General features: G+C 45.2%; 23 non-coding genes across 23 annotated transcripts; all 23 read right to left on the minus strand.

The window, feature by feature from the left end:
- Positions 1-16,179: 16,179 nt before the first annotated feature.
- trnav-cac (transfer RNA valine (anticodon CAC)) lies at positions 16,180-16,252 on the minus strand. Its single transcript has one exon. It is a non-coding gene; the product is annotated as a tRNA-Val (tRNA).
- A 1,491-nt stretch (positions 16,253-17,743) lies between these two features.
- Positions 17,744-17,825, minus strand: trnal-cag (transfer RNA leucine (anticodon CAG)). The gene has a single exon. It is a non-coding gene; the product is annotated as a tRNA-Leu (tRNA).
- Positions 17,826-19,104: 1,279 nt separating this feature from the next.
- Positions 19,105-19,177, minus strand: trnav-cac (transfer RNA valine (anticodon CAC)). The gene has a single exon. It is a non-coding gene; the product is annotated as a tRNA-Val (tRNA).
- Positions 19,178-20,676: 1,499 nt separating this feature from the next.
- Positions 20,677-20,758, minus strand: trnal-cag (transfer RNA leucine (anticodon CAG)). The gene has a single exon. It is a non-coding gene; the product is annotated as a tRNA-Leu (tRNA).
- A 1,660-nt stretch (positions 20,759-22,418) lies between these two features.
- On the minus strand, positions 22,419-22,491 carry trnav-cac (transfer RNA valine (anticodon CAC)). Its single transcript has one exon. It is a non-coding gene; the product is annotated as a tRNA-Val (tRNA).
- A 1,491-nt stretch (positions 22,492-23,982) lies between these two features.
- Positions 23,983-24,064, minus strand: trnal-cag (transfer RNA leucine (anticodon CAG)). The gene has a single exon. It is a non-coding gene; the product is annotated as a tRNA-Leu (tRNA).
- Positions 24,065-25,343: 1,279 nt separating this feature from the next.
- On the minus strand, positions 25,344-25,416 carry trnav-cac (transfer RNA valine (anticodon CAC)). The gene has a single exon. It is a non-coding gene; the product is annotated as a tRNA-Val (tRNA).
- Positions 25,417-26,915: 1,499 nt separating this feature from the next.
- On the minus strand, positions 26,916-26,997 carry trnal-cag (transfer RNA leucine (anticodon CAG)). The gene has a single exon. It is a non-coding gene; the product is annotated as a tRNA-Leu (tRNA).
- Positions 26,998-28,657: 1,660 nt separating this feature from the next.
- trnav-cac (transfer RNA valine (anticodon CAC)) lies at positions 28,658-28,730 on the minus strand. Its single transcript has one exon. It is a non-coding gene; the product is annotated as a tRNA-Val (tRNA).
- A 1,499-nt stretch (positions 28,731-30,229) lies between these two features.
- trnal-cag (transfer RNA leucine (anticodon CAG)) lies at positions 30,230-30,311 on the minus strand. Its single transcript has one exon. It is a non-coding gene; the product is annotated as a tRNA-Leu (tRNA).
- Positions 30,312-31,971: 1,660 nt separating this feature from the next.
- On the minus strand, positions 31,972-32,044 carry trnav-cac (transfer RNA valine (anticodon CAC)). The gene has a single exon. It is a non-coding gene; the product is annotated as a tRNA-Val (tRNA).
- A 1,499-nt stretch (positions 32,045-33,543) lies between these two features.
- On the minus strand, positions 33,544-33,625 carry trnal-cag (transfer RNA leucine (anticodon CAG)). The gene has a single exon. It is a non-coding gene; the product is annotated as a tRNA-Leu (tRNA).
- A 1,672-nt stretch (positions 33,626-35,297) lies between these two features.
- Positions 35,298-35,370, minus strand: trnav-cac (transfer RNA valine (anticodon CAC)). Its single transcript has one exon. It is a non-coding gene; the product is annotated as a tRNA-Val (tRNA).
- Positions 35,371-36,869: 1,499 nt separating this feature from the next.
- On the minus strand, positions 36,870-36,951 carry trnal-cag (transfer RNA leucine (anticodon CAG)). The gene has a single exon. It is a non-coding gene; the product is annotated as a tRNA-Leu (tRNA).
- Positions 36,952-38,623: 1,672 nt separating this feature from the next.
- Positions 38,624-38,696, minus strand: trnav-cac (transfer RNA valine (anticodon CAC)). Its single transcript has one exon. It is a non-coding gene; the product is annotated as a tRNA-Val (tRNA).
- A 1,499-nt stretch (positions 38,697-40,195) lies between these two features.
- Positions 40,196-40,277, minus strand: trnal-cag (transfer RNA leucine (anticodon CAG)). Its single transcript has one exon. It is a non-coding gene; the product is annotated as a tRNA-Leu (tRNA).
- Positions 40,278-41,949: 1,672 nt separating this feature from the next.
- On the minus strand, positions 41,950-42,022 carry trnav-cac (transfer RNA valine (anticodon CAC)). Its single transcript has one exon. It is a non-coding gene; the product is annotated as a tRNA-Val (tRNA).
- A 1,499-nt stretch (positions 42,023-43,521) lies between these two features.
- On the minus strand, positions 43,522-43,603 carry trnal-cag (transfer RNA leucine (anticodon CAG)). The gene has a single exon. It is a non-coding gene; the product is annotated as a tRNA-Leu (tRNA).
- Positions 43,604-45,275: 1,672 nt separating this feature from the next.
- On the minus strand, positions 45,276-45,348 carry trnav-cac (transfer RNA valine (anticodon CAC)). Its single transcript has one exon. It is a non-coding gene; the product is annotated as a tRNA-Val (tRNA).
- A 1,499-nt stretch (positions 45,349-46,847) lies between these two features.
- On the minus strand, positions 46,848-46,929 carry trnal-cag (transfer RNA leucine (anticodon CAG)). The gene has a single exon. It is a non-coding gene; the product is annotated as a tRNA-Leu (tRNA).
- A 1,672-nt stretch (positions 46,930-48,601) lies between these two features.
- Positions 48,602-48,674, minus strand: trnav-cac (transfer RNA valine (anticodon CAC)). Its single transcript has one exon. It is a non-coding gene; the product is annotated as a tRNA-Val (tRNA).
- Positions 48,675-50,173: 1,499 nt separating this feature from the next.
- trnal-cag (transfer RNA leucine (anticodon CAG)) lies at positions 50,174-50,255 on the minus strand. The gene has a single exon. It is a non-coding gene; the product is annotated as a tRNA-Leu (tRNA).
- A 1,671-nt stretch (positions 50,256-51,926) lies between these two features.
- On the minus strand, positions 51,927-51,999 carry trnav-cac (transfer RNA valine (anticodon CAC)). Its single transcript has one exon. It is a non-coding gene; the product is annotated as a tRNA-Val (tRNA).
- Positions 52,000-70,534: the final 18,535 nt, after the last annotated feature.

The raw sequence follows: 70,534 nt of genomic DNA on the forward strand, positions 1-70,534 counted from the left end.
CATGAAATACGAGCAACACTGTACAATGATGCAGGATCACAACTGCAGCAAGGGGAGTTTAAGATCCAAACCGACATAGGAGTAGGGAAAGAAGCAGCTGATCAGACTGCCTCATTCATTGTCATAAAGAGACTCTATGAGATTATTGCACTCTTGGGGGTAAGGATGGACGAGGTTGGGGAGATGGAGAGCCCTTCCAAAGAAATTAATCTGCCTGAGCTTTGTGAAATAGAATTGATTGTCATGCATTTAACAGAAAGCTAATTGAAACTCTTTTTATCGCCAAAAGATAACAAGACTGATGGTGCTTCCAATCATCACCAGAAACAAACCCCAGAATACATGGTTCGGAGATGGATGTCAATTGCCAATCAACATCCAACTCCTGCAATCATTGAGCAAACTTACATGTAATGAACCAGTTCTGATGAACCAGAAAAACACTGTTCACTCTGTGCAGATGGATAGCGATGTGGGGAAGGATTGGTCGAGTGGTATTGTCGTGAGACAGTTAATCTAAAATCCCAGATAGTGTTCTGGAGACCCGGGTTCAAAGCCTGCAGATGGGGGAATTTCAATTCAATAAAAAAACTTGTGAATTTAGAGTCTAATGATGACCATTAATAGATTGTCAGAAAAAACACATCTACCCTTTCAGGAAGGAAGCTGCCATCCTTACTTGGTCTCGCCCACATTGTGACTTCAGACACTCTTACCTGCCCTCTGGGCAATTAGGGATGGACAAGAAATGCTGCCGGTCCAGCGATACCCTCCTCCTGTGAATGAATAAAGGAAAATAAAAGTCTCTACCCAGTGTGAATCTGAACATCTTTGAACATGTCATAAACATTTCCAAACCTAAGTTCTCTGTGTGCAAAACTTTATGAGCTGCCAAAACCATTGTACATCACTTGGCGTGAGAAAGAGGGGAGAAAAAATCCTTCAACTGTGGCTACCAGTAAATTGACTAGTGTCTCAGCAGGATGGATGCCTGAGTGAATCCCTTCCCCCCCACACACGCACAGAGCAGGTGAACAGATCCCCAGTCTGACTGGTTTGGCCATTTTCCAGGTGGGATCGGTAATGAATTCCCTTCTGGCATTCCCCACATTTCCAGAGTCGGTCCCTACTGTGGCTGCACTGGTGTTCTGCCATTTCAGATAAATGCTAGCAGACTGTTACATACACCGTTAGCACCCCCACCCATCAGGGACCCAGTATAAGGCAGTAAACATTATCTCCTGCTGTGGAGGTGCAGCCTGTATTGGTCTGAGTAGGAATACTGAGCAGATTTCCCTAAATGACAACTTAATCGCTGAGCAGAGCAATTTAAGCAAGTCCAAATAAAATGCATAATAGCACAGAAAGAGGCCCAACAAATCCAAGCTGGCTCTCTGTAGCAGAATCCAATATTCTCATTCCCCATATGTACCCCAAACTCTGCAAGTTTATTTCTCTCAGATCTGATATATTTGTTTTTATTAATCATTGATCTTCTCTACTTGCACCACCATAATAAGCAACATGTTCTGCATATTTCCAGCCAATACAGTCAGTAGAAACACTTGCTCATGTCCCGCTGTCTCAGAACCTTACATCTGACCTTAATTCTTGTGCCATCATCTATCGAATACAGATATTTTTGTCTGCTATATCTAGGTCTGTTATAATCTTATACAGCTCCATCAAAACTATATCCAACTTCTTCACTTCAAAGAAAATCGCAATTTATTCAAATCAATCCAGTGACTGCATTGTCTTCATCAGTGAACCACGCCAGTAAGTCTGTACTCCACACTCTGAAGATCACTCATATTCTTCATTGTTGATGACTATATTGTTCCACAAATCCAGACGATGCAAGTTTTCTGCACAACAGCAGTAGCTTTATTATTGTACAGCCGGCGAGAGTTTCAAAGTGTCTCTAAAGTAGCCGAGTGTCTACTTGTAGAGACTCTTCTTCACGAATCTCTGCCTTACCCACAGAGACAGTATATTTAATAGGAATTAGACAAAGGCATATCAGTCACATGGGCGATTGTCATTACACCTTAAAGTAGGTAATTATGACCTTACAAAGCTTGATGAATGACAATGTCCTGTGATAACGTGTGATGGATTACAGAAACTGTTTATCGTATTGTTCATGATTATGTGTTGATGGGAAGAGATTACGGCAGAAGGGTTCTTCCTTCAGTAAATGGGGGATTCACTTACCTATGCTAATATGGAGGAGAGGTAAGACAATGGGAGCGGGAGGCAGTTTAATAGGGTTGTGCCCAGGGCTCTCAGTCTTGTCTGGAAAGGGCAAATTCCTCTGTCTAGGGTTTCGGGGCAATCCACATGTGTGGCTGCAAGAGGTTCTATTTTGAGATACAGTCAGCCTCCCCCTTTCTGAGGTGTTCTGTCTGTATTCTAAGAGTACAGGCCTTCAGTTGATGAAATAAGGCCTTTGGCAAGGAATGTTTAACCCTTGAGACCCCACAGTGTCCTGAAAGAGAAGAAAAAGGTATGGAACTGGGCCCTCTGTGGTAGTTTAACTTCCTCATTCTGACCAGGAATCTGTTGACCAGAATTGAATGTAATGGTTGACTGCGACCTAGCTAGAGTCTTGTCAAGGGTCAGCATCTTTTCTGTGAGTTTATTATCATTCCCCATTAATGAAGCCAAGCATCCATTTATTTTACTCAAACCAGTTTATGTTTTCTCTCCTTTAATGATTGGTACACATTGTCCCCCATTGCTGCTGTCCTGCTCTCTGTATCTGTGCCATTCAAATATCTATTCCCTTTTGACATTGCTTCTCTCAAAATGCATCAACTTACTGTGTATTCTAAAGAAGAGACATATTCCACTCAAAATATTACCTCTCGCTCCACACATTCTACTTCCTGGAAAACAGAACAGTACAGCCCCGGAATAATTGGCCCAACATGAGTGTGAGGATCATGATGCCATTCCAAACTAATTCCACCTGCCTGTATATGGTCCATATCCCTGCCAACCCATGCCTGATTATGTGCCCGCCCAAATGCCTCTTAAAAGTTGTGATTTTTTTTCTGCTTTTCCTATCTCTCAGGAAAGTACATTCTTGTCACTTACCGCCTTCTGCATAAGAAACTTGTCTGACACAACTGCCTTTAAACTTGCACATGTTGTTGGAAATGCTCAGCAGATCATGCAGCATCTGTGAAGAAAAATCAGTTCATGTTTTGGGTCTGGTCACCCTTCCTCAGAAACGTTAACTTTAATTTATCTTCATAGAAGCTGCTAGACCTGCTGAACTTTTCCCGAAAATGTTTCTGCTTCTGTTTTACAGCATCTGCAGTTGTTTCAGTTTTCATTTCCTTTAAACTTGCCCCCACTCCCCTTAAATCTATGGCCTGTAGAATTTGCCATTTCAACTTGGAAAAAGATTCAGATTTTTTACTCTGTCGGAGCCTTTCGGATCACCCACAGCCACTGACTTCCCCAATACAAAAATCCAAGTCTTTCCAACCTCTCCCAATCCAGGCAACATCCTGGTAAACCTTTTCTCACGCGGTCCAAGGCCTGCACATCATACTTTTTACGTGGTGATCAAAACAACACACAATACTCCAAAGGTGGCCTAATGACAGTTTTATATTCACTCCTCTGACAGAAGAAGGCAAGCCTGCTACCCACCTCCTTCACCACTTTCAGGGAGCTGTGAACTTGCCCCTGAAGATCCCTCTGTATATCAATGCTGCTGAGAGCCCTTCGGTTTAGTGAATACATTCCTCTTGCAATGAGTCTCCCAAAATACATCACCGCACACTTGTCTAGATTAAAATCTATTTTTGTATGGGTTTTCCAACTGATCTCTTTCTTGCTGTATCCTTTGACAACATTCACAACTTCATCAATTTGTACCATCTAGAAACTTGCTAATTAAATCGTTTACATTTCCATGCTAATCATTGATATATGTTACAGACAATAGATATTGCATTTCGGATCGTTGTGAAACAACACTGACCACAGAACTCCAGCCAGCAGCATGCTGTGGAAGGAACAATTTTCATTTAGTCAGTCAGTCGGAAAACATTTCAGGTATTGGTGTGGCACTAGATGTTCCAAGATATTCACAATCCTGGTGAAAACACCCTAGAGCAGATTTTCAGTTCTGTGTATCCTACCTGGGGACTCCCCCACAACCATGTATAAAGCAATGAACATTATCTCCTGCTGTGGAAGGACAACCTGTGTTGGTCTGAGCATGAACACAGAGTAGATTCACCTTAATTATAATTTAACCCCTGAAGACAAATAACCAGAACAAGTTAAGCAAGTACAAAAAAACTGTGTTATGTCATAGAAAGGGGCTCATCAAATCCAAGCTGGCTCTCTGTAGCTGAATCCCTTATTCTCATTCTCCAACTGGCCCCAAAACCCAGAAAGTTTATTTCTCTCAGATCTGATATAATCGTATTTGTTAATCATTGACCATCTCTACTTGCACCACCATAATAGGAGCATTTTCTGCATATTTCCAGCCAATACAGTCAACGGGAACACTTGCTCATCTCCCACTTTCTGAAAACGTTATATCTAATCTTAAATTTTGAGCCATCACCTATTAAGTGCGATTTATTTTATTGTCTGCTCTATCTGGATGTGTTATAATCTTATTCATTTTATTCTATCAAGATATATTCAACTTGATTTCTTCAAAGAAAATAGCATTTTTTCCAAATCAATCCAGTGACTGCACTTTCTTGATCAGTGCACCACACCAGTAAGTCTGCACTCCACACCCTGAAAATCACTCAGATCCTTCCTGAGCAGGAATCTGTTGACCTGAATTGGATACAATGATTGACTGTGACCGAACCCGTCAATGAAATTGTTTAATGAAACCCAGGATCCCATATGTTTTGATCACAACACTTTGATTATGTCCTATCTCCTTTAAAGAATTGTACACATTGTCCCACCCCCCTCCCCCCACCATACTTCAGTCTCTACTCTTTGTGTCTGTGCCATCCAAATATATATTTCCTGTCTCAAAATGTATCAACTACTGTGTGTTCCAAAAAGTAGTAACTCTCGCTCCACACATTGTACCCCCTGGAAAACAGAACAGTACAGCACCGGAATAATTGGCCCATCATGTCTGTGCAGACCATGATGCCATTCCAAACTAATTCCATCTGCCTGGACATGATCCATATCCCTGCTAACCCCTGTCGGCTTATGAGTGTGCCCAAATGCGTCTTAAGTATCGTGATTGTTTCTGCTTTTACCACTTCCCAACAGAGTACATTCTAGTCATCTACCACCTTTTGCATTAGAAAATTGCCTGACATAACTCCCTTTAAACTTTCACGTGTTGTTGGAAATGCTCAGCAGGTCTTGCAGTATCAGAAAAAATAAAAATCCTTTCATGTTTCGGGACCTTCATCAGAAATGTGAACTCTAAATTCTCTTCACAAATGCTTCCAGACTTGTTGAGTATTTCCAGAAACTCCTGTTTTTGTTTCTGATTTACCACATCTTCTGTTCTTTCGGTTTCTATTTTCTTTAAATTACCCCTTTCCCCTGAAATCTGTGGCCTCTAGAATTTGTCATTTCTACCTTGGAAAAAGATTCAGATTATAGAACATAGAACAATAAATTGCAGAACAGGCCCTTAGGCCCTCAATGTTGCACTGACCTGTGGAATTTTCTCAACTCGTCCCCCTACACTATCCCGAAATCATCCATGAGCTTATCTAAGGATTATTTAAATGTCCCTAATGTGGCTGAGTTGACTACCTTAGCAGGGAGGGCATTCCACACACTTACCACTCTCTCTGTATAAAGCATTTGCCTCTGACATCTGTCTTAAATCTATCACCCCTCAATTTGTAGTTGTGCCCTCTCGTACATGCTGACGTCATCACCCTAGGAAAAAGACTTTCACTGTCAACCCTATCTAATCCTCTGCTTATCTTATATGTCTCTATCAAATTCCCCCCCTTAGCCGCCTTCTTTCCAATGATAACAGATCCAAGTGTCTCAGCCTTTCCTCATAAGGCCTTCCCTCCAGACCAGGCACCATCCTGATAAATCTCCTCGGCACCTTTTCCAATGCTTCCACATTCTTTCTGTAATGGGGCGACGAGAACTGTATACAACATTCCAACTGTGACCACACCAGCATTTTGCATAGTTGCAGCATGATATTGCGGTTCCAGAACTCCATCTCTCTACCAATGAAACCTAACACACTGGATGCCGCCTTAACAGGACTATCCATCTGGGTGGCAACTTTCAGGGATTACGTACATGGACTCCAAAATCCCTCTGGACATCCACTCGACCACTAAAACCCAATATTCTGCCTTCCTGTTATTGTTCCCAAAGTGCCTCATCTCTCATTTAGCTGCATTGAACTCCACTTGCACCTCTCGCAAGAAGTGAGACAAATCAAACATGATATAAAGATCCAACAGAGTCACGATATTCATTTGGACATAAAGGGAACATGATTATCTTGTATGTCAGTGAGCAAAGGTTTCAAACAACATTGTGTGTGGTCAAGCCCCAACACACACACACACACACACACAGACACACACGCACACACACACACACAGACACACACACACACACACACACACACACACACACACACACACACACACACACACACACACACACACACACACACATACACACACACATCTAAGAATGTGAGTGTTCCAGTGAACTGACTGCAGAAATTATTTAACATTAACCAGTTAACAATCTAAAAACATTCACAGACAGAGAAGCCATAAATATGTTGTGTTTCTGGGAAAGGATTCACCAGATCATCCAACTTGGAGATATGCGAGGAGATCAGCACCATGGAAATATCTGGATTGTGAGAAGGATCGAAAATTCACAGACCTCCTGGAGATACATTGACACAGACTTTCTGTGTGAACAGATTTATTTTGTCATCCAAATTCATGTCACACCAGTGGCTTTACACTGACAGCTTTTCCCTAACTGTGGGGAAAAAACTTTAAATCTGTAAAGATCTTAAAATCAATGGTCTTTATTTAACATCACCCTATTCACATGGGGGAACAGTCGTTCAGCTGTTCCATGTGTGGGAAGGTATGCATTTGGGGATCCAGCAGTGCCTTGCTCTTTCTTCCTTGATAAGAGACTCAAGCATTTTCCCCACTACAGATGTTACGCTAACTGATCTATCCTTCCCCATCTTTTGTTTACCTTCCTTTTTAAACAGCAGCGCCACTGTATTCCAATCTGGTGGAACTGCCCAGAGTCCAGCAAATTGGGAAAGTTACTGACAGTGCACCTGTTCTATACCGCACTGTCTCTTTTAGCATGCTGGGATGCATTACACCAGGACAGGAGACTAGTCTATCCTTAGCTCCATGGGCTTGCCCAGCATTAGCGTTCCGTCATAATCTTTGCTTCCAGGTCCTCACCGACTCCATCTGTTTGTCAAGCTCTGGCATGTTATTAGCGCCCTCCCCTGTGAAGACCGATACAAAATACCTGTTCAGTGCCTCAGCCATTTCATCATACCCCATAACTAAATGTCCCTTCTCATCCCCTGAAGGACCAACATTTACCTTAGCCACTATTTTTCATTTAAAGTTTTCATAGAAACGTCTGAAATCTGTCTTTAAATTCTGTGGTACATATTTTCTCTCCTGTTCTTTCCTACGGTTCTTTATCACTCTTTTTGTGGCTTTCTTCTGATCTTTTACGCTTTCCCAATCTTCCAGTTTCCTGCTGTTTTTGACCACTTTGTGTGCCTCATCTTTCAATGTTAGAGATGGGAAGGGAGAGTGGGGAGGGGACGAGAGGGAGAGGTGAGGAGGGAGGGGGAGAAGAGAGGGTGGAGGAAGGGGAGGTGCGGGGATAAGTGGATTGGGAAAAGAGGCAGGGCAGAGGAAAGAAGGGGTGGAGAGTGGGCTGTAGGAGAGAGGGGGAAGGAGAGAGCTGGGAACGGTGGGCGAGAGTAGGAAGAGAGATGGGAGGAAAGGGTAAGAGGAGTTGGGTAGGAGAGGGAACTGGAGGACGGGAGTGAGGAGCGAGGGGTGAATGGCGTTAGAGGGAGTGGAGGGGTAGAGGGTGTAGGGGAAACGGTTTGTAGCAGAGAAGGAGAACAATGAAAGAGAGGAGTAGAGGTGGGGAGCAAGTGGAAGGTGGAGGACGGGAACGAGACAGCGAATGAAGTAAGGGACGAGTAATGGGGAAGAGAGGGGAAGAGAGGGGTTAGGAGCGAGGGGAAGGAGAGAGGGGAGGAAGCGAGGATGTAGGGGGAGTTTGGGGTGTGACGCGAGGGAGAGTTTGGGGTGGAGTAGGAGAGAGGGCGCGGAGAAGTGGGTGGGAGATGGAGGAGAGGGACAGGAGGGGTGGAGGATGTGTGGAGGATTGGGGAAGAGAGAGGTGAAAATGCGGAGGAGGGGAGGACAGTGGGAGATGAGGGGGAGGAGAGAGTCGGGAGGAGAGGCGGAAGTGCGGGAAGGAGGGGGAAGTTGAGCAGGGAAAGGGAGCAGGGACAGGGAGGAGAGCCAGGGAGGAGAGGGTAGGAGAGATGGGAGATTAGAGGGGAGGACATGTGGGAGGAGAGGATACGAAGGGGTAGGGAAGGATTTCAGGAGAAGGGGTGATAAATAGGGGGATGGAGAGGGGGAGGAGAGAGAGGTGAGCGTGGAGAAGAGGGGGAGGAGAGGGCTGGGAACGGGATGAGGAGAGGAGGGGAGGCGAAGAAAGGAGAGGGAGAAAGAGGAGAAAGGGTGAGGAGAGGGGATGTGGAGAGAGGGGATGAGGAGAAAGGGTAGAGTGGAGAGGTGAGAGGGAGAGGGGAGAAAGAGGAGAAGGGAGAGGTGAGGGGAAGGGGTGAGAAGAGAGGAGAGAGGGGAGAGGAGAGAGGAGAGAGGGGAGGAGAGAGGCGACAGTGGTAAGGAGTGAGAGGAGTGAGTAGTGAGGAGGGGGAAGAGGGAAGAAGGGAGATGAGAAAGGAGAGAGGGAGGAGGAGAGGGGAAAGGGGATGAGGAGAGAGGGGAGGGAGAGAGGGGAGAGGATACAGTGGTGAGGAGTGAGAGGAGAGAGTAGTGAGGAGTGAGAGGAGAGGGGGTGGAGAGAGGGAAGAGGGGAGAGGAGAGAAGGAGGAGGAAGGGAGGGGTCTTAGGAGAGAGGGGAGGTTGATAAGAGAGAGGGGAGGGGAGAAGCGAGAGGGGAGGGGAGAGTGTGGGGGAGGAGAGAGGGAGGGAAGAGGGGGGTGAGTGGGGGAGGGGAGGGGGTGGGAGGAGAGTGGGAGGATGGAGAGGGGGAGGAGAGAGAGGGAGAGTAGAGAGGGCGTGGAAAAGAGGGGTAGAAGAGAGAGAGGGAGAGGAGAGAGGTGGAGAAGGGAGGGGCAGGGAGAGATGGGAGGATGAGGCAGAGAACAGCAGGAGCAAAAGAGGGTGTCAGAGAGGGGGAGGAGGAGAGTGGGTGAGATGTGGGGTGAGGAGGAAGAGAGTGGGGGGGTGTTAGCTGGGAGAGAAGAGGTGAGGGGGAGGAGGTGGCGGTGCGGAGAGAGTGAGTAGACAGCAGGAGGAGCAGAAGGAGGTGGCGAGGAGAGTTCAGGAGGACAGAGTGGTTGGACGTGGGGAGGAGGAAATTGGATGAAAGACAGAAGGGCAGATGGGTAGGACGGTGAAAGTGTGGGAGGAAAGTGAGGAGAGAATTGGGAAGATAGGTGAGGACAGGGTGGCAGAAGAGAGGGGATAGGAGACTGGGGGAAAGAGAGGGGTGGGAAGATGGGTAGGAGAGTAACCTACCCAGACCGTTCTCAGTCTGGACAGTTCACCTAACTCATTGGGCTCCCATGACCAGTCCACCCTGATCTGCACATCATTGGACCGGGTGAGGAAACCCATGCAGACACTGGGGAAAATGTGCACACTACACACAGACAGTCGCCTTGGGCAGGATTTGAACAGGGTCCCTGGCACTGTGAGGCAGCAATGGTAACTACTGAGCCACCATGCGACCCTAATGAGAGAGAGAGAGGGGGAGAGAGAGAGAGAGAGAGAGAGCGAGAGAGAGAGAGGGGGGGGAGAGAGAGAGAGAGAGAGATGAAGTGAGAGTGGAGGGAGAAAGAGGAGAGAGGGGAGAGAAGAGTGAGGGAAGAGAGAGGGGAAAGAGAAGAGAGGGAGAAGCGGGGAGGATGAGAAGAGAGGTGAAGAAGGGGTGGAGAAGAGAGAGCAGAAGAATGAGAGTGTGAGAGAGAAAACGAGAGAGGAGAGAGAGAGAGAAAGAGAGAGAGAGAGAGAGAGAGAGAGAGAGAGAGAAAAGGCAACAAGGGAACAAGTGACCCCCAGTCCACATGCTGTCACAGACAGACAGAGACAGTCACAGATCAATACTTCCCCGGTCAGCCCGCATGGCGTGAGGGTAATGGCTGACTGAGCTAGGTTCAAATACTTCCAAAGTCTATCACCCAAATCCCATCTCCTCCCCAACCCAGTTCATCCTGTCAGCTCCCAACTTCCTCTAACTGGAACACACCTCCCCCAGGTATGGGATACACCAACAATCACCTAAGACTTTGGTACAGATCGTCAGGGAGGATATGATGGAGAAATTGTATTCAGTGATTGGTAATGACTGAGGATGCAACACTCAAACGTCAATTATTTCCAGTTTGTGATGAATCAATTGATATTGTCAGATTTTGATTAAATGTTTCTTTGGCGTTTCCTGTCTGTGAATCTTCTTCACATATTCAAAGAAGTTTAATAAAGGCAATGCTGGTCCATGTGAGAAATCAGACAGACAAATAATTCCCTTAGTTTGATACTTTTGTGTATATATCCTTCCTTGAAGTCCTCAGAGAAAGAAGCTTACAAGATCCATCACTATTAGGGCAGAGAGAAAAGAATAATCAAAATAAAGTAAGAAATTGTCTCTAAACATGAACATTATTTCTCTCTCCCAAAAGGTGCCAGTCCTATTGGGTTCCTCCTGCACCCTCTCTATAATTTCGGAAACTCACATTATCGCTCCTCGAAGTCGAGGGTGATCAGTATACTCACAACAGAGATCATCATACATTGCGAAGGATTGGAGGCTCCAGAGAGGGGATAGGCTCATTCATTTACAAGAAAGTTTCAGGAGTGACTTATGATGCAATGGAGCAACTGGAGTTGAAGCAAGATGTGACAAAGCTTATTGGCTTATTATTGTTATAGGTAAGGAAGATGAAAACAAGATATTCACATTAGCTGGGGGAAATGGACAACGAGATACAAAAATTAAGATTGTGGATAGATTGACAGGGAGGATTTGATGAAGCGGTTACATAGAAGGGATTCAATATCCACTGTATCTTAATGGATTGCATTTGGACTGAACAGCCTGAAGTTCTGTATTTAATTTTCAGATTCTGTCAAGCCGTGTGCTTGAATTATCCCAGTACCAGAGTCATAGTGATGTAGCTCAGGCAGTCATTTTGAACGGTCTGGGTATCTTCTAATTTCCAGTTCCTTTCCCTCTGGGTGTTTGCAGACCCCTTAAGCTCTCTGACACTTTTGGTAATGAAAGCAGGAAAATTGGTGACAGACTCTGAAAACAGTGAAAGCTCCAGTTATTCCACCGCCCTTCAGATCCCCGCTAACCTTCCTGCTTTAGGGAAATCGGCACGCCTGGTTGGTGACAGGCTGTATGACTCCAATGGTCAGCAGCGGGCTGAAAGATAAAGTTTGGAAGTTTGACAACATCCAGGTATGGAGCTTTGGTTGTTCCAGATCAGACTATGGGAATACTACCCTAGCTCCATTTAAACCGGAAAATCCATGGCAAGATGGAATTGCAGCCCAAACCATTGATGATTCTGTGTTCCCTGGCTCCACATGGAGTAAAATAGGGACAAACATTGTTCTTTCCAGACCCCTGCTGTCAACTGAAAGTGGCCACTGCAGCTCCCTGCATAGCCCTGGGACACAGCTTACAGAAACTAACCCCCCCACCCCGCCCCCTCAAGAATGGTGCTTCCCGTGTGAAAATCTTCACATTTAATACGGTAACGGTTGCAAGCTAACCCCGTCTCCTAGATTACAAACTGCAGGATTTTGTGATGAGAACAGTGTTATGAAGTTGAAGACGTGCCCTCCACCTTTAAATGAGAGTGAATGCTGTTGGGAACTGAGCGCTAACTAATACCTGTGATGACCAGCTCGCAGTCTCAGCGTGGACTAGAAAATTGGAAAGATGTAACGGTTGGCTGTGAAACAAGTCAGTTTTGTTTGCTAATTAAGAAAGAATTCCAATTTTACCAATCAATTTAAATTGTGCCTCAGAATACTAAAATCCAATCGCTCTTGAATTTAGTGTCTAGAAGTTTACTGCAGTACCGGGTCCTTCCACAATGTTACTCCCACTGACCATTCCCCATGAAACATGCCCAGGTTCTCAGTTGAGGAATTTTGCTGGGAACCTTTGCTCCTTGGCTTTGAACCAGGCCACCTGCCCAAGGAAAGCAAATGTGGTTCTGTTTTTAGTGGAAGGATCAGAGTCCAGGAACTCCACTGTGACACAGAATGGCCATCAGTGCTGTACACATCTGTCCATATTCAAAACCAGTTTGGCGACCACTGTGACAATGTTTCGCACAGAAATGAAATGGGATTGTATTCCGTTTCATCACGCAAACATGTATGAGCGAGCAAATTCAAAGCCAGGTTTGCTGACGTGAACAGCAAATTATAAAACTCTGCTCATGTCAGTCTGAAAGGCTGCCATCGGGAATAAGGCTATTCTTGCCCGATTTTGAAGTGAGGAGTTTTCGTGTATGAGGTGACTCTAACAGTCACTACACTACAGGCAACATCCCCGCGAGCAACTGGTGTTCAGAGTGGGCCAGCACTAAACTTTACAGCCGTTCAACGCTTCATCTTTCTGTTTCCAGGAGCTGGTTATTCTCCAGCGTAACTGGCATCATTAAAAAAAAATAAGAAAATCACGGGAAATTGCTCACAAAATATAGACAAAGATGGTGTCAGGGGTGCACAGTTTGGAATGTCGGGCGAGCCTGAACATGCTGGGACGTCTTACCCTTCATCGTCGGGCATGGCCTGAAGGAAGGTTTGTCAACAGAAAAAATTGAGTTATTGATCTCTGCAATATGGGGCGAGTTAAAAACTGGAGAGCATAGGTTTAAGGTGAGACGGGTAAAATATAAAACGGAATGAGGCACCTTTCCCACACAGAAGGTTGTGCGTGTATGGAATCAGCTTCCAGAGGAAGTGGAGGAGGCTCGTACACTCAGAAGATTTCAAAGGCAACCGGCTGAGCTTCTGGATAGGAAGGGTTTAGTGAGATAGGGGCCAGATGCTGGGAAATGGGAGTTTGTTTAAAATGCATTTTAAGAGACATTGAAGCATGAATGCTGTTCTGGGGACAGTGCGAGGGCAATCAGCCATAAACAGCTCCCAGATCCTTCAGCGGAATTCCAAACTGCACTCCCAAAATGTATTGGAAACTTGGTGCACCGCCACCTCCCGGAAAGCTCCGAAATGAGGGAAAAGAAAGAACTGAACATGAATGGACCATGAAAAGTTAAGAGATTCCCAAACACAGTCTCGTTTAGATTAATTTGCCCATCCGATCAACAATGCGGCAGTGCCTGCTTCCTCCATCTCCAGGGCAGAAGGGAAGGAAATAAAAGAAATTTAAGACCATATGACATCACAATGTAGTGGAATTATTTTCCCATTCGCCGGAACACCAAATAATGAGAAGTAAAGTCACTGCAGGATTTTGTTTCACAACAGCGATGCAATACCAATCTCCGTTCTGTTTCAGTGAAAACAGTGAATAACACAACTTGGCCGGAACATGATGCAGCAGTAGAACCGCTTGAGGACGGGGACATTTCATGTGGGACGCAAACGTGATCATAACAGCATAAACACTGACAGGATAGAGAGTGTGCACTCTCCCAAATCAGAGGTACATTTCCAAAAGCAAAACCACATGGTTGTGTTGGAATTTAAACACAGCAGCATTTAACAGGCTGCAGTAAAACAAGCAGCACACCCACAAAGGGCAGCGGTTGGATCTGAACTCGAGCCACCTGAGAGTTTGTAGTGAGAAAGCAGTTCCTTCGGTCACTTGGCCACGAAACCAGCCACAGCTGCAGTGTATTGTCTTACACCTTCCATGGTGCTCCTGTGAAACATTAGAAGCAAAGTCACAGGGAAACAGTTCTGTGATCCCTCTCCTGCTGGCACAGCTGCAGGGATATGCCCAACTACAATATCAATCTCGCAACAAACATTCAATCCAGCCAAAAATCATTTGATAGCTGGAATCAAGCTTCTGAGATTTGCTAAAGCCACAAATGTAATGTCTGTATGAGAGACTGTATATTCGGATATGATTGGGCAAAGTAACCATGAGCTGCATGATATTGCTGGTATTTGGATTGTTGCTTTGGTAAATGATTTCGTCCTCTGCTCGAAACAGAACAACTTTCAGTTTTTGAGGATATTAACAGAAGTCAAAAGGTGATTGCCCCACCCCACCCCAGAAGATGTCAAAGAGGTGCTAACTGCCCTTGAGTGCTCTTTGTTCTCGATGTGAAGAGCTCTCTGCCAGAGTCACCTTCATGTCTCTGGTTGCTGAGTGAAACACAAAGAAGGAGCCCCTCAATCCAGACAAAAATCAATGGTAAGCTGAGTCTACCTACTCAGACTCTTTTCAGCTACAAATGTTTCTGTGAGTGTGTGAGAGTATATGTTCGGTTACGATTTGGTCAAATCACCATGAGCTGCTTGACATTACTTCAATTTCGATTCTTGCTTTGCTCAATGATTGCTCGAAACAGGACAACTTTCACGTTTACACGGAACATGAAACACACCGGACTACAGGGAAAATGCACAAAGCTGAGCAGGCCGTGTTCCACATTATACCGTGCAGCATAGTTTCAGTCACTGTGTCTGTTTTGCAGCATAAGGGTCCCAAAGAATGATCTCCACCCTAAAAGCGGAGGTAGCATTACAATCCGAGAACGACAGATCACATTGTGAGGATGCTCTGACCTCGGGGCCAGTTCGAGATGCCACTTTCCTTGCCTTTTACCTTAACCGTGCAATTGGCTGCAAGGATGTTCACACCTGGACATGAGCCACATCGATACCGACTGACTTGGAAACCTGTGTGGGAATCGACGAGAAGCGACTCAATAAATCTTGCTAAATTCCATGGTGCTTATTAGAAATGCAGTTTCTGTTCACCTCAATTTAAAAGGCAGTTTCTGAACATAGTAACTGAAGTCAAAAGGTAATTATCTCACCCCACCCTCACTCCGGGAGAAGTGCTAACTGCCCTTGAGTGCTTTTTGTTCTCGATGTGAAGAGCTCTCACGCCTGAGTCACCTTCACGTCTCTTGGTGCTGAGTGACTTACAAAGAAGGAGTTTCACCAGAGCTGCAACTGCCTCACTTTCCCACTCGCTCTCCCCGTTTACAGTTTCCTGCTCGTCAGTGATTTAATGAAAACCAAAAGGATGCGATGTCATTCTGCAGCCTCTCTGTCAATTCCTCCGTTTCAGTTCCAACATGGCTTAGATCTCAGAGCGCACCTTAATACTAGCGGTGCTATGAAAGCACAGGTCCAAGAGGTTCCTCGGAGAGTATAATTTCTTTCATTGCTGTTGCTGATTGAATGAGTCACTAACGTGCGAACTGATCCAAACCATGATTCAGCACCTCTGCTGCCAATTCTCGCACGTTGAATAACGACAGAGAGTTTCCAAATGAGGCCTTGCAGAGACGACTTTGGTTCACATTTGACAGACAGACTAGTTCAGGAATCAGTGGTGCGCTGATCAGTAGCACCAGCGCATCAGCTTCTTCCCTGTCTTTGAACCGGTCCGCCTGCGCAAGGAATGCAAATGCGGGACAGTTTTTCGTGGAAGGGATCAGAACGCGGTAACTACACTCTCAAACAGAATGACTTATGATCAGAACCAGGTTTTACAATGGTTCTGATCAGAACAAGCCTTTACAATGCTTTGCTCACTAATTAAATGGAAGTGCATCACATTTCACAAAGAGAGCAGATTTGTTCGAGCATTTTCGAAGGCAGATTTGCAGATGGGAGAGCAAGCAAGAAAGCTCCGTTCTTGTCCGTGTCAAAGGCTGCAATTGAAGAACAAAGCAGTTTCTGCCCAGCTTCGAACTGGGGACCTTTCGCGTGTGAGGCGAACGTGATGACCACTACACTACAGAAACGAGCCTCAGCCGAGCGCGTTGCGGCTCTGTGGCATCCAGCACTGAAAGTTGAAGCCATTCTACGTTTCACCTTTCTTTTTCCAATAGCTCGTTGTTATCCAGGGAAATTGACATCTTGAAAAAGTCAAAAAATATAGACTGAAATTAGTGACAAAATATAGACAAGGATGTCGTCAATGTTTGGACTGGAGTGTGAAGTGGAATAAGCTGGGACAACTTTCCCGGCAGCATAACGGCTGCGACATGGTTTTATGGAAGGGTTGTAAACTGAGTATTTACGTGTTTTACACAAGCTAGGGTGAGTTGGAAACTCGAGAGCATAGGTTTAAGGTGAGTGGTCTGAAATTGACAAAGGACCCCGACGCACATTTTCCACTCACAAGGTTGTGGGTGTATGGAATGAGCTACCAGAGGGAGTGGAGGAGGCTATTGCACTCAGAAAATTGCAATGGTAATCGGATGAGTTTCTGGATAGGATGGGTTTAGAGGGATTGAGGAGAAATGCTGTGGAACGGGACTTGTTTAATTTTGGTGATGTGGTGAGCATGGATGAGATACACCGAAGTCTCTGTTTCCACGCGGTGTACCCCAATAACCTTGCGTTGCTTACACCGGTTTTAAAGGATTACTTTTCAGCGGAGCTTGCCGTCGCAGTCTGTAGCACAATCATTTAGTCTGTTCGACTGCTCACGGGAAAGGTAGTATTGTGAAACACTGCAGAAACGAACGACTTCCTTACTTTTGCTCCGACTGACCATGCTTCGTGAAACTTTCCCAGATCCTCAGTTGAGGATTTTTGCTGCTGCAAGTTTCCTCAGAACCCCTGTTAACTCGTAATGTATTGACCGAATCGCAAACAGAAAGCATTTAACACGGAACACAAACAAAACTGGCATACCTAATGCATGTTCAGACACAGCGAAGCATGAATGCTAAATGTGAGACAGTCCGAGGGCATGAGGCATAAAGTAATCTCACAACTAACAACAGGGCAATTCCAAACTACTCTTTCAAACATACTGCAGCCTTTGTGCACCACCACTTCCCAGACAATGCTGAAAAGAGAGAAAGAAAGAATATAATAAGTATGGGCCATAAAAAAGTGAATTTCACCAATCACAGTCTCGATTAGATTACCTTTCCCTTCCGGTGTCTCCAGGACGGAAATGCAGGAAATGGGAGAAATTCAATAACATATGCATTGGAAAGATTTTCCCATTCGCCAGAAAGGCAAATAACGATGAATCGACTCACCGCCGGACTTTGTTTCACAACAGCGATGAAATAACAGTCTCCATTCGGTTCCAGTAAAACCTCAACTTGCCTGGAACATAAACCAATCGCTGAGCTGCTTGCGATTTTCTGCAGGGGAGGCGAATAACATCATGGCAGCTGAGAGACCTGACAATACTCGGCACCTGTCCACAGTTAATTCTCCGAGAACATCAATGCAGCGGGGATCGAAGCAGCATTCGAGTTGATCAGCTGAAATGGCAGTGGTGGGATTCGAACCCACGCCCCTTTCAGGACTGGAACCTGGATCCAGCGCCTTAGACCGCTCGGCCACACTACCAGACAGCCTGAGCGTCCATTTTCTTGCATTTCGAATTGTGCTCCTGCATAACCACACATGCAAAGTCACATGAAAAGGGTTCCATGGTCCCTGTCCGACTCGCACAGCAGCTGGTATGTGCCCGGCTACAATGTCTATTTCGCAGCAGATAATGAAAGCCCATCAATCCAGACAAAAATCAATGGTAAGCTGTGTCTATCTTCTCAGACTCTTTTCAGCCAGAAATGTATCTTTGACTGCGTGAGAATATATGTTCGGTAATGATTTGGTCAAATCACCATGAGCTGCTTGACATTACTTCAATTTCGATTCTTGCTTTGCTGAATGATTTCACCGATTGCTCGAAACAGGACAACGTTCACGTTTACACGGAACACGAAACACACCGGACTACAGGGAAAATGCACAAAGCTGAGCAGGCCGTGTTCCACATCATACCGTGCACTATATTTTCAGTCACTGTGTCTGTTTTGCAAAGAATGTTCTCCACCCTAAAACCGGAGGTAGCATTACAATCCGAGAACGACAGATCACCTTGTGAGGATGATATGACCTCGGGGCTGGTTCGAGATGCCACTTTCCTTGCCTTTTACCTTAACCGTGCAATTGGCTGCAGGGATATTCACACCTGGACATGAGCCACATCGATACCGACTGACTTGGAAACCTGTGTGGGAAGCGACGAGAAGCGACTCAATAAATCTTGCTAAATTCCATGGTGCTCATTAGAAATGAAACCACAAGTCCAGAGGTTCCTCTGGGAGTGCAATTTCTTTCATTGCTGTTGCTGATTGAATGAGTCACTAACGTGCGAACTGATCCAAACCATGATTCAGCACCTCTGCTGCCAATTCTCGCACGTTGAATAACGACAGAGAGTTTCCAAATGAGGCCTTGCAGAGACGACTTTGGTTTACATTTGACAGACAGACTAGTTCAGGAATCAGTGGTGCGCTGATCAGTAGCACCAGCGCATCAGCTTCTTCCCTGTCTTTGAACCGGTCCGCCTGCGCAAGGAATGCAAATGCGGGACAGTTTTTCGTGGAAGGGATCAGAACGCGGTAACTACACTCTCAAACAGAATGACTTATGATCAGAACCAGGTTTTACAATGGTTCTGATCAGAACAAGCCTTTACAATGCTTTGCTCACTAATTAAATGGAAGTGCATCACATTTCACAAAGAGAGCAGATTTGTTCGAGCATTTTCGCAGATGGGAGAGCAAGCAAGAAAGCTCCGTTCTTGTCCGTGTAAAAGGCTGCAATTGAAGAACAAAGCAGTTTCTGCCCAGCTTCGAACTGGGGACCTTTCGCGTGTGAGGCGAACGTGATGACCACTACACTACAGAAACGAGCTTCAGCCGAGCGCGTTGCGGCTCTGTGGCATCCAGCACTGAAAGTTGAAGCCATTCTACGTTTCACCTTTCTTTTTCCAATAGCTCGTTGTTATCCAGGGAAATTGACATCTTGAAAAAGTCAAAAAATATAGACTGAAATTAGTGACAAAATATAGACAAGGATGTCGTCAATGTTTGGACTGGAGTGTGAAGTGGAATAAGCTGGGACAACTTTCCCGGCAGCATAACGGCTGCGACATGGTTTTATGGAAGGGTTGTAAACTGAGTATTTACGTGTTTTACACAAGCTAGGGTGAGTTGGAAACTCGAGAGCATAGGTTTAAGGTGAGTGGTCTGAAATTGACAAAGGACCCCGACGCACATTTTCCACTCACAAGGTTGTGGGTGTATGGAATGAGCTACCAGAGGGAGTGGAGGAGGCTATTGCACTCAGAAAATTGCAATGGTAATCGGATGAGTTTCTGGATAGGATGGGTTTAGAGGGATTGAGGAGAAATGCTGTGGAACGGGACTTGTTTAATTTTGGTGATGTGGTGAGCATGGATGAGATACACCGAAGTCTCTGTTTCCACGCGGTGTACCCCAATAACCTTGCGTTGCTTACACCGGTTTTAAAGGATTACTTTTCAGCGGAGCTTGTCGTCGCAGTCTGTAGCACAATCATTTAGTCTGTTCGACTGCTCACGGGAAAGGTAGTATTGTGAAACACTGCAGAAACGAACGACTTCCTTACTTTTGCTCCGACTGACCATGCTTCGTGAAACTTTCCCAGATCCTCAGTTGAGGATTTTTGCTGCTGCAAGTTACCTCAGAACCCCTGTTAACTCGTAATGTATTGACCGAATCGCAAACAGAAAGCATTTAACACGGAACACAAACAAAACTGGCATACCTAATGCATGTTCAGACACAGCGAAGCATGAATGCTAAATGTGAGACAGTCCGAGGGCATGAGGCATAAAGTAATCTCACAACTAACAACAGGGCAATTCCAAACTACTCTTTCAAACATACTGCAGCCTTAGTGCACCACCACTTCCCAGACAATGCTGAAAAGAGAGAAAGAAAGAATATAATAAGTATGGGCCATAAAAAAGTGAATTTCACCAATCACAGTCTCGATTAGATTACCTTTCCCTTCCGGTGTCTCCAGGACGGAAATGCAGGAAATGGGAGAAATTCAATAACATATGCATTGGAAAGATTTTCCCATTCGCCAGAAAGCCAAATAACGATGAATCGACTCACCGCCCGACTTTGTTTCACAACAGCGATGAAATAACAGTCTCCATTCGGTTCCAGTAAAACCTCAACTTGCCTGGAACATTAACCAATCGCTGAGCTGCTTGCGATTTTCTGCAGGGGAGGCGAATAACATCATGGCAGCTGAGAGACCTGACAATACTCGGCACCTGTCCACAGTTAATTCTCCGAGAACATCAATGCAGCGGGGATCGAAGCAGCATTCGAGCAGTGGAGTTGATCAGCTGAAATGGCAGTGGTGGGATTCGAACCCACGCCCCTTTCAGGACTGGAACCTGGATCCAGCGCCTTAGACCGCTCGGCCACACTACCAGACAGCCTGAGCGTCCATTTTCTTGCATTTCGAATTGTGCTCCTGCATAACCACACATGCAAAGTCACATGAAAAGGGTTCCATGGTCCCTGTCCGACTCGCACAGCAGCTGGTATGTGCCCGGCTACAATGTCTATTTCGCAGCAGATAATGAAAGCCCATCAATCCAGACAAAAATCAATGGTAAGCTGTGTCTATCTTCTCAGACTCTTTTCAGCCAGAAATGTATCTTTGACTGCGTGAGAATATATGTTCGGTAATGATTTGGTCAAATCACCATGAGCTGCTTGACATTACTTCAATTTCGATTCTTGCTTTGCTGAATGATTTCACCGATTGCTCGAAACAGGACAACGTTCACGTTTACACGGAACACGAAACACACCGGACTACAGGGAAAATGCACAAAGCTGAGCAGGCCGTGTTCCACATCATACCGTGCACTATATTTTCAGTCACTGTGTCTGTTTTGCAAAGAATGTTCTCCACCCTAAAACCGGAGGTAGCATTACAATCCGAGAACGACAGATCACCTTGTGAGGATGATATGACCTCGGGGCTGGTTCGAGATGCCACTTTCCTTGCCTTTTACCTTAACCGTGCAATTGGCTGCAGGGATATTCACACCTGGACATGAGCCACATCGATACCGACTGACTTGGAAACCTGTGTGGGAAGCGACGAGAAGCGACTCAATAAATCTTGCTAAATTCCATGGTGCTCATTAGAAATGCAGTTTCTGTTCACCTCAATTTAAAAGGCAGTTTCTGAACATAGTAACTGAAGTCAAAAGGTAATTATCTCACCCCACCCCAATTCCGGGAGAGGTGCTAACTGCACTTGATTGCTTTTTGTTCTCGATGTGAAGAGTTCTCAGGCATGAGTCACCTTCACGTCTCTTGGTGCTGAGTGAATTACAAAGAAGGAGTTTCACCAGAGCTGCAACTGCCTCACTTTCCCACTCGCCCTGCCCGTTTACAGTTTCCTGCTCGTCAGTGATTTAAAGAAAACCAAAAGGTTGCGATGTTATTCTGCAGCCTCTCTGTCAATTCCTCCGTTTCAGTTCCAACATGGCTTAGATCTCGGGGCTCACCTTAATACTAGCGACGCTATGAAACCACAAGTCCAGAGGTTCCTCTGGGAGTGCAATTTCTTTCATTGCTGTTGCTGATTGAATGAGTCACTAACGTGCGAACTGATCCAAACCATGATTCAGTACCTCTGCTGCCAATTCTCGCACGTTGAATAACGACAGAGAGTTTCCAAATGAGGCCTTGCAGAGACGACTTTGGTTTACATTTGACAGACAGACTAGTTCAGGAATCAGTGGTGCGCTGATCAGTAGCACCAGCGCATCAGCTTCTTCCCTGTCTTTGAACCGGTCCGCCTGCGCAAGGAATGCAAATGCGGGACAGTTTTTCGTGGAAGGGATCAGAACGCGGTAACTACACTCTCAAACAGAATGACTTATGATCAGAACCAGGTTTTACAATGGTTCTGATCAGAACAAACCTTTACAATGCTTTGCTCACTAATTAAATGGAAGTGCATCACATTTCACAAAGAGAGCAGATTTGTTCGAGCATTTTCGCAGATGGGAGAGCAAGCAAGAAAGCTCCGTTCTTGTCCGTGTAAAAGGCTGCAATTGAAGAACAAAGCAGTTTCTGCCCAGCTTCGAACTGGGGACCTTTCGCGTGTGAGGCGAACGTGATGACCACTACACTACAGAAACGAGCTTCAGCCGAGCGCGTTGCGGCTCTGTGGCATCCAGCACTGAAAGTTGAAGCCATTCTACGTTTCACCTTTCTTTTTCCAATAGCTCGTTGTTATCCAGGGAAATTGACATCTTGAAAAAGTCAAAAAATATAGACTGAAATTAGTGACAAAATATAGACAAGGATGTCGTCAATGTTTGGACTGGAGTGTGAAGTGGAATAAGCTGGGACAACTTTCCCGGCAGCATAACGGCTGCGACATGGTTTTATGGAAGGGTTGTAAACTGAGTATTTACGTGTTTTACACAAGCTAGGGTGAGTTGGAAACTCGAGAGCATAGGTTTAAGGTGAGTGGTCTGAAATTGACAAAGGACCCCGACGCACATTTTCCACTCACAAGGTTGTGGGTGTATGGAATGAGCTACCAGAGGGAGTGGAGGAGGCTATTGCACTCAGAAAATTGCAATGGTAATCGGATGAGTTTCTGGATAGGATGGGTTTAGAGGGATTGAGGAGAAATGCTGTGGAACGGGACTTGTTTAATTTTGGTGATGTGGTGAGCATGGATGAGATACACCGAAGTCTCTGTTTCCACGCGGTGTACCCCAATAACCTTGCGTTGCTTACACCGGTTTTAAAGGATTACTTTTCAGCGGAGCTTGTCGTCGCAGTCTGTAGCACAATCATTTAGTCTGTTCGACTGCTCACGGGAAAGGTAGTATTGTGAAACACTGCAGAAACGAACGACTTCCTTACTTTTGCTCCGACTGACCATGCTTCGTGAAACTTTCCCAGATCCTCAGTTGAGGATTTTTGCTGCTGCAAGTTACCTCAGAACCCCTGTTAACTCGTAATGTATTGACCGAATCGCAAACAGAAAGCATTTAACACGGAACACAAACAAAACTGGCATACCTAATGCATGTTCAGACACAGCGAAGCATGAATGCTAAATGTGAGACAGTCCGAGGGCATGAGGCATAAAGTAATCTCACAACTAACAACAGGGCAATTCCAAACTACTCTTTCAAACATACTGCAGCCTTTGTGCACCACCACTTCCCAGACAATGCTGAAAAGAGAGAAAGAAAGAATATAATAAGTATGGGCCATAAAAAAGTGAATTTCACCAATCACAGTCTCGATTAGATTACCTTTCCCTTCCGGTGTCTCCAGGACGGAAATGCAGGAAATGGGAGAAATTCAATAACATATGCATTGGAAAGATTTTCCCATTCGCCAGAAAGGCAAATAACGATGAATCGACTCACCGCCGGACTTTGTTTCACAACAGCGATGAAATAACAGTCTCCATTCGGTTCCAGTAAAACCTCAACTTGCCTGGAACATAAACCAATCGCTGAGCTGCTTGCGATTTTCTGCAGGGGAGGCGAATAACATCATGGCAGCTGAGAGACCTGACAATACTCGGCACCTGTCCACAGTTAATTCTCCGAGAACATCAATGCAGCGGGGATCGAAGCAGCATTCGAGTTGATCAGCTGAAATGGCAGTGGTGGGATTCGAACCCACGCCCCTTTCAGGACTGGAACCTGGATCCAGCGCCTTAGACCGCTCGGCCACACTACCAGACAGCCTGAGCGTCCATTTTCTTGCATTTCGAATTGTGCTCCTGCATAACCACACATGCAAAGTCACATGAAAAGGGTTCCATGGTCCCTGTCCGACTCGCACAGCAGCTGGTATGTGCCCGGCTACAATGTCTATTTCGCAGCAGATAATGAAAGCCCATCAATCCAGACAAAAATCAATGGTAAGCTGTGTCTATCTTCTCAGACTCTTTTCAGCCAGAAATGTATCTTTGACTGCGTGAGAATATATGTTCGGTAATGATTTGGTCAAATCACCATGAGCTGCTTGACATTACTTCAATTTCGATTCTTGCTTTGCTGAATGATTTCACCGATTGCTCGAAACAGGACAACGTTCACGTTTACACGGAACACGAAACACACCGGACTACAGGGAAAATGCACAAAGCTGAGCAGGCCGTGTTCCACATCATACCGTGCACTATATTTTCAGTCACTGTGTCTGTTTTGCAAAGAATGTTCTCCACCCTAAAACCGGAGGTAGCATTACAATCCGAGAACGACAGATCACCTTGTGAGGATGATATGACCTCGGGGCTGGTTCGAGATGCCACTTTCCTTGCCTTTTACCTTAACCGTGCAATTGGCTGCAGGGATATTCACACCTGGACATGAGCCACATCGATACCGACTGACTTGGAAACCTGTGTGGGAAGCGACGAGAAGCGACTCAATAAATCTTGCTAAATTCCATGGTGCTCATTAGAAATGAAACCACAAGTCCAGAGGTTCCTCTGGGAGTGCAATTTCTTTCATTGCTGTTGCTGATTGAATGAGTCACTAACGTGCGAACTGATCCAAACCATGATTCAGCACCTCTGCTGCCAATTCTCGCACGTTGAATAACGACAGAGAGTTTCCAAATGAGGCCTTGCAGAGACGACTTTGGTTTACATTTGACAGACAGACTAGTTCAGGAATCAGTGGTGCGCTGATCAGTAGCACCAGCGCATCAGCTTCTTCCCTGTCTTTGAACCGGTCCGCCTGCGCAAGGAATGCAAATGCGGGACAGTTTTTCGTGGAAGGGATCAGAACGCGGTAACTACACTCTCAAACAGAATGACTTATGATCAGAACCAGGTTTTACAATGGTTCTGATCAGAACAAGCCTTTACAATGCTTTGCTCACTAATTAAATGGAAGTGCATCACATTTCACAAAGAGAGCAGATTTGTTCGAGCATTTTCGCAGATGGGAGAGCAAGCAAGAAAGCTCCGTTCTTGTCCGTGTAAAAGGCTGCAATTGAAGAACAAAGCAGTTTCTGCCCAGCTTCGAACTGGGGACCTTTCGCGTGTGAGGCGAACGTGATGACCACTACACTACAGAAACGAGCTTCAGCCGAGCGCGTTGCGGCTCTGTGGCATCCAGCACTGAAAGTTGAAGCCATTCTACGTTTCACCTTTCTTTTTCCAATAGCTCGTTGTTATCCAGGGAAATTGACATCTTGAAAAAGTCAAAAAATATAGACTGAAATTAGTGACAAAATATAGACAAGGATGTCGTCAATGTTTGGACTGGAGTGTGAAGTGGAATAAGCTGGGACAACTTTCCCGGCAGCATAACGGCTGCGACATGGTTTTATGGAAGGGTTGTAAACTGAGTATTTACGTGTTTTACACAAGCTAGGGTGAGTTGGAAACTCGAGAGCATAGGTTTAAGGTGAGTGGTCTGAAATTGACAAAGGACCCCGACGCACATTTTCCACTCACAAGGTTGTGGGTGTATGGAATGAGCTACCAGAGGGAGTGGAGGAGGCTATTGCACTCAGAAAATTGCAATGGTAATCGGATGAGTTTCTGGATAGGATGGGTTTAGAGGGATTGAGGAGAAATGCTGTGGAACGGGACTTGTTTAATTTTGGTGATGTGGTGAGCATGGATGAGATACACCGAAGTCTCTGTTTCCACGCGGTGTACCCCAATAACCTTGCGTTGCTTACACCGGTTTTAAAGGATTACTTTTCAGCGGAGCTTGTCGTCGCAGTCTGTAGCACAATCATTTAGTCTGTTCGACTGCTCACGGGAAAGGTAGTATTGTGAAACACTGCAGAAACGAACGACTTCCTTACTTTTGCTCCGACTGACCATGCTTCGTGAAACTTTCCCAGATCCTCAGTTGAGGATTTTTGCTGCTGCAAGTTACCTCAGAACCCCTGTTAACTCGTAATGTATTGACCGAATCGCAAACAGAAAGCATTTAACACGGAACACAAACAAAACTGGCATACCTAATGCATGTTCAGACACAGCGAAGCATGAATGCTAAATGTGAGACAGTCCGAGGGCATGAGGCATAAAGTAATCTCACAACTAACAACAGGGCAATTCCAAACTACTCTTTCAAACATACTGCAGCCTTAGTGCACCACCACTTCCCAGACAATGCTGAAAAGAGAGAAAGAAAGAATATAATAAGTATGGGCCATAAAAAAGTGAATTTCACCAATCACAGTCTCGATTAGATTACCTTTCCCTTCCGGTGTCTCCAGGACGGAAATGCAGGAAATGGGAGAAATTCAATAACATATGCATTGGAAAGATTTTCCCATTCGCCAGAAAGCCAAATAACGATGAATCGACTCACCGCCCGACTTTGTTTCACAACAGCGATGAAATAACAGTCTCCATTCGGTTCCAGTAAAACCTCAACTTGCCTGGAACATTAACCAATCGCTGAGCTGCTTGCGATTTTCTGCAGGGGAGGCGAATAACATCATGGCAGCTGAGAGACCTGACAATACTCGGCACCTGTCCACAGTTAATTCTCCGAGAACATCAATGCAGCGGGGATCGAAGCAGCATTCGAGCAGTGGAGTTGATCAGCTGAAATGGCAGTGGTGGGATTCGAACCCACGCCCCTTTCAGGACTGGAACCTGGATCCAGCGCCTTAGACCGCTCGGCCACACTACCAGACAGCCTGAGCGTCCATTTTCTTGCATTTCGAATTGTGCTCCTGCATAACCACACATGCAAAGTCACATGAAAAGGGTTCCATGGTCCCTGTCCGACTCGCACAGCAGCTGGTATGTGCCCGGCTACAATGTCTATTTCGCAGCAGATAATGAAAGCCCATCAATCCAGACAAAAATCAATGGTAAGCTGTGTCTATCTTCTCAGACTCTTTTCAGCCAGAAATGTATCTTTGACTGCGTGAGAATATATGTTCGGTAATGATTTGGTCAAATCACCATGAGCTGCTTGACATTACTTCAATTTCGATTCTTGCTTTGCTGAATGATTTCACCGATTGCTCGAAACAGGACAACGTTCACGTTTACACGGAACACGAAACACACCGGACTACAGGGAAAATGCACAAAGCTGAGCAGGCCGTGTTCCACATCATACCGTGCACTATATTTTCAGTCACTGTGTCTGTTTTGCAAAGAATGTTCTCCACCCTAAAACCGGAGGTAGCATTACAATCCGAGAACGACAGATCACCTTGTGAGGATGATATGACCTCGGGGCTGGTTCGAGATGCCACTTTCCTTGCCTTTTACCTTAACCGTGCAATTGGCTGCAGGGATATTCACACCTGGACATGAGCCACATCGATACCGACTGACTTGGAAACCTGTGTGGGAAGCGACGAGAAGCGACTCAATAAATCTTGCTAAATTCCATGGTGCTCATTAGAAATGCAGTTTCTGTTCACCTCAATTTAAAAGGCAGTTTCTGAACATAGTAACTGAAGTCAAAAGGTAATTATCTCACCCCACCCCAATTCCGGGAGAGGTGCTAACTGCACTTGATTGCTTTTTGTTCTCGATGTGAAGAGTTCTCAGGCATGAGTCACCTTCACGTCTCTTGGTGCTGAGTGAATTACAAAGAAGGAGTTTCACCAGAGCTGCAACTGCCTCACTTTCCCACTCGCCCTGCCCGTTTACAGTTTCCTGCTCGTCAGTGATTTAAAGAAAACCAAAAGGTTGCGATGTTATTCTGCAGCCTCTCTGTCAATTCCTCCGTTTCAGTTCCAACATGGCTTAGATCTCGGGGCTCACCTTAATACTAGCGACGCTATGAAACCACAAGTCCAGAGGTTCCTCTGGGAGTGCAATTTCTTTCATTGCTGTTGCTGATTGAATGAGTCACTAACGTGCGAACTGATCCAAACCATGATTCAGTACCTCTGCTGCCAATTCTCGCACGTTGAATAACGACAGAGAGTTTCCAAATGAGGCCTTGCAGAGACGACTTTGGTTTACATTTGACAGACAGACTAGTTCAGGAATCAGTGGTGCGCTGATCAGTAGCACCAGCGCATCAGCTTCTTCCCTGTCTTTGAACCGGTCCGCCTGCGCAAGGAATGCAAATGCGGGACAGTTTTTCGTGGAAGGGATCAGAACGCGGTAACTACACTCTCAAACAGAATGACTTATGATCAGAACCAGGTTTTACAATGGTTCTGATCAGAACAAGCCTTTACAATGCTTTGCTCACTAATTAAATGGAAGTGCATCACATTTCACAAAGAGAGCAGATTTGTTCGAGCATTTTCGCAGATGGGAGAGCAAGCAAGAAAGCTCCGTTCTTGTCCGTGTAAAAGGCTGCAATTGAAGAACAAAGCAGTTTCTGCCCAGCTTCGAACTGGGGACCTTTCGCGTGTGAGGCGAACGTGATGACCACTACACTACAGAAACGAGCTTCAGCCGAGCGCGTTGCGGCTCTGTGGCATCCAGCACTGAAAGTTGAAGCCATTCTACGTTTCACCTTTCTTTTTCCAATAGCTCGTTGTTATCCAGGGAAATTGACATCTTGAAAAAGTCAAAAAATATAGACTGAAATTAGTGACAAAATATAGACAAGGATGTCGTCAATGTTTGGACTGGAGTGTGAAGTGGAATAAGCTGGGACAACTTTCCCGGCAGCATAACGGCTGCGACATGGTTTTATGGAAGGGTTGTAAACTGAGTATTTACGTGTTTTACACAAGCTAGGGTGAGTTGGAAACTCGAGAGCATAGGTTTAAGGTGAGTGGTCTGAAATTGACAAAGGACCCCGACGCACATTTTCCACTCACAAGGTTGTGGGTGTATGGAATGAGCTACCAGAGGGAGTGGAGGAGGCTATTGCACTCAGAAAATTGCAATGGTAATCGGATGAGTTTCTGGATAGGATGGGTTTAGAGGGATTGAGGAGAAATGCTGTGGAACGGGACTTGTTTAATTTTGGTGATGTGGTGAGCATGGATGAGATACACCGAAGTCTCTGTTTCCACGCGGTGTACCCCAATAACCTTGCGTTGCTTACACCGGTTTTAAAGGATTACTTTTCAGCGGAGCTTGTCGTCGCAGTCTGTAGCACAATCATTTAGTCTGTTCGACTGCTCACGGGAAAGGTAGTATTGTGAAACACTGCAGAAACGAACGACTTCCTTACTTTTGCTCCGACTGACCATGCTTCGTGAAACTTTCCCAGATCCTCAGTTGAGGATTTTTGCTGCTGCAAGTTACCTCAGAACCCCTGTTAACTCGTAATGTATTGACCGAATCGCAAACAGAAAGCATTTAACACGGAACACAAACAAAACTGGCATACCTAATGCATGTTCAGACACAGCGAAGCATGAATGCTAAATGTGAGACAGTCCGAGGGCATGAGGCATAAAGTAATCTCACAACTAACAACAGGGCAATTCCAAACTACTCTTTCAAACATACTGCAGCCTTAGTGCACCACCACTTCCCAGACAATGCTGAAAAGAGAGAAAGAAAGAATATAATAAGTATGGGCCATAAAAAAGTGAATTTCACCAATCACAGTCTCGATTAGATTACCTTTCCCTTCCGGTGTCTCCAGGACGGAAATGCAGGAAATGGGAGAAATTCAATAACATATGCATTGGAAAGATTTTCCCATTCGCCAGAAAGCCAAATAACGATGAATCGACTCACCGCCCGACTTTGTTTCACAACAGCGATGAAATAACAGTCTCCATTCGGTTCCAGTAAAACCTCAACTTGCCTGGAACATTAACCAATCGCTGAGCTGCTTGCGATTTTCTGCAGGGGAGGCGAATAACATCATGGCAGCTGAGAGACCTGACAATACTCGGCACCTGTCCACAGTTAATTCTCCGAGAACATCAATGCAGCGGGGATCGAAGCAGCATTCGAGCAGTGGAGTTGATCAGCTGAAATGGCAGTGGTGGGATTCGAACCCACGCCCCTTTCAGGACTGGAACCTGGATCCAGCGCCTTAGACCGCTCGGCCACACTACCAGACAGCCTGAGCGTCCATTTTCTTGCATTTCGAATTGTGCTCCTGCATAACCACACATGCAAAGTCACATGAAAAGGGTTCCATGGTCCCTGTCCGACTCGCACAGCAGCTGGTATGTGCCCGGCTACAATGTCTATTTCGCAGCAGATAATGAAAGCCCATCAATCCAGACAAAAATCAATGGTAAGCTGTGTCTATCTTCTCAGACTCTTTTCAGCCAGAAATGTATCTTTGACTGCGTGAGAATATATGTTCGGTAATGATTTGGTCAAATCACCATGAGCTGCTTGACATTACTTCAATTTCGATTCTTGCTTTGCTGAATGATTTCACCGATTGCTCGAAACAGGACAACGTTCACGTTTACACGGAACACGAAACACACCGGACTACAGGGAAAATGCACAAAGCTGAGCAGGCCGTGTTCCACATCATACCGTGCACTATATTTTCAGTCACTGTGTCTGTTTTGCAAAGAATGTTCTCCACCCTAAAACCGGAGGTAGCATTACAATCCGAGAACGACAGATCACCTTGTGAGGATGATATGACCTCGGGGCTGGTTCGAGATGCCACTTTCCTTGCCTTTTACCTTAACCGTGCAATTGGCTGCAGGGATATTCACACCTGGACATGAGCCACATCGATACCGACTGACTTGGAAACCTGTGTGGGAAGCGACGAGAAGCGACTCAATAAATCTTGCTAAATTCCATGGTGCTCATTAGAAATGCAGTTTCTGTTCACCTCAATTTAAAAGGCAGTTTCTGAACATAGTAACTGAAGTCAAAAGGTAATTATCTCACCCCACCCCAATTCCGGGAGAGGTGCTAACTGCACTTGATTGCTTTTTGTTCTCGATGTGAAGAGTTCTCAGGCATGAGTCACCTTCACGTCTCTTGGTGCTGAGTGAATTACAAAGAAGGAGTTTCACCAGAGCTGCAACTGCCTCACTTTCCCACTCGCCCTGCCCGTTTACAGTTTCCTGCTCGTCAGTGATTTAAAGAAAACCAAAAGGTTGCGATGTTATTCTGCAGCCTCTCTGTCAATTCCTCCGTTTCAGTTCCAACATGGCTTAGATCTCGGGGCTCACCTTAATACTAGCGACGCTATGAAACCACAAGTCCAGAGGTTCCTCTGGGAGTGCAATTTCTTTCATTGCTGTTGCTGATTGAATGAGTCACTAACGTGCGAACTGATCCAAACCATGATTCAGTACCTCTGCTGCCAATTCTCGCACGTTGAATAACGACAGAGAGTTTCCAAATGAGGCCTTGCAGAGACGACTTTGGTTTACATTTGACAGACAGACTAGTTCAGGAATCAGTGGTGCGCTGATCAGTAGCACCAGCGCATCAGCTTCTTCCCTGTCTTTGAACCGGTCCGCCTGCGCAAGGAATGCAAATGCGGGACAGTTTTTCGTGGAAGGGATCAGAACGCGGTAACTACACTCTCAAACAGAATGACTTATGATCAGAACCAGGTTTTACAATGGTTCTGATCAGAACAAGCCTTTACAATGCTTTGCTCACTAATTAAATGGAAGTGCATCACATTTCACAAAGAGAGCAGATTTGTTCGAGCATTTTCGCAGATGGGAGAGCAAGCAAGAAAGCTCCGTTCTTGTCCGTGTAAAAGGCTGCAATTGAAGAACAAAGCAGTTTCTGCCCAGCTTCGAACTGGGGACCTTTCGCGTGTGAGGCGAACGTGATGACCACTACACTACAGAAACGAGCTTCAGCCGAGCGCGTTGCGGCTCTGTGGCATCCAGCACTGAAAGTTGAAGCCATTCTACGTTTCACCTTTCTTTTTCCAATAGCTCGTTGTTATCCAGGGAAATTGACATCTTGAAAAAGTCAAAAAATATAGACTGAAATTAGTGACAAAATATAGACAAGGATGTCGTCAATGTTTGGACTGGAGTGTGAAGTGGAATAAGCTGGGACAACTTTCCCGGCAGCATAACGGCTGCGACATGGTTTTATGGAAGGGTTGTAAACTGAGTATTTACGTGTTTTACACAAGCTAGGGTGAGTTGGAAACTCGAGAGCATAGGTTTAAGGTGAGTGGTCTGAAATTGACAAAGGACCCCGACGCACATTTTCCACTCACAAGGTTGTGGGTGTATGGAATGAGCTACCAGAGGGAGTGGAGGAGGCTATTGCACTCAGAAAATTGCAATGGTAATCGGATGAGTTTCTGGATAGGATGGGTTTAGAGGGATTGAGGAGAAATGCTGTGGAACGGGACTTGTTTAATTTTGGTGATGTGGTGAGCATGGATGAGATACACCGAAGTCTCTGTTTCCACGCGGTGTACCCCAATAACCTTGCGTTGCTTACACCGGTTTTAAAGGATTACTTTTCAGCGGAGCTTGTCGTCGCAGTCTGTAGCACAATCATTTAGTCTGTTCGACTGCTCACGGGAAAGGTAGTATTGTGAAACACTGCAGAAACGAACGACTTCCTTACTTTTGCTCCGACTGACCATGCTTCGTGAAACTTTCCCAGATCCTCAGTTGAGGATTTTTGCTGCTGCAAGTTACCTCAGAACCCCTGTTAACTCGTAATGTATTGACCGAATCGCAAACAGAAAGCATTTAACACGGAACACAAACAAAACTGGCATACCTAATGCATGTTCAGACACAGCGAAGCATGAATGCTAAATGTGAGACAGTCCGAGGGCATGAGGCATAAAGTAATCTCACAACTAACAACAGGGCAATTCCAAACTACTCTTTCAAACATACTGCAGCCTTAGTGCACCACCACTTCCCAGACAATGCTGAAAAGAGAGAAAGAAAGAATATAATAAGTATGGGCCATAAAAAAGTGAATTTCACCAATCACAGTCTCGATTAGATTACCTTTCCCTTCCGGTGTCTCCAGGACGGAAATGCAGGAAATGGGAGAAATTCAATAACATATGCATTGGAAAGATTTTCCCATTCGCCAGAAAGCCAAATAACGATGAATCGACTCACCGCCGGACTTTGTTTCACAACAGCGATGAAATAACAGTCTCCATTCGGTTCCAGTAAAACCTCAACTTGCCTGGAACATTAACCAATCGCTGAGCTGCTTGCGATTTTCTGCAGGGGAGGCGAATAACATCATGGCAGCTGAGAGACCTGACAATACTCGGCACCTGTCCACAGTTAATTCTCCGAGAACATCAATGCAGCGGGGATCGAAGCAGCATTCGAGCAGTGGAGTTGATCAGCTGAAATGGCAGTGGTGGGATTCGAACCCACGCCCCTTTCAGGACTGGAACCTGGATCCAGCGCCTTAGACCGCTCGGCCACACTACCAGACAGCCTGAGCGTCCATTTTCTTGCATTTCGAATTGTGCTCCTGCATAACCACACATGCAAAGTCACATGAAAAGGGTTCCATGGTCCCTGTCCGACTCGCACAGCAGCTGGTATGTGCCCGGCTACAATGTCTATTTCGCAGCAGATAATGAAAGCCCATCAATCCAGACAAAAATCAATGGTAAGCTGTGTCTATCTTCTCAGACTCTTTTCAGCCAGAAATGTATCTTTGACTGCGTGAGAATATATGTTCGGTAATGATTTGGTCAAATCACCATGAGCTGCTTGACATTACTTCAATTTCGATTCTTGCTTTGCTGAATGATTTCACCGATTGCTCGAAACAGGACAACGTTCACGTTTACACGGAACACGAAACACACCGGACTACAGGGAAAATGCACAAAGCTGAGCAGGCCGTGTTCCACATCATACCGTGCACTATATTTTCAGTCACTGTGTCTGTTTTGCAAAGAATGTTCTCCACCCTAAAACCGGAGGTAGCATTACAATCCGAGAACGACAGATCACCTTGTGAGGATGATATGACCTCGGGGCTGGTTCGAGATGCCACTTTCCTTGCCTTTTACCTTAACCGTGCAATTGGCTGCAGGGATATTCACACCTGGACATGAGCCACATCGATACCGACTGACTTGGAAACCTGTGTGGGAAGCGACGAGAAGCGACTCAATAAATCTTGCTAAATTCCATGGTGCTCATTAGAAATGCAGTTTCTGTTCACCTCAATTTAAAAGGCAGTTTCTGAACATAGTAACTGAAGTCAAAAGGTAATTATCTCACCCCACCCCAATTCCGGGAGAGGTGCTAACTGCACTTGATTGCTTTTTGTTCTCGATGTGAAGAGTTCTCAGGCATGAGTCACCTTCACGTCTCTTGGTGCTGAGTGACTTACAAAGAAGGAGTTTCACCAGAGCTGCAACTGCCTCACTTTCCCACTCGCCCTGCCCGTTTACAGTTTCCTGCTCGTCAGTGATTTAAAGAAAACCAAAAGGTTGCGATGTTATTCTGCAGCCTCTCTGTCAATTCCTCCGTTTCAGTTCCAACATGGCTTAGATCTCGGGGCTCACCTTAATACTAGCGACGCTATGAAACCACAAGTCCAGAGGTTCCTCTGGGAGTGCAATTTCTTTCATTGCTGTTGCTGATTGAATGAGTCACTAACGTGCGAACTGATCCAAACCATGATTCAGCACCTCTGCTGCCAATTCTCGCACGTTGAATAACGACAGAGAGTTTCCAAATGAGGCCTTGCAGAGACGACTTTGGTTTACATTTGACAGACAGACTAGTTCAGGAATCAGTGGTGCGCTGATCAGTAGCACCAGCGCATCAGCTTCTTCCCTGTCTTTGAACCGGTCCGCCTGCGCAAGGAATGCAAATGCGGGACAGTTTTTCGTGGAAGGGATCAGAACGCGGTAACTACACTCTCAAACAGAATGACTTATGATCAGAACCAGGTTTTACAATGGTTCTGATCAGAACAAGCCTTTACAATGCTTTGCTCACTAATTAAATGGAAGTGCATCACATTTCACAAAGAGAGCAGATTTGTTCGAGCATTTTCGAAGGCAGATTTGCAGATGGGAGAGCAAGCAAGAAAGCTCCGTTCTTGTCCGTGTAAAAGGCTGCAATTGAAGAACAAAGCAGTTTCTGCCCAGCTTCGAACTGGGGACCTTTCGCGTGTGAGGCGAACGTGATGACCACTACACTACAGAAACGAGCTTCAGCCGAGCGCGTTGCGGCTCTGTGGCATCCAGCACTGAAAGTTGAAGCCATTCTACGTTTCACCTTTCTTTTTCCAATAGCTCGTTGTTATCCAGGGAAATTGACATCTTGAAAAAGTCAAAAAATATAGACTGAAATTAGTGACAAAATATAGACAAGGATGTCGTCAATGTTTGGACTGGAGTGTGAAGTGGAATAAGCTGGGACAACTTTCCCGGCAGCATAACGGCTGCGACATGGTTTTATGGAAGGGTTGTAAACTGAGTATTTACGTGTTTTACACAAGCTAGGGTGAGTTGGAAACTCGAGAGCATAGGTTTAAGGTGAGTGGTCTGAAATTGACAAAGGACCCCGACGCACATTTTCCACTCACAAGGTTGTGGGTGTATGGAATGAGCTACCAGAGGGAGTGGAGGAGGCTATTGCACTCAGAAAATTGCAATGGTAATCGGATGAGTTTCTGGATAGGATGGGTTTAGAGGGATTGAGGAGAAATGCTGTGGAACGGGACTTGTTTAATTTTGGTGATGTGGTGAGCATGGATGAGATACACCGAAGTCTCTGTTTCCACGCGGTGTACCCCAATAACCTTGCGTTGCTTACACCGGTTTTAAAGGATTACTTTTCAGCGGAGCTTGTCGTCGCAGTCTGTAGCACAATCATTTAGTCTGTTCGACTGCTCACGGGAAAGGTAGTATTGTGAAACACTGCAGAAACGAACGACTTCCTTACTTTTGCTCCGACTGACCATGCTTCGTGAAACTTTCCCAGATCCTCAGTTGAGGATTTTTGCTGCTGCAAGTTACCTCAGAACCCCTGTTAACTCGTAATGTATTGACCGAATCGCAAACAGAAAGCATTTAACACGGAACACAAACAAAACTGGCATACCTAATGCATGTTCAGACACAGCGAAGCATGAATGCTAAATGTGAGACAGTCCGAGGGCATGAGGCATAAAGTAATCTCACAACTAACAACAGGGCAATTCCAAACTACTCTTTCAAACATACTGCAGCCTTAGTGCACCACCACTTCCCAGACAATGCTGAAAAGAGAGAAAGAAAGAATATAATAAGTATGGGCCATAAAAAAGTGAATTTCACCAATCACAGTCTCGATTAGATTACCTTTCCCTTCCGGTGTCTCCAGGACGGAAATGCAGGAAATGGGAGAAATTCAATAACATATGCATTGGAAAGATTTTCCCATTCGCCAGAAAGCCAAATAACGATGAATCGACTCACCGCCGGACTTTGTTTCACAACAGCGATGAAATAACAGTCTCCATTCGGTTCCAGTAAAACCTCAACTTGCCTGGAACATTAACCAATCGCTGAGCTGCTTGCGATTTTCTGCAGGGGAGGCGAATAACATCATGGCAGCTGAGAGACCTGACAATACTCGGCACCTGTCCACAGTTAATTCTCCGAGAACATCAATGCAGCGGGGATCGAAGCAGCATTCGAGCAGTGGAGTTGATCAGCTGAAATGGCAGTGGTGGGATTCGAACCCACGCCCCTTTCAGGACTGGAACCTGGATCCAGCGCCTTAGACCGCTCGGCCACACTACCAGACAGCCTGAGCGTCCATTTTCTTGCATTTCGAATTGTGCTCCTGCATAACCACACATGCAAAGTCACATGAAAAGGGTTCCATGGTCCCTGTCCGACTCGCACAGCAGCTGGTATGTGCCCGGCTACAATGTCTATTTCGCAGCAGATAATGAAAGCCCATCAATCCAGACAAAAATCAATGGTAAGCTGTGTCTATCTTCTCAGACTCTTTTCAGCCAGAAATGTATCTTTGACTGCGTGAGAATATATGTTCGGTAATGATTTGGTCAAATCACCATGAGCTGCTTGACATTACTTCAATTTCGATTCTTGCTTTGCTGAATGATTTCACCGATTGCTCGAAACAGGACAACGTTCACGTTTACACGGAACACGAAACACACCGGACTACAGGGAAAATGCACAAAGCTGAGCAGGCCGTGTTCCACATCATACCGTGCACTATATTTTCAGTCACTGTGTCTGTTTTGCAAAGAATGTTCTCCACCCTAAAACCGGAGGTAGCATTACAATCCGAGAACGACAGATCACCTTGTGAGGATGATATGACCTCGGGGCTGGTTCGAGATGCCACTTTCCTTGCCTTTTACCTTAACCGTGCAATTGGCTGCAGGGATATTCACACCTGGACATGAGCCACATCGATACCGACTGACTTGGAAACCTGTGTGGGAAGCGACGAGAAGCGACTCAATAAATCTTGCTAAATTCCATGGTGCTCATTAGAAATGCAGTTTCTGTTCACCTCAATTTAAAAGGCAGTTTCTGAACATAGTAACTGAAGTCAAAAGGTAATTATCTCACCCCACCCCAATTCCGGGAGAGGTGCTAACTGCACTTGATTGCTTTTTGTTCTCGATGTGAAGAGTTCTCAGGCATGAGTCACCTTCACGTCTCTTGGTGCTGAGTGACTTACAAAGAAGGAGTTTCACCAGAGCTGCAACTGCCTCACTTTCCCACTCGCCCTGCCCGTTTACAGTTTCCTGCTCGTCAGTGATTTAAAGAAAACCAAAAGGTTGCGATGTTATTCTGCAGCCTCTCTGTCAATTCCTCCGTTTCAGTTCCAACATGGCTTAGATCTCGGGGCTCACCTTAATACTAGCGACGCTATGAAACCACAAGTCCAGAGGTTCCTCTGGGAGTGCAATTTCTTTCATTGCTGTTGCTGATTGAATGAGTCACTAACGTGCGAACTGATCCAAACCATGATTCAGTACCTCTGCTGCCAATTCTCGCACGTTGAATAACGACAGAGAGTTTCCAAATGAGGCCTTGCAGAGACGACTTTGGTTTACATTTGACAGACAGACTAGTTCAGGAATCAGTGGTGCGCTGATCAGTAGCACCAGCGCATCAGCTTCTTCCCTGTCTTTGAACCGGTCCGCCTGCGCAAGGAATGCAAATGCGGGACAGTTTTTCGTGGAAGGGATCAGAACGCGGTAACTACACTCTCAAACAGAATGACTTATGATCAGAACCAGGTTTTACAATGGTTCTGATCAGAACAAGCCTTTACAATGCTTTGCTCACTAATTAAATGGAAGTGCATCACATTTCACAAAGAGAGCAGATTTGTTCGAGCATTTTCGAAGGCAGATTTGCAGATGGGAGAGCAAGCAAGAAAGCTCCGTTCTTGTCCGTGTAAAAGGCTGCAATTGAAGAACAAAGCAGTTTCTGCCCAGCTTCGAACTGGGGACCTTTCGCGTGTGAGGCGAACGTGATGACCACTACACTACAGAAACGAGCTTCAGCCGAGCGCGTTGCGGCTCTGTGGCATCCAGCACTGAAAGTTGAAGCCATTCTACGTTTCACCTTTCTTTTTCCAATAGCTCGTTGTTATCCAGGGAAATTGACATCTTGAAAAAGTCAAAAAATATAGACTGAAATTAGTGACAAAATATAGACAAGGATGTCGTCAATGTTTGGACTGGAGTGTGAAGTGGAATAAGCTGGGACAACTTTCCCGGCAGCATAACGGCTGCGACATGGTTTTATGGAAGGGTTGTAAACTGAGTATTTACGTGTTTTACACAAGCTAGGGTGAGTTGGAAACTCGAGAGCATAGGTTTAAGGTGAGTGGTCTGAAATTGACAAAGGACCCCGACGCACATTTTCCACTCACAAGGTTGTGGGTGTATGGAATGAGCTACCAGAGGGAGTGGAGGAGGCTATTGCACTCAGAAAATTGCAATGGTAATCGGATGAGTTTCTGGATAGGATGGGTTTAGAGGGATTGAGGAGAAATGCTGTGGAACGGGACTTGTTTAATTTTGGTGATGTGGTGAGCATGGATGAGATACACCGAAGTCTCTGTTTCCACGCGGTGTACCCCAATAACCTTGCGTTGCTTACACCGGTTTTAAAGGATTACTTTTCAGCGGAGCTTGTCGTCGCAGTCTGTAGCACAATCATTTAGTCTGTTCGACTGCTCACGGGAAAGGTAGTATTGTGAAACACTGCAGAAACGAACGACTTCCTTACTTTTGCTCCGACTGACCATGCTTCGTGAAACTTTCCCAGATCCTCAGTTGAGGATTTTTGCTGCTGCAAGTTACCTCAGAACCCCTGTTAACTCGTAATGTATTGACCGAATCGCAAACAGAAAGCATTTAACACGGAACACAAACAAAACTGGCATACCTAATGCATGTTCAGACACAGCGAAGCATGAATGCTAAATGTGAGACAGTCCGAGGGCATGAGGCATAAAGTAATCTCACAACTAACAACAGGGCAATTCCAAACTACTCTTTCAAACATACTGCAGCCTTAGTGCACCACCACTTCCCAGACAATGCTGAAAAGAGAGAAAGAAAGAATATAATAAGTATGGGCCATAAAAAAGTGAATTTCACCAATCACAGTCTCGATTAGATTACCTTTCCCTTCCGGTGTCTCCAGGACGGAAATGCAGGAAATGGGAGAAATTCAATAACATATGCATTGGAAAGATTTTCCCATTCGCCAGAAAGGCAAATAACGATGAATCGACTCACCGCCGGACTTTGTTTCACAACAGCGATGAAATAACAGTCTCCATTCGGTTCCAGTAAAACCTCAACTTGCCTGGAACATTAACCAATCGCTGAGCTGCTTGCGATTTTCTGCAGGGGAGGCGAATAACATCATGGCAGCTGAGAGACCTGACAATACTCGGCACCTGTCCACAGTTAATTCTCCGAGAACATCAATGCAGCGGGGATCGAAGCAGCATTCGAGCAGTGGAGTTGATCAGCTGAAATGGCAGTGGTGGGATTCGAACCCACGCCCCTTTCAGGACTGGAACCTGGATCCAGCGCCTTAGACCGCTCGGCCACACTACCAGACAGCCTGAGCGTCCATTTTCTTGCATTTCGAATTGTGCTCCTGCATAACCACACATGCAAAGTCACATGAAAAGGGTTCCATGGTCCCTGTCCGACTCGCACAGCAGCTGGTATGTGCCCGGCTACAATGTCTATTTCGCAGCAGATAATGAAAGCCCATCAATCCAGACAAAAATCAATGGTAAGCTGTGTCTATCTTCTCAGACTCTTTTCAGCCAGAAATGTATCTTTGACTGCGTGAGAATATATGTTCGGTAATGATTTGGTCAAATCACCATGAGCTGCTTGACATTACTTCAATTTCGATTCTTGCTTTGCTGAATGATTTCACCGATTGCTCGAAACAGGACAACGTTCACGTTTACACGGAACACGAAACACACCGGACTACAGGGAAAATGCACAAAGCTGAGCAGGCCGTGTTCCACATCATACCGTGCACTATATTTTCAGTCACTGTGTCTGTTTTGCAAAGAATGTTCTCCACCCTAAAACCGGAGGTAGCATTACAATCCGAGAACGACAGATCACCTTGTGAGGATGATATGACCTCGGGGCTGGTTCGAGATGCCACTTTCCTTGCCTTTTACCTTAACCGTGCAATTGGCTGCAGGGATATTCACACCTGGACATGAGCCACATCGATACCGACTGACTTGGAAACCTGTGTGGGAAGCGACGAGAAGCGACTCAATAAATCTTGCTAAATTCCATGGTGCTCATTAGAAATGCAGTTTCTGTTCACCTCAATTTAAAAGGCAGTTTCTGAACATAGTAACTGAAGTCAAAAGGTAATTATCTCACCCCACCCCAATTCCGGGAGAGGTGCTAACTGCACTTGATTGCTTTTTGTTCTCGATGTGAAGAGTTCTCAGGCATGAGTCACCTTCACGTCTCTTGGTGCTGAGTGACTTACAAAGAAGGAGTTTCACCAGAGCTGCAACTGCCTCACTTTCCCACTCGCCCTGCCCGTTTACAGTTTCCTGCTCGTCAGTGATTTAAAGAAAACCAAAAGGTTGCGATGTTATTCTGCAGCCTCTCTGTCAATTCCTCCGTTTCAGTTCCAACATGGCTTAGATCTCGGGGCTCACCTTAATACTAGCGACGCTATGAAACCACAAGTCCAGAGGTTCCTCTGGGAGTGCAATTTCTTTCATTGCTGTTGCTGATTGAATGAGTCACTAACGTGCGAACTGATCCAAACCATGATTCAGTACCTCTGCTGCCAATTCTCGCACGTTGAATAACGACAGAGAGTTTCCAAATGAGGCCTTGCAGAGACGACTTTGGTTTACATTTGACAGACAGACTAGTTCAGGAATCAGTGGTGCGCTGATCAGTAGCACCAGCGCATCAGCTTCTTCCCTGTCTTTGAACCGGTCCGCCTGCGCAAGGAATGCAAATGCGGGACAGTTTTTCGTGGAAGGGATCAGAACGCGGTAACTACACTCTCAAACAGAATGACTTATGATCAGAACCAGGTTTTACAATGGTTCTGATCAGAACAAGCCTTTACAATGCTTTGCTCACTAATTAAATGGAAGTGCATCACATTTCACAAAGAGAGCAGATTTGTTCGAGCATTTTCGAAGGCAGATTTGCAGATGGGAGAGCAAGCAAGAAAGCTCCGTTCTTGTCCGTGTAAAAGGCTGCAATTGAAGAACAAAGCAGTTTCTGCCCAGCTTCGAACTGGGGACCTTTCGCGTGTGAGGCGAACGTGATGACCACTACACTACAGAAACGAGCTTCAGCCGAGCGCGTTGCGGCTCTGTGGCATCCAGCACTGAAAGTTGAAGCCATTCTACGTTTCACCTTTCTTTTTCCAATAGCTCGTTGTTATCCAGGGAAATTGACATCTTGAAAAAGTCAAAAAATATAGACTGAAATTAGTGACAAAATATAGACAAGGATGTCGTCAATGTTTGGACTGGAGTGTGAAGTGGAATAAGCTGGGACAACTTTCCCGGCAGCATAACGGCTGCGACATGGTTTTATGGAAGGGTTGTAAACTGAGTATTTACGTGTTTTACACAAGCTAGGGTGAGTTGGAAACTCGAGAGCATAGGTTTAAGGTGAGTGGTCTGAAATTGACAAAGGACCCCGACGCACATTTTCCACTCACAAGGTTGTGGGTGTATGGAATGAGCTACCAGAGGGAGTGGAGGAGGCTATTGCACTCAGAAAATTGCAATGGTAATCGGATGAGTTTCTGGATAGGATGGGTTTAGAGGGATTGAGGAGAAATGCTGTGGAACGGGACTTGTTTAATTTTGGTGATGTGGTGAGCATGGATGAGATACACCGAAGTCTCTGTTTCCACGCGGTGTACCCCAATAACCTTGCGTTGCTTACACCGGTTTTAAAGGATTACTTTTCAGCGGAGCTTGTCGTCGCAGTCTGTAGCACAATCATTTAGTCTGTTCGACTGCTCACGGGAAAGGTAGTATTGTGAAACACTGCAGAAACGAACGACTTCCTTACTTTTGCTCCGACTGACCATGCTTCGTGAAACTTTCCCAGATCCTCAGTTGAGGATTTTTGCTGCTGCAAGTTACCTCAGAACCCCTGTTAACTCGTAATGTATTGACCGAATCGCAAACAGAAAGCATTTAACACGGAACACAAACAAAACTGGCATACCTAATGCATGTTCAGACACAGCGAAGCATGAATGCTAAATGTGAGACAGTCCGAGGGCATGAGGCATAAAGTAATCTCACAACTAACAACAGGGCAATTCCAAACTACTCTTTCAAACATACTGCAGCCTTAGTGCACCACCACTTCCCAGACAATGCTGAAAAGAGAGAAAGAAAGAATATAATAAGTATGGGCCATAAAAAAGTGAATTTCACCAATCACAGTCTCGATTAGATTACCTTTCCCTTCCGGTGTCTCCAGGACGGAAATGCAGGAAATGGGAGAAATTCAATAACATATGCATTGGAAAGATTTTCCCATTCGCCAGAAAGGCAAATAACGATGAATCGACTCACCGCCGGACTTTGTTTCACAACAGCGATGAAATAACAGTCTCCATTCGGTTCCAGTAAAACCTCAACTTGCCTGGAACATTAACCAATCGCTGAGCTGCTTGCGATTTTCTGCAGGGGAGGCGAATAACATCATGGCAGCTGAGAGACCTGACAATACTCGGCACCTGTCCACAGTTAATTCTCCGAGAACATCAATGCAGCGGGGATCGAAGCAGCATTCGAGCAGTGGAGTTGATCAGCTGAAATGGCAGTGGTGGGATTCGAACCCACGCCCCTTTCAGGACTGGAACCTGGATCCAGCGCCTTAGACCGCTCGGCCACACTACCAGACAGCCTGAGCGTCCATTTTCTTGCATTTCGAATTGTGCTCCTGCATAACCACACATGCAAAGTCACATGAAAAGGGTTCCATGGTCCCTGTCCGACTCGCACAGCAGCTGGTATGTGCCCGGCTACAATGTCTATTTCGCAGCAGATAATGAAAGCCCATCAATCCAGACAAAAATCAATGGTAAGCTGTGTCTATCTTCTCAGACTCTTTTCAGCCAGAAATGTATCTTTGACTGCGTGAGAATATATGTTCGGTAATGATTTGGTCAAATCACCATGAGCTGCTTGACATTACTTCAATTTCGATTCTTGCTTTGCTGAATGATTTCACCGATTGCTCGAAACAGGACAACGTTCACGTTTACACGGAACACGAAACACACCGGACTACAGGGAAAATGCACAAAGCTGAGCAGGCCGTGTTCCACATCATACCGTGCACTATATTTTCAGTCACTGTGTCTGTTTTGCAAAGAATGTTCTCCACCCTAAAACCGGAGGTAGCATTACAATCCGAGAACGACAGATCACCTTGTGAGGATGATATGACCTCGGGGCTGGTTCGAGATGCCACTTTCCTTGCCTTTTACCTTAACCGTGCAATTGGCTGCAGGGATATTCACACCTGGACATGAGCCACATCGATACCGACTGACTTGGAAACCTGTGTGGGAAGCGACGAGAAGCGACTCAATAAATCTTGCTAAATTCCATGGTGCTCATTAGAAATGCAGTTTCTGTTCACCTCAATTTAAAAGGCAGTTTCTGAACATAGTAACTGAAGTCAAAAGGTAATTATCTCACCCCACCCCAATTCCGGGAGAGGTGCTAACTGCACTTGATTGCTTTTTGTTCTCGATGTGAAGAGTTCTCAGGCATGAGTCACCTTCACGTCTCTTGGTGCTGAGTGACTTACAAAGAAGGAGTTTCACCAGAGCTGCAACTGCCTCACTTTCCCACTCGCCCTGCCCGTTTACAGTTTCCTGCTCGTCAGTGATTTAAAGAAAACCAAAAGGTTGCGATGTTATTCTGCAGCCTCTCTGTCAATTCCTCCGTTTCAGTTCCAACATGGCTTAGATCTCGGGGCTCACCTTAATACTAGCGACGCTATGAAACCACAAGTCCAGAGGTTCCTCTGGGAGTGCAATTTCTTTCATTGCTGTTGCTGATTGAATGAGTCACTAACGTGCGAACTGATCCAAACCATGATTCAGCACCTCTGCTGCCAATTCTCGCACGTTGAATAACGACAGAGAGTTTCCAAATGAGGCCTTGCAGAGACGACTTTGGTTCACATTTGACAGACAGACTAGTTCAGGAATCAGTGGTGCGCTGATCAGTAGCACCAGCGCATCAGCTTCTTCCCTGTCTTTGAACCGGTCCGCCTGCGCAAGGAATGCACATGCGGGACAGTTTTTCGTGGAAGGGATCAGAACGCGGTAACTACACTCTCAAACAGAATGACTTATGATCAGAACCAGGTTTTACAATGGTTCTGATCAGAACAAGCCTTTACAATGCTTTGCTCACTAATTAAATGGAAGTGCATCACATTTCACAAAGAGAGCAGATTTGTTCGAGCATTTTCGAATGCAGATTTGCAGATGGGAGAGCAAGCAAGAAAGCTCCGTTCTTGTCCGTGTAAAAGGCTGCAATTGAAGAACAAAGCAGTTTCTGCCCAGCTTCGAACTGGGGACCTTTCGCGTGTGAGGCGAACGTGATGACCACTACACTACAGAAACGAGCTTCAGCCGAGCGCGTTGCGGCTCTGTGGCATCCAGCACTGAAAGTTGAAGCCATTCTACGTTTCACCTTTCTTTTTCCAATAGCTCGTTGTTATCCAGGGAAATTGACATCTTGAAAAAGTCAAAAAATATAGACTGAAATTAGTGACAAAATATAGACAAGGATGTCGTCAATGTTTGGACTGGAGTGTGAAGTGGAATAAGCTGGGACAACTTTCCCGGCAGCATAACGGCTGCGACATGGTTTTATGGAAGGGTTGTAAACTGAGTATTTACGTGTTTTACACAAGCTAGGGTGAGTTGGAAACTCGAGAGCATAGGTTTAAGGTGAGTGGTCTGAAATTGACAAAGGACCCCGACGCACATTTTCCACTCACAAGGTTGTGGGTGTATGGAATGAGCTACCAGAGGGAGTGGAGGAGGCTATTGCACTCAGAAAATTGCAATGGTAATCGGATGAGTTTCTGGATAGGATGGGTTTAGAGGGATTGAGGAGAAATGCTGTGGAACGGGACTTGTTTAATTTTGGTGATGTGGTGAGCATGGATGAGATACACCGAAGTCTCTGTTTCCACGCGGTGTACCCCAATAACCTTGCGTTGCTTACACCGGTTTTAAAGGATTACTTTTCAGCGGAGCTTGTCGTCGCAGTCTGTAGCACAATCATTTAGTCTGTTCGACTGCTCACGGGAAAGGTAGTATTGTGAAACACTGCAGAAACGAACGACTTCCTTACTTTTGCTCCGACTGACCATGCTTCGTGAAACTTTCCCAGATCCTCAGTTGAGGATTTTTGCTGCTGCAAGTTACCTCAGAACCCCTGTTAACTCGTAATGTATTGACCGAATCGCAAACAGAAAGCATTTAACACGGAACACAAACAAAACTGGCATACCTAATGCATGTTCAGACACAGCGAAGCATGAATGCTAAATGTGAGACAGTCCGAGGGCATGAGGCATAAAGTAATCTCACAACTAACAACAGGGCAATTCCAAACTACTCTTTCAAACATACTGCAGCCTTAGTGCACCACCACTTCCCAGACAATGCTGAAAAGAGAGAAAGAAAGAATATAATAAGTATGGGCCATAAAAAAGTGAATTTCACCAATCACAGTCTCGATTAGATTACCTTTCCCTTCCGGTGTCTCCAGGACGGAAATGCAGGAAATGGGAGAAATTCAATAACATATGCATTGGAAAGATTTTCCCATTCGCCAGAAAGCCAAATAACGATGAATCGACTCACCGCCGGACTTTGTTTCACAACAGCGATGAAATAACAGTCTCCATTCGGTTCCAGTAAAACCTCAACTTGCCTGGAACATTAACCAATCGCTGAGCTGCTTGCGATTTTCTGCAGGGGAGGCGAATAACATCATGGCAGCTGAGAGACCTGACAATACTCGGCACCTGTCCACAGTTAATTCTCCGAGAACATCAATGCAGCGGGGATCGAAGCAGCATGCGAGCAGTGGAGTTGATCAGCTGAAATGGCAGTGGTGGGATTCGAACCCACGCCCCTTTCAGGACTGGAACCTGGATCCAGCGCCTTAGACCGCTCGGCCACACTACCAGACAGCCTGAGCGTCCATTTTCTTGCATTTCGAATTGTGCTCCTGCATAACCACACATGCAAAGTCACATGAAAAGGGTTCCATGGTCCCTGTCCGACTCGCACAGCAGCTGGTATGTGCCCGGCTACAATGTCTATTTCGCAGCAGATAATGAAAGCCCATCAATCCAGACAAAAATCAATGGTAAGCTGTGTCTATCTTCTCAGACTCTTTTCAGCCAGAAATGTATCTTTGACTGCGTGAGAATATATGTTCGGTAATGATTTGGTCAAATCACCATGAGCTGCTTGACATTACTTCAATTTCGATTCTTGCTTTGCTGAATGATTTCACCGATTGCTCGAAACAGGACAACGTTCACGTTTACACGGAACACGAAACACACCGGACTACAGGGAAAATGCACAAAGCTGAGCAGGCCGTGTTCCACATCATACCGTGCACTATATTTTCAGTCACTGTGTCTGTTTTGCAAAGAATGTTCTCCACCCTAAAACCGGAGGTAGCATTACAATCCGAGAACGACAGATCACCTTGTGAGGATGATATGACCTCGGGGCTGGTTCGAGATGCCACTTTCCTTGCCTTTTACCTTAACCGTGCAATTGGCTGCAGGGATATTCACACCTGGACATGAGCCACATCGATACCGACTGACTTGGAAACCTGTGTGGGAAGCGACGAGAAGCGACTCAATAAATCTTGCTAAATTCCATGGTGCTCATTAGAAATGCAGTTTCTGTTCACCTCAATTTAAAAGGCAGTTTCTGAACATAGTAACTGAAGTCAAAAGGTAATTATCTCACCCCACCCCAATTCCGGGAGAGGTGCTAACTGCACTTGATTGCTTTTTGTTCTCGATGTGAAGAGTTCTCAGGCATGAGTCACCTTCACGTCTCTTGGTGCTGAGTGACTTACAAAGAAGGAGTTTCACCAGAGCTGCAACTGCCTCACTTTCCCACTCGCCCTGCCCGTTTACAGTTTCCTGCTCGTCAGTGATTTAAAGAAAACCAAAAGGTTGCGATGTTATTCTGCAGCCTCTCTGTCAATTCCTCCGTTTCAGTTCCAACATGGCTTAGATCTCGGGGCTCACCTTAATACTAGCGACGCTATGAAACCACAAGTCCAGAGGTTCCTCTGGGAGTGCAATTTCTTTCATTGCTGTTGCTGATTGAATGAGTCACTAACGTGCGAACTGATCCAAACCATGATTCAGCACCTCTGCTGCCAATTCTCGCACGTTGAATAACGACAGAGAGTTTCCAAATGAGGCCTTGCAGAGACGACTTTGGTTCACATTTGACAGACAGACTAGTTCAGGAATCAGTGGTGCGCTGATCAGTAGCACCAGCGCATCAGCTTCTTCCCTGTCTTTGAACCGGTCCGCCTGCGCAAGGAATGCAAATGCGGGACAGTTTTTCGTGGAAGGGATCAGAACGCGGTAACTACACTCTCAAACAGAATGACTTATGATCAGAACCAGGTTTTACAATGGTTCTGATCAGAACAAGCCTTTACAATGCTTTGCTCACTAATTAAATGGAAGTGCATCACATTTCACAAAGAGAGCAGATTTGTTCGAGCATTTTCGAAGGCAGATTTGCAGATGGGAGAGCAAGCAAGAAAGCTCCGTTCTTGTCCGTGTAAAAGGCTGCAATTGAAGAACAAAGCAGTTTCTGCCCAGCTTCGAACTGGGGACCTTTCGCGTGTGAGGCGAACGTGATGACCACTACACTACAGAAACGAGCTTCAGCCGAGCGCGTTGCGGCTCTGTGGCATCCAGCACTGAAAGTTGAAGCCATTCTACGTTTCACCTTTCTTTTTCCAATAGCTCGTTGTTATCCAGGGAAATTGACATCTTGAAAAAGTCAAAAAATATAGACTGAAATTAGTGACAAAATATAGACAAGGATGTCGTCAATGTTTGGACTGGAGTGTGAAGTGGAATAAGCTGGGACAACTTTCCCGGCAGCATAACGGCTGCGACATGGTTTTATGGAAGGGTTGTAAACTGAGTATTTACGTGTTTTACACAAGCTAGGGTGAGTTGGAAACTCGAGAGCATAGGTTTAAGGTGAGTGGTCTGAAATTGACAAAGGACCCCGACGCACATTTTCCACTCACAAGGTTGTGGGTGTATGGAATGAGCTACCAGAGGGAGTGGAGGAGGCTATTGCACTCAGAAAATTGCAATGGTAATCGGATGAGTTTCTGGATAGGATGGGTTTAGAGGGATTGAGGAGAAATGCTGTGGAACGGGACTTGTTTAATTTTGGTGATGTGGTGAGCATGGATGAGATACACCGAAGTCTCTGTTTCCACGCGGTGTACCCCAATAACCTTGCGTTGCTTACACCGGTTTTAAAGGATTACTTTTCAGCGGAGCTTGTCGTCGCAGTCTGTAGCACAATCATTTAGTCTGTTCGACTGCTCACGGGAAAGGTAGTATTGTGAAACACTGCAGAAACGAACGACTTCCTTACTTTTGCTCCGACTGACCATGCTTCGTGAAACTTTCCCAGATCCTCAGTTGAGGATTTTTGCTGCTGCAAGTTACCTCAGAACCCCTGTTAACTCGTAATGTATTGACCGAATCGCAAACAGAAAGCATTTAACACGGAACACAAACAAAACTGGCATACCTAATGCATGTTCAGACACAGCGAAGCATGAATGCTAAATGTGAGACAGTCCGAGGGCATGAGGCATAAAGTAATCTCACAACTAACAACAGGGCAATTCCAAACTACTCTTTCAAACATACTGCAGCCTTAGTGCACCACCACTTCCCAGACAATGCTGAAAAGAGAGAAAGAAAGAATATAATAAGTATGGGCCATAAAAAAGTGAATTTCACCAATCACAGTCTCGATTAGATTACCTTTCCCTTCCGGTGTCTCCAGGACGGAAATGCAGGAAATGGGAGAAATTCAATAACATATGCATTGGAAAGATTTTCCCATTCGCCAGAAAGCCAAATAACGATGAATCGACTCACCGCCGGACTTTGTTTCACAACAGCGATGAAATAACAGTCTCCATTCGGTTCCAGTAAAACCTCAACTTGCCTGGAACATTAACCAATCGCTGAGCTGCTTGCGATTTTCTGCAGGGGAGGCGAATAACATCATGGCAGCTGAGAGACCTGACAATACTCGGCACCTGTCCACAGTTAATTCTCCGAGAACATCAATGCAGCGGGGATCGAAGCAGCATGCGAGCAGTGGAGTTGATCAGCTGAAATGGCAGTGGTGGGATTCGAACCCACGCCCCTTTCAGGACTGGAACCTGGATCCAGCGCCTTAGACCGCTCGGCCACACTACCAGACAGCCTGAGCGTCCATTTTCTTGCATTTCGAATTGTGCTCCTGCATAACCACACATGCAAAGTCACATGAAAAGGGTTCCATGGTCCCTGTCCGACTCGCACAGCAGCTGGTATGTGCCCGGCTACAATGTCTATTTCGCAGCAGATAATGAAAGCCCATCAATCCAGACAAAAATCAATGGTAAGCTGTGTCTATCTTCTCAGACTCTTTTCAGCCAGAAATGTATCTTTGACTGCGTGAGAATATATGTTCGGTAATGATTTGGTCAAATCACCATGAGCTGCTTGACATTACTTCAATTTCGATTCTTGCTTTGCTGAATGATTTCACCGATTGCTCGAAACAGGACAACGTTCACGTTTACACGGAACACGAAACACACCGGACTACAGGGAAAATGCACAAAGCTGAGCAGGCCGTGTTCCACATCATACCGTGCACTATATTTTCAGTCACTGTGTCTGTTTTGCAAAGAATGTTCTCCACCCTAAAACCGGAGGTAGCATTACAATCCGAGAACGACAGATCACCTTGTGAGGATGATATGACCTCGGGGCTGGTTCGAGATGCCACTTTCCTTGCCTTTTACCTTAACCGTGCAATTGGCTGCAGGGATATTCACACCTGGACATGAGCCACATCGATACCGACTGACTTGGAAACCTGTGTGGGAAGCGACGAGAAGCGACTCAATAAATCTTGCTAAATTCCATGGTGCTCATTAGAAATGCAGTTTCTGTTCACCTCAATTTAAAAGGCAGTTTCTGAACATAGTAACTGAAGTCAAAAGGTAATTATCTCACCCCACCCCAATTCCGGGAGAGGTGCTAACTGCACTTGATTGCTTTTTGTTCTCGATGTGAAGAGTTCTCAGGCATGAGTCACCTTCACGTCTCTTGGTGCTGAGTGACTTACAAAGAAGGAGTTTCACCAGAGCTGCAACTGCCTCACTTTCCCACTCGCCCTGCCCGTTTACAGTTTCCTGCTCGTCAGTGATTTAAAGAAAACCAAAAGGTTGCGATGTTATTCTGCAGCCTCTCTGTCAATTCCTCCGTTTCAGTTCCAACATGGCTTAGATCTCGGGGCTCACCTTAATACTAGCGACGCTATGAAACCACAAGTCCAGAGGTTCCTCTGGGAGTGCAATTTCTTTCATTGCTGTTGCTGATTGAATGAGTCACTAACGTGCGAACTGATCCAAACCATGATTCAGCACCTCTGCTGCCAATTCTCGCACGTTGAATAACGACAGAGAGTTTCCAAATGAGGCCTTGCAGAGACGACTTTGGTTTACATTTGACAGACAGACTAGTTCAGGAATCAGTGGTGCGCTGATCAGTAGCACCAGCGCATCAGCTTCTTCCCTGTCTTTGAACCGGTCCGCCTGCGCAAGGAATGCAAATGCGGGACAGTTTTTCGTGGAAGGGATCAGAACGCGGTAACTACACTCTCAAACAGAATGACTTATGATCAGAACCAGGTTTTACAATGGTTCTGATCAGAACAAGCCTTTACAATGCTTTGCTCACTAATTAAATGGAAGTGCATCACATTTCACAAAGAGAGCAGATTTGTTCGAGCATTTTCGAAGGCAGATTTGCAGATGGAGAGCAAGCAAGAAAGCTCCGTTCTTGTCCGTGTAAAAGGCTGCAATTGAAGAACAAAGCAGTTTCTGCCCAGCTTCGAACTGGGGACCTTTCGCGTGTGAGGCGAACGTGATGACCACTACACTACAGAAACGAGCTTCAGCCGAGCGCGTTGCGGCTCTGTGGCATCCAGCACTGAAAGTTGAAGCCATTCTACGTTTCACCTTTCTTTTTCCAATAGCTCGTTGTTATCCAGGGAAATTGACATCTTGAAAAAGTCAAAAAATATAGACTGAAATTAGTGACAAAATATAGACAAGGATGTCGTCAATGTTTGGACTGGAGTGTGAAGTGGAATAAGCTGGGACAACTTTCCCGGCAGCATAACGGCTGCGACATGGTTTTATGGAAGGGTTGTAAACTGAGTATTTACGTGTTTTACACAAGCTAGGGTGAGTTGGAAACTCGAGAGCATAGGTTTAAGGTGAGTGGTCTGAAATTGACAAAGGACCCCGACGCACATTTTCCACTCACAAGGTTGTGGGTGTATGGAATGAGCTACCAGAGGGAGTGGAGGAGGCTATTGCACTCAGAAAATTGCAATGGTAATCGGATGAGTTTCTGGATAGGATGGGTTTAGAGGGATTGAGGAGAAATGCTGTGGAACGGGACTTGTTTAATTTTGGTGATGTGGTGAGCATGGATGAGATACACCGAAGTCTCTGTTTCCACGCGGTGTACCCCAATAACCTTGCGTTGCTTACACCGGTTTTAAAGGATTACTTTTCAGCGGAGCTTGTCGTCGCAGTCTGTAGCACAATCATTTAGTCTGTTCGACTGCTCACGGGAAAGGTAGTATTGTGAAACACTGCAGAAACGAACGACTTCCTTACTTTTGCTCCGACTGACCATGCTTCGTGAAACTTTCCCAGATCCTCAGTTGAGGATTTTTGCTGCTGCAAGTTACCTCAGAACCCCTGTTAACTCGTAATGTATTGACCGAATCGCAAACAGAAAGCATTTAACACGGAACACAAACAAAACTGGCATACCTAATGCATGTTCAGACACAGCGAAGCATGAATGCTAAATGTGAGACAGTCCGAGGGCATGAGGCATAAAGTAATCTCACAACTAACAACAGGGCAATTCCAAACTACTCTTTCAAACATACTGCAGCCTTAGTGCACCACCACTTCCCAGACAATGCTGAAAAGAGAGAAAGAAAGAATATAATAAGTATGGGCCATAAAAAAGTGAATTTCACCAATCACAGTCTCGATTAGATTACCTTTCCCTTCCGGTGTCTCCAGGACGGAAATGCAGGAAATGGGAGAAATTCAATAACATATGCATTGGAAAGATTTTCCCATTCGCCAGAAAGCCAAATAACGATGAATCGACTCACCGCCGGACTTTGTTTCACAACAGCGATGAAATAACAGTCTCCATTCGGTTCCAGTAAAACCTCAACTTGCCTGGAACATTAACCAATCGCTGAGCTGCTTGCCATTTTCTGCAGGGGAGGCGAGCAACATCACGTTGCAGCAGAGAGTCTTGACAATATTCGGCACGTTTCCACAGTTAATTCCTCCTGAAAACCAATGCAGGGATCGAAGCAGCATTTTAGCGGTGCGGCGGAGTTGATCAGATGAAATGGCCGTGGTGGGATTCGAACCCAGGCCCTTTTCAGGAGTGGAACTTGAATCCAGCGCCTTAGACCCCTCGACCACACTACCAGACAGCCGTGCCTTTCATTTTCTTGCATTTCGAATTGTGCTCCTGCATAACCACACATGCAAAGTCACATGAAAAGTTTTCCATCGTCCCTCTCCGACTCGCACAGCTGCTGGGATGTGCCCTGCTACAATGTATATTTCGCAGCAGATAACGAAAGCCCATCAATCCGGACAAAAATCAATGGTAAGCTGTGTCTATCTTCTCAGACTCTTTTCAGCCAGAAATGTATCTTTGACTGCGTGAGAATATATGTTCGGTAATGATTTGGTCAAATCACCATGAGCTGCTTGACATTACTTCAATTTCGATTCTTGCTTTGCTGAATGATTTCACCCATTGCTCGAAACAGGACAACTGTCATTTTTACACGGAACACGAAACACACCGGCCTGCAGGGAATTTGATTTGCAAATCAAATTAAATGGGCAATCAGGTCTCCAGTCAACCTTCATCTTTCTAATGAAAATAATCCAAAACTATTCAATCTCTCCTTATTGCTAGTGCCCTCTATACCAGGCAATATCCAGGTGAACTCCTCTGCACCCACTCCAAAACATGCACATCATTTTGGTAATGAGCAGACCAGAACCGTACGTAATATTCTAAACCAAAGTCCTATACGACTGTAACATGACCTACCAACTGTTGGACTCAATACCACGTCCAATGAAGGAAAGCATGACGTATGCTGCCTTGGCCACTTTACTGACCTGCGTTACCACCTTCAAGGAACAATGGATCTGAATACCCAGATCTTTATTTTTCCCAGGACCTTCCCATTTACTATATAGTTCACTCCTGAATTGGATCTTCCGAAATGCATCACCTCGCATTTGCCAGGATTGAACTCCATCTGCCCTTTCTCGGCCCGCCTCTCCAATCTATCTATATTCTGTTGTATTATCTGACATTCCCCTTCACTGTCTGCTACTCCACCAATCTTAGTGTCATCTGTAAACTTGCTAATCAAGGAACCGATACCTTCCTCCAAGTCTACTAACATTCAGCTTCTCACCACCGCCCTCCCCCTTTGCAGGGGAATGATCCTCACCCTAACAATCACGAGAGACAGACTGACCGTGTCCAAGCTCCCGGACTGGGACTTGAGACTCCCCCTGACTCCCTGTGCTAGGCACCGTGATTGACTGTGGACAATGATACCAAGCTTCCTGGATTTGTGTTTGCACTAAACGCCAAGACAATGCAGCAGGTGGGTGAGCCTGGTAGCTCTAGCTGAGGGGTAACACTGCTAAAGGCAGGGTGAGGTAAGGCAATGTGAGCATTCAAGTCAGCTCAAAGTGAATGTGTACGAACACGGAATGAGCAGCCCAGAGGGACAGTCCATGAGCTGGGTGGGTGTCCCTGAGCACAGTGTCCTCGCAGCAGCATTGAGTGTGTACAAACACTGAGTGAGCAGTCCAGAGGGACAGACCATGAGCTTCGTGTGTGTCCCTGAGCACAGTGTCTTTACAGCAGCATTGCAATAAGAGCTGTCAGTACACACTGAGCTGCAGCATTGAAGTACAGAAGCGTACTGTCAGTAGGTTGGAGATCTGCAGGGATGGCATGGTGAGGCTGACATATGTCTGATGCCAGCATTGGAGGATATGTAGTACATGCAGCTTTGGTCTCTGCAGTGTCCCCTGAGACGCTTGTGTCCAAGACCGAAAGCCACAGGAGCGAGGATCATGATGGCGTCACCAGATACCAGCTCTAACATTCATATCAAATTGTCCATGTTGAGTTTTCCCACAGTGGGAGGGAGGATATGAACCTGAAAATTAATGAGGAGGAATCTGCATGAATGTGGCTCTGATCATCAGGAGTTATTCAATCAGCAATTGGCCACTATCTTGCTGAAATCTTGTCTTGAACTGTACAGCACAGGAACAGGCCCTTCGGACCACCAAGTTGCATTGATACCTGATGCCTTTAGAAGTTATAAAATGTTGTGTATCATTTTATTCCGTGCTACCTCATGTACATCGCAAGATACCATCATTGCTGTTGTATCTTTTGCAGCCACCTCCATCAGTGCATTCTGAGCACTTCCATTCTGGTTGTGGTTCTGTTCGCTGAGCTGGGAGTTTTTCTTGCAAACGTTTCGTCCCCTTTCTAGGTGACACCTTCAGTGCTTGGGAGCCTCCTGTGAAGCGCTTCTGTGCTGATTCCTCCGGCATTTATACTGGTTTCAATCTGCCGCTTCCGGTTGTCAGTAGCTGTCCGCTGCAGTGGCTGGTATATAGGGTCTAGGTCGATGTGTCTGTTGATCGAATTCGTGGATGAGTGCCATGCTTCTAGGAATTCCCTGGCTGTTTTCTGTTTGACCTGTCCTATAATAGTGGTGTTGTCCCAATCGAATTCATGCTGTTTGTCATTTGAGTGTATGGCTACTAGGGATAGCTGGTCGTGTCGTTTCGTGGCCAGTTGGTGTTCATGGATGCGGATTGTTAGCTGTCTTCCTGTTTGTCCTATGTAGTGTTTTGTGCTGTCCTTGCATGGGATTTTGTAAACCACGTTGGTTTTGCTCATGCTGGGTATCGGGTCCTTTGTCCTGGTGAGTTGTTGTCTGAGAGTGGCTGTTGGTTGGTGTGCTGTTATGAGTCCTAGTGGTCGCAGCTGTCTGCCTGTCAGTTCGGAAATGCTCCTGATGTATGGGAATGCGGCCAGTCCTTTGGGTTGTGGCATGTCATCATTTCGTTGTCTTTCCCTGAGGCATCTGTTGATGAAATTGCACGGGTATCCGTTTTTGTTGAATACCTTGTATAGGTGTTCTTCTTCCTCTTTTTGTAGTTCTGGTGTTCTGCAGTTTGTTGTGGCCCTTTCGAGTAATGTCCTGATGCAACTTCGTTTGTGTGGAAGAAAGGGACAACCAGCTCCCATTCCTGGACGTGATGGTGCAAAGAACACCGAACGGAGAATTCACCACGAAGGGATACAGAAAAGCCACACACACAGACCAAGTCCTGAACTATGAAAGCAACCACCCCAACACACACACACCTTAGCAGGACTTATACACTGAATGGCAAGGTGCTAGGGAGTGTTGCTGGACAAAGAGACCTTGGAGTGCAGGTTCATAGCTCCTTGAAAGTTGAGTCGCAGGTAGATACAATAGTGAGAAAGGTATTTGGTATGCTTTCCTTTATAGGTCAGAGTATTGAGTACAGTGATTGGGAGGCCATGTTGCGGCTGTACAGGACATTGGTTGGAATATTACGCGTAATTCAGGTCTCCTTCCTATCTGAAAGATGTTGTGAAAACTGAAAGGGTTCAGAAAAAAATTACAAGGATGTTGCCAGGGTTGGAGGATTTCAACTACAGGGAGAGACTGAACAGGCTGGGGCTGTTTTCCCTGCAGCATCATAGCCTGAGGGTCGACGTTATAGAGGTTTACAAAATTATTAGGGGGATGGATAGGAGAAAGAGATAAAGTATTTTCCCTGGGGTCGGGGAGTCCAGAACTAGAGGATATAGGTTTATGTTGAGAGCGGAAAGATATAAACGAGACCCAAGGATCAACTGTTTCACGCAGAGGGTGGTACGCATATGGAATGATCTGCCAGAGGATGTGGTGGAGGTTGGTACAATTACAACATTTAAGAGGCATTTGGATGGGTATATGAATAGGAAGCGTTTGGAGGGATATGTGCTGGGTGCTGGCAGGTGGGACTAGATTGGGTTGGGATATCTGGTCGGCATTTATAGGTTTGACTGATGGGTCTGTTTCCATGCTGTACATCTCTACAACTCTATGACTAGCTATCCTTCAGGAGGAAGGTATCCATGCACCACTGCTCCGAGCATGTCCCATCGCCACCATCCTAAACCTTCGTGTACACTGTCGCATGATCAGAAATGGCTATGTTCCCAATTCTACAGGACAGCACTGAACTCAAAACGGCCAATAGGGCAAAAACATGTCGATCCTAGTTTGGCACTTATGTGGATTCGGTACAAAGGTGAAGTCCCTACCCTAAGGGTGAACAATCTCCACACATCCACCAAGCCCAGCTCCCTGTTTAGATCCACCAGTTGCCTAGATTGCAGGGAAATATCGTCGAGAACCCGTAAGACCCTATCCACCTTGGGATCCATATATTGGTTAAAGTCTCCCCCTAAAATAGCATGATGCCTCCCGAGGGCCATCAACCTGGAGAGTGCATCCGTTAATTTGAAGGGTGTACCGGGGCAAGATGGAGAACGGGAAAACTTTCTGGCTGTAAGAGCTGCTTCTTTTTTTGAGGTATTTTCAATGCTGGAGGTGATTTCCTCATATTCCAGGAGCAGCAATTAGTTTTATTTGCTGTTGAATTGTTTTGGAACTTAGGGGAAAAAGAAACAATGTCAAAACAACAGCAGTTTCAAAAGCGGGAAGAACAGACAAAAGAAGCACAAGGTGAGGACAGTGCGGCGGGGGGGGTGGGGGGGAGGGAGAGAGAGAGAGAGAGAAAGAGAACCTGCACAGTTACTGCCTTTGCTGTTTTTAAATTCATGTATCGCTGGACGTCGGAGTGCGTCTGCAAAACATAACAAACAGTGAATTTCACGACTAATCTTGGAGAAACCTAGTTCACAGCACAGAATCAGATAGGTTAATTGTTGTTTTAATTCTGTCCAATTGAAAGTTTGCAGTAGTGAGTATCGTGGGTTCTTTCTTGATCATATGTTTTTGGAGATAAGTCTCTTGATTAAACTTTAAAAAAAAGCTATAGCTATTAATTTAACCTGGTGCAGTGTTTTGTAGAGGAATAAGACGGTGTTATTTTTTGTGTCTGTAAATTGTGAATGAGCAAAACTGGCCTTTGCAGTGATATGTACTTCTTGTCAGATGTGGGAGTTGAAAGCGAGTTTAAGAGTTAGTACAGATTATATCTGCCATAAATGCTGTTGGATGCGAGTCTTACCAGATGAAATATATCGGTTGGAGCGACAGTGAGGAGCGATGAGGAATTTGCAACAGCAACAGTATGTGATGGATGGCAGTTATAGGAAGGGGGAAAGGCTCAGAAAAAGTCACACAGATGCGTTAACTCCAATAACCGTAAGAGAGGTAGGCAGCTCGGGTAGGAGTATTTTGTGGATGTACCCATTTCAAACAGGTATGCTGTTTTGGAAAATGTAGGGGTGATGGATTCTCAGGGGAACATAGCACGAACAGCCAAGTTTCTGGTATTAAGACTGGCTCTAATGCAACGAGGGGTACGTCGGCTTCCAAGAGATCAATTGTGTTCGGGGATTCATGTAGTCAGAGGTACAGACAGACATTTCTGCATCCAGCACAGAAAAAGCAGAATGGTGTGTTGTTTCACTGGTGCTAGGATCAAGGATGTCTCAGAGAGGGTGCAGAATGTTCTCACGGGCGAGAGGGGCCAGCAGGAGGTCGTTGTCCACATTGGAACCAACGATATAGGAAGGGAAAAGGTTGAGATTCTGAAGGGAGATTACATAGGGTTAGGCAGAAATTTAAAAAGAAGCCCTCAAGGGTAGTAATATCTGGATTACTCCCAGCGCTACGAGCTAGTGAGCAGTTGAATGCATGGCTGTGGAGCTGGTGTATGGGAGAAGGATTCACATTTCTGGATCATTGGAATCTCTTTTGGGGTAGAAGTGACCTGTACAAGAAGGACGGATTGCACCTAAATTGGAAGGGGAGTAGTATACTGACAGAGACATTTGCAAGAACTGCTCAGGAGGATTTAAACTAGTAAGGTTTGGGGGAGTGGGGTGGTAGCCACGGAGAGAGTGAGGTCAGAGATCAATCTGAGACTGGTACAGTTAAGAACAGAAGTCAGTCAAGCTGTCAGGCCAGGCAGGGACAGTGTAGCTCTGAAAAACGAAATAAACTGCAGGTATTCAATGCAAGGGGCCTAACAGGGTAGGCAGAAGAGCTCAGGGCATGGTTAGGAACATGGGACTGAGATATCATAGCAATTACAGAAACATGGCTCAGGGATGGGCAGGAATGGCAGCTTAATGTTCCAGGAAGGATAGAAAGAGACGCAAGAAAGGAGCGGAGTGGCATTTTTTGATAAGGGATAGCATTACAGCTGTGCTGAGGGAGGATATTCCAGAAAATACATCCAGGGAAGTTATTTGGGTGGAACTGAGAAATAAGAAAGAGATGATCACCTTATTGGCATTCTATTGTAGACCCCCTGATAGTCAGAGGGAAATTGAGAAACAAACATCTAAGGATAACTCAGCTGTCTGTAAGAATAAAACGGTAGGTATGGTAGGGGATTTTTAACTTTTCAATCATAGACTGCAACTTCCAATGTGTTAAAGGTTTAGATGGAGAGAAATTTCGTAAGTGCTTACAAGCCAATTTTCAGATCCAATATGTGGATGTACCTACTAGAGAAGGTGCAAAAGTTTACCTTCTCTTGGGAAATAAGGCAGGGCAGGTGATTGACGTGTCACTGGGGGAGAACTTTGGGGCCAGCGATCATAATTCTATTTGTTTTAAACTAGTGATGGAAAAGGATAGACCAGATCTAAAAGTTGAAGTTCTAAATCGGAGAACGGCCAATTTTGACGGTATTGGGCAAGAACTTTCGAAAGCTGATTGCAGGCAGATTTTCGCAGGTAAAGGGATGGCTGGAAAATGGGAAGCTTTCAGAAATGAGATAACAAGAATCCAGAGAAAGTATACTCCTGTCTGGGTGAAAGGAAAGGCTGGTAGGTATAGGGAATGCTGAATGACGAAATAAATTGACGGTTTGGTTAAGAAAAAGAAGGAAGCATATAGACAGGATAGATTGAGTGAATCCTTAGAAGAGTACAAGGGAAGTAGGAGCCTGCTTAAGAGGGAGATCAGGAGGGCAAAAAGCGGACATTAAATGGCTTTTGCAAATATAATTAAGGAGAATGGAAACGGTATTTACAAATACATTAAGGTCAAAAGGGTAGCTATGGAGAGAATATGGCCCCTCAAAGATCAGCAAGGGGGCTTTTGTGTGGAGCCGCAGATAATGGGAGAGATACTAAATGAGTGTTTTGCATCAGTATTTACTGTGGAAACAGATATGGAAGACATAGACTGTAAGAAAATAGATGGTGACATCTTATAAAATGTTCAGATTACAGAGGAGGAAGTGCTGAATATCTTGAAACAGGTAAGCGTGGATAAATCGTCAGGTCCTGAGCCGGTGTACCCAAGAACTCCATGGGAAGCTGGAGAAGAGATTGCTTGGCCCCTTGCTGAGATATTTGTATCATCGTTTGTCGCACGTGAGGTGCCAGAAGACTGGAGGTTGGCACTTTTTAAGAAGGGTGGTAAAGACAAGCCGGGGAACTATAGACTGGTGAGCCTGACCTCGGTGGAAGTTGTTGGATGGAATCCAGAGGGACACGATGCACATGTACTTGGAAAGGCAAGGACTGATTCGGGATAGTCAACATGGCTTTGTGCATGGGAAATCATGTCTCACAAACTTGATTGATTTTTTTTGAAGAAGTAACATAGTGGATTAATGAGGGCAGAGCAGTTTACGTGATCTATGTGGACTTCAGTAAGGCGTTCAACAAGTTTCCCCATGGGAGACTGATTAGCAAGGTTAGAGATCATGGAATACAGGGAGAACTAGCCATTTCGATACAGAACTGGCTCAAAGGTAGAAGAGAGAGGGTAGTGGTGGAGGGTTGTTATTTCAGAATAGGGGCCTGTGACCGGTAGAGTGCCACAAGGATCGGTTCTGGGTCCTCTACTTTTTGGCATTTACATAAATGATTTGGATGCGAGCATAAGAGGTACAATTAGTAGGTTTACAGATGACACCAAAATTGCAGGTGTAGCGGACAGCGAAGAGGCTTTCCTCAGATTACAACAGGATCTGAACCAGATAGGCCAATGGGCTGAGAAGTGTCAGATGGAGTTTAATTCAGATAAATGCGAGGTGCTGCATTTTGGGAAAGCAAATCTTAGCAGGACTTATACAGTAAATGGAAAGGTCCTAGGGAGTGTTGCTGAACAAAGATAACTTGGAGTGCAGGTTCATGGCTTCTTAAATGTGGAGTCGCAGTAGATAGGATAGTTAATAAGGCTTTTGTTATGCTTTCTTTTATTGGTCAGAATATTGAGTACAGGAGTTGGGAGGTCATGTTGCAGCTGTACAGAGCATTGTTTAGGCCACTGTTTGAATATTGTGTGTAATTCCGGTCTCCTTCCTATCGGAAAAATGTTGGGAAACCTGAAAGGGTTCAGAAAAGGTTTACAAGGATGTTGCCAGGGTTGGAGGATTTCAGCTATAGGGAGAGGATGAACAGGCTGGGGCTGCTTTTTTCTGGAGTTTCGGAGGTTGAATGGAGACCTTATAGAGTTACACAAAATTATGAGGGACATGGATAGGGTAAAGAGGCAATGTATTTTCCCTGGGGTTGGGGAGTCCAGAACTAGAGGGCATAGGTTTATGGTGAGAGTGGAAAATATAAAAGAGACCTGATAGGCAACCTTTCAAAGGTGGTTTGAGTATGGAATGAGCTACCATAAGAAATGGTGGAGGCTGGTAAAATTGCAACATTTAAGAGACATTTGGATGGGTATATGAATAGGAAGGGTTTACAGGGATACAGGCCGGGTGCTGGCAGGTGGGACTAGATTGGGTTGGAATATCTGGTGGCATGAATGGGTTGGACAGAAGTTGTCTGTTTCCATACTTTACATCTCTATGACTCTATGACTCTCTCCCATGTTCCTCTCCATGTAATAAAGCTTTATGTATCAGAAACAGCTGACATTCGTCCTTAATTTGGACAGGCAACTGATATAGAAGGTTCTTCTGAATGAGAAAATCTACTCTTCTACATTTTGACTCAAAGGATGAAAATAACACCCAGCCAAACACTCTCATCTGTAACTTTAAATATTCCTTATTGGTTAGATGCCTTTTTTTCTGCCACCAATGCTACATTGACCCTTTGCTTTGTAAGGTCTGAAAGCATCAATTGGTGTATGACTCCCGTTTAATGTTCCAGGTGCACAATTTATATGAGTGGTTAGCCATAGCCATCCGAAACATTACGTGATCCCCTGTGAGGAAGGATCCCTTTTATTGCGCACTGAGGGAAAGGGGTAAACAGTTCATATAAACACGAAAATACAACTGCAAAAACCACCAGCTCAAAACTCCTGACAACTCCTTGCACAATGTAACCACATATAACACAAATAAGAGGTGATTCTCCATCCTTCCCCACAGGCAGCGCTCATACTACGCATTCAACCTCCTTGGCTCCAACTGGGTAAAGCTGCTTGCCAAAACCAGACAAAACAAACTTTTAAAAGTTGCATGTGTCTTACGACAAGAAAAGTGGGCACTCAACCCGTCCCATCCATATCCAACTGTTCTGGTGAAAAAAAATGTAACCCTCCACCACCACCTCTCCCACCCCCCCCCCCCTCCACCGCCCCGAACACTACTCCCATTCCGTGCTAAGAGAGAGAAACGAAAAGGAAATTATACAAAAAGAAAGGTTAATGGGAGGGGAGGAAGAAAGGAGAAAAGAGAGAAAGAGACATGAATGGGACCCCCACATATATAATAAAAAACATGTAAACGAGGCAAGCCACAGAGGAAACAAAGAGAACATGATTGTCCATACTATTTGAGCCAGCCAATCTATCTTTAAGTGTCCGGGAAGTCCTTTGCATTTTCTAGTGAGTCAAAATTAAACACGGACCCTCCGTGGTTGAAACGTAATATTGTCGGGTATCTTACAGTATCCTGAATATTCAATTCCCTCAGCTTCCTTCTTACCCTATCAAAGGCCTGCCTCGTGTGGACAATAACCGTAGAAAGGTCCGGGGAAAATATAATTCGTGATCGTTTGGATATCAGAGCCTGTGGATCCTTCCCCAGTGCTGGAGAATGATTTGTTTCTCTCCATAGTGCAGGAGTTGCATAATGACTGGGCGGATGTGCTGGACTCACCCGAGCTTGCGCACTGCTATCTGGTGGGCCTGCTCGACCTGCACCCGGCCCGTCTCGATTTCCAGCTTCAAAAACTACCGAAGCCATTGCTCCAAAAACTGACGGGCTGACCTTCTTCTTCCCTTCCCGCCAGCAAGACCAGGCAGATATTCTTATGATGGCCTCGATTTTCAAAGTCGACCTGCTCCTCCACGCCTGGTACCCACCATCCCAAGGCCTGGATCCGAACTGCTGAGCATTCCACTGCAGTTTTAGAGGACGCAGTCTGCTGATCATCCTCCATGACATGTGTCTGAGACGCCTGGTCTCCAAGTCATGCTTCTGCAGCCTGGCCGAGATCGGTTTCAGCCTGGTATGGGTCTCCTCCATCTCTGAATCAATCTTCTCTCGGAATTTTACGTACTCCATGACCAAGCTCTGCTCTAATATTAAGTCCCTTGGCGGGTTCGCAGAGGCCGACGTCACAGCCACGGGTGTATACATGGCTGCAGGGCAGTGCCTGCTAGATGCGATCCACGTGGTCCTTTACCCTTAGTCATTTTCCTTACTCACTTCAAGTGACATATAGCAATACAGGGGAGCAGTATTTGTACCACAAGGGGTAAGAAAAAGATGGTGAATGCGCCATTTTGTTTGGGTTCTGGTGTAGAGCTGAGCAGGGCAAACCTACTGGGTCGCCAATATCTTGAATCTCCCCTGAAAAGAAATCAACTTTAATTACTTTTCAAAAAATTGTTTGTTGTAGACAGAGACAATGGAAAACCAGTAGATGTGATATCGTTAGATATTCAGGTTTAAGAGTTCAGACAGTAAGTAGCAAATAATATTAAACCAAAGCAATTCAGGAGGGACCATTTGGAAATGGAAAGATAAACGTGAAGTTGGCCTTCATTTAACGAGAACGGGAACATAGAATTAAAAATGTTCTGCACAGACTGCATTGAGTGCGGATGAGATTATACCTGTGTTCTGTAATGTTTCAAAAATAGGACGTGATTTCATGGAAGCTTAGAAAATTCACACTCAGGAGACTTACTAATACAGGTGCGTGAAGAAGTGCAGCAGGCAAGGTGAGAGAGAATATACAAAAAACAACAAGTAGAACAGAATAACCAGGGAACAATTAGAGCCAATTATAAACCAAGGGGGCAATCAATATGTGAAGCTGGAGAACATTGATGGATTATTACATGAGTGTTTCGTATCTGTTTTCCCTGGGAGACGGAAGATGCAGGTACAGAATTCGAGAAGATGCATTAAGAGCTCTCAACTAAGATGCAAGTTGGGATGATGTAAATCCACATGAGCTGTATCACAGGATAATGTTTCAGACAAGAGAGGAAATGGTCTGACCATTCCATCAATGGCAGATGGAATATAGCCCTGATAAATATGAGGTGATGCACTTTGGAAGAAGTAACACGCTAGGAATCTCAGAGGGTACTTCTCCACACATCTCTGAATGTGATTGGACGGGTAATAAGTTAATTCAGAAAGAACATGGGACTGTAGGCATTTTGTTTGTTCATCGAGATGTACATAATATGATCGGGGAACACGCCATTGGTTAGGCCCCAGATAGAATGCTGCATGAAGTTCTGGGAGCTAAATTGCAGAAAGAATGTGATTACACTGGAGGGGGTAAAGATGAGATTCACCAGAATGTTTCCTGGGATGGAGCTTATCAGGGATGGAGAGAGATTAGATAAGCTCGGGTCGTTTACTTGGAAAAGATAGGGCTGAAGGGGACGTAATTCAGAAGGATGAGATTACAAGGGACATGGACAAGGTGGATAGACAACAGCTGTTCCTTTTAGTTAAAAGACCAAGAACAAGGGATAAGACATTTAAAGTGAAGGGTTTGAGATTTACAGAGAATTTGAGAATTGTTTTTTTTTTCTCCCAGAGAGTGTTGTGGTCTGGAATGCACTCCCTGGGAGGGGTGTTGTCGTGGGTCACCACATAACCGTTAAGAAGTACATGGATAAGCATCAGATTCTAATAACATTCCCCCCGTACAGGCTGCATGTAGGAATGTGGGAATAAGGTATATCGTGCTGTATTTCTGATGGTGCAGAATATCTCCTTCTCTGGTTGTATGATTGTGGAAGGGTAGTCATTGAGCAGCCTAAGGCAGAAATTGCTGGATACTGAAAACACGTATTAATAAAGGTTATACGACTCAACTGTAATAGCTTCCAAAAGTATGTTATTGCGAAAGTAAACGAAAATTAGCAGTTTATTACAATCTGAAACCAGAGAATAGAGAATGGAAAAACAGGGAAATGGTGGAACAGTGAAGCAAGTGCTTCAGTTCTGTCTTCACAGAAGAAAACATCAACAAAACAAAAAAAAACTTCCCAGCACGACTAGGAAACCCAAGTCAGGTGAAAAAAAGAATAGAATGAAATTGGTTAATACATGGTTTTGTAGAAAATATTGGGATTGAAAGTAATGAACATAGACAGCGTCAGCATAAATTGATGAAATGGGAATCATATTTGAGATACTGACTGGTTAGTCAATTATGATGTGATGTATTTGAATTTTTGGTAAGATTTTCGGTAAAGTCCCAAAACTAGTGTGCACATTACATCTTATGGAACTAGGGCTAACGTATGGACATGGCCTTATCAGGAAACAATGAACGGAATATTTTGATATTGATTTGGAGTTTCCTCTCAGGTGTATTTTACACGGTATATACAAGACATTTCTGCATCAAACTGACACGGTTTTAAACGATTTGAAGACTGAATATTGAAAAAAAAAGAAACATATACCTGTAAGAAAGTCCATGGGTCCTGAGTCAGCTCCTTACACCTGCATCCACCATCACTGGATACCAGCTTCATCACCATCTACACGAGAGGCCACCAACATCGAGGTTGCTGATCCTCAGGCAAAATCTTTGCCGCTGGGCAATACTCTTCCATCACCACCTCGTCGCCCACAGTGCCAGACCCTCCAATGTCAGAGACATGTCTCTTACTGTTGCACCCACCTCATCGAAGTTGTAATGATGCCCTTTGATTGTCTACTTCATCAACACCAACGCACCACCCAACCAACAACGAAGTCCCCGATCTTCTTGCAACACCTTTTCTGACTGGCCAAACCTCACACACGTTGCCTCTGCTGATGTAGCAGTCGCTAATTCCAGGTCCTGTGCTTGCTCCGGAAAAGTAAGCAGGAACACACTCTCCTCTGCACTGGGCCCAGCTCAAGTCTTTTCCACAGGATGGGTGAGTTCAAACATAGAAGGCATAGCGTTAAGGTGAAAGGGGAAATATTTAAAAGGGACGAAGGAACAACGTTTTTACACAGAGAGTGGTCAGGGTATGGAATGAGCTGCCAGAGGAAGATGCATGGACAGCCGTATCATTGAAAAGACATTTGGACAAATATATGAATGGAAAACATTTAGAGGCTTGTGCGCCAAATGCAAGCAGGTGGGACCAATTTAGTTTGGAAAACCTGGCCAGCATGGACGTTTAGAAAAGCTTTACACAGAGTCAGTGTGGTTTTGTGAATCGGGAAATTATATTTTGCCTTTAAGTTCATGCAACGTGTTTCTGGAGATCCCTGAGAACGTAACAAGCGGATTTGATAAATGGGATCTGGTAGACGCAAGGATTTCCAGATATTTTCGACAAGCTATCACAAAATAAAGGTTCTTACACGAGACAGAAGCTCATACTCTGACGGATAATGTATTAGCATCGGATGATGATTGGTTAACACATAGAAATCGGAGAGTCAGGATTAATGGATCATTATGGTAAAAGTGTATCTGCTGGAGTAGCACAATATGTGTCCGATGGCATCAGTTATTTACAATCTATACTGATAGCCTGAAGGAGGACACCACAGAGAGTACAACACTATTTCATTGCGGGACCCGTTATTTTAAACTTTGATAACCCAACATCAAATCACCACCTCTTTTCAGATAAAAAAATATAGTAATTAGGAACAGACAGAAGCCATTCAGCACTCCAAACCTGTCCCACATTTCCTCTGTCTCTTTCCAATCAAATATCCCAGCCTCTGCTGCTGTCTCAGGAAGAAAACGCCTGATAGCATAACACCACGTGAGAACTAAAAAAAGAGCAGAATTCGGCCATTCAATCCATCGAGCCTGATATCCCATTTCATAATTTCTTATATGTTCCCCAACCTCATTCTTCTGCCTTTTTCCTAGCATCACTGATCCCCTTATAAATCAAAGACTGATCTATTTGTGTATTAATGAGACTAGTGTGTGTCCATCTGCTTGTTATATGGGCACTTGTTTGCCTACATCTGTCTGTGTACCAGCGTGTGTATTTCTATCTGTGTTTGTTTCATTTTTGTGTGACTGTATATGTCTTTGTGTGCTTCTATGTGTGTGTATGCTTGTCTTCTTGTACATAATTTACATGTTAGTATATTGGGGTATTTACTAATATTTCAATGTAATTCTATACCTGCATCTCTGTGCAGTGAGGTTTCTGATTTTTGTTTGGAGAGTGAGAAAGCTGACGCTGGAACTGCCAGTGGGTTGAAAGTGAGAATTGTCCTAGGCTGATCATTGCCCCACACAAGTCGTCCCGGTACTCTTTGGGTCGTAACAAGGTCCTCCCTACACAGCGTACGGAGGGCAGAGGGAACAGAGATCAGGCACCCCCCCACCTGGGTTGGCCTTTTTCTGTCCTATTCCAGGCTTTTTCTCCTGGAATGGGAGAAAGGGAGTGAGGGTGGGAGTGGGTGGCCCTGCTGTTAGTGCTGGTCCAAATGGGGTCACATGGTGAGGTGTCCTGAGTGAGTCAGTCCACAGTATTGTATTCATTCTTGTTATTAGTGTGGAGGCTATTGCATAAGTGACAGAGAAAGTGAGGGAAGGAAGTTGTTGTATTCAATAGTGAGCGTGTTAGTGCCTGAGCCTTATTTGGAGATAGAGCTTGAGCCTTGTTCGGGGGCAGGTGCTATATCAGATATACAGTGAGTGTGAGGAAGCAGACAGAATACAGTGACACTTATCCTGTCAGAGCGGGGAAGATTATTAATGATTGTCCTGTATTGTTGGATATTTATTCAGATAATCCCAGCGTCGAGGTGAGCCTCCGCGAATGTCTTGTCCATGTCTTATCATTAATAACGAAACAGACATGTCCCTCAGCTTTCGCAGAAGCAGTTTAGGTAGAGCTTACAAATAGCAAGGAGAAGCAAACATTGTTGTTTTATATATCGAAGCCAAAACGGTAGCAGAAAATCAGAACATCACGTGCTCTGGAAATTACACATGCATGTATTGTGAATACTGCAATCTTATTGAATAGTCTCAAGTTGTATCTAAACTGTGTTAACTAAGTGACTGCTCATGCTGTGAAAAATAAATTCCATTAGTGTATATGAGGTGGGTTGAGTGTATGTTGTGAACCAAACTAGAGAGCAGGTTATTCCGGAGTTGGTGTGATGTGGTAAGAAAGACTAATTACTAACCTTACTCTGCAGCAGTTTTTGGGTAATAGTGACGTTAATAAGGTGCATTTTACATGGCGTCCGCATACAATACCAAATTGCGAGCATTCTGGTCAAGCATCATGGAAGCCTGGAGGGTAGAGTGTCAAGTTCGCTCCGGTAAATTGGGAAAGTACAATATAACATTCAGTGGGAGACAAGCAATGGTTGTTCGACTCACAGAGTCCTAGAGCACGGACACAGGTCCTTCAGCTCAAAGTGGTCTATTCTGAACAAAATGTCCATTCACTCAAACCCATTTCCCTGCCATCGCCCTGTATCCTTCTAATCCTTTTCTATCCGAGTATTTGTCCAAATGCCTTTTAAATGTTGCTAATGTATCCACCTCAATCACTTCCCTGGCATCTCATTCCATATGCATACCAAGGTGCGTGTAAAGATCATTGCTCGTCAGTTTCCCTTTTATTCTTACCCCCTGACCTTAAACTGATGCCCTCTTGTCAGTCATTGCTGTCCAACCCTGGGAAGAAAAGACTGGGTGCATTCATTCTATCCATGCCTCCTGTGATATTTTAAGCGTCTATAAGATCTCTCTCAGTCTCATATACTCTGAAGTAAAAAGTCCTACCTTGTCCAACCTCTCCCTAAAACTCAGATCATTAAGAACTTGGCAACGTCCTTGTAAATTTCTTCTGCACTCTTTCCAGTTTAATAATATCATTCCAATTGGAAAGTTAACAAAACCGATCATGACGCTTCAAATACTGCCTCACCAGCGTCCTGTGTAAGTGCAACGTAACTCCTCAACTTCGATACTCAGTGCACTGACTGATGAAGGCCAGTGTGCCAAATGCCCTCTTCACTGCCCTGTGTACCTGTGTATCACTTTCAGAGCACGGTGCATCTGAATTCCAAGATCCCTCTGCTCAACTACACTCCTTAAAGCCCAAGCATTCACCATGAAACTCCAACATTGACTCGACTTTCTAAAATGCAAGAACTTGCACCGATCTGTATTGAACTGAATTTTCCATTGCTCAGTCCACTGCTGACCAAGATGCTGTTGAAATTTCCAAAATTCCTGATAGCCTTCCACACTTTCCATGATGCTGCCTATTTTAGTGTCAACAACAAACTTGCAAATAATGCCAGTGCATTCTCATCTAGATCATAGATGTATGTAATAGGTAAATTATATATATATATATAATACGTACATCTATGATGTAGATGAGAGAATATATATAATATAATATGCATATATATATATATATATAGAAACAATGTTCCCAGCACCGACCCCTGAGGTGTTTCACTATTCACAGGTCTCCAGTCCGACAAGCATCCTTTCTATATTACTCTTTGCTTCCTACCAACAAGCTGATTGCATATCTATTTAACCGGTTCCCCCTGGATTCCAGGCAATCAAACATTCCAGACTAGCTGATCTTCTGTAACCTTATCAAAGGCCTTACAGAAATCCATATAGACTAATATACCATTCAGCCCTCATCACTGTTCCTGGTCACTTCATCAAAACACTGTAACAAGGTT

Source organism: Hemiscyllium ocellatum, unplaced genomic scaffold, assembly GCF_020745735.1.
Source record: "Hemiscyllium ocellatum isolate sHemOce1 unplaced genomic scaffold, sHemOce1.pat.X.cur. scaffold_473_pat_ctg1, whole genome shotgun sequence".
Classification (NCBI taxonomy): domain Eukaryota; kingdom Metazoa; phylum Chordata; class Chondrichthyes; order Orectolobiformes; family Hemiscylliidae; genus Hemiscyllium; species Hemiscyllium ocellatum.